The sequence below is a fragment of the Ambystoma mexicanum genome, chromosome 5q (assembly GCF_040938575.1).
Source record: "Ambystoma mexicanum isolate Mex_15411 chromosome 5q, UKY_AmexF1_1, whole genome shotgun sequence".
Lineage (NCBI taxonomy): Eukaryota > Metazoa > Chordata > Amphibia > Caudata > Ambystomatidae > Ambystoma > Ambystoma mexicanum.
Window position 1 is genome coordinate 933,305,143 of NC_090933.1, and position 72,089 is coordinate 933,377,231.

Sequence of the window (72,089 nt, forward strand, 5' to 3'; positions counted from 1 at the left end):
AGGAGAAATAAAGAGCCTAAAAAGGCCCATTTTGTGGAGGAGGTGCATATCTTCCAGTTTGAAAGAGAGGGGTCCTCAGAGGATTCTGGGAAAAGGATCTTCTCCTTCAAGGATGGGGGTACTCCTCCCAAAGAAAAATGGGTCCCAAAGGATCCAAATCCAGACAGGGTAGATGTGGGGACTGAGTTAAAACCGGCCATCATCAGTAACAAGAATGACCAGCACGAAAATCCCCCTGTTCAAACCCCTTCTGGTGACTGCCTCCAAAAAGGGGGGGTCCTAGAATCAGAACAAGGGGAGCCCAAAACTTCCCCCATATCTAGCTGTCACCTTTTTCTTACAGGTTCCAAAGATCCCAAACAGAATCCTGCCAAATTACCTCTCTGTCAGTATCCAAAGCAAGGAAATTAACCCATCAGTTGGCCAAAAATTTGCATTATCTTTGCCCCCTTGAGGAAAAGGAGGGAAGATTTCATGCCCTGGTCCAACTACAGGGGCAATGTACAATTTTGGCACTGGTGGACACTGGATCCCAAGCCACCCTTCTGTCAAAAAGGGCGTTTGATCAATTGAATTTGGGGGGAAAAATACCAAATTCCTCTCACCCCTCTTCCTGGACAACTTCAGAACTTTGACGGGAAGGAAATTCCTGTCGAGAGGACTGCAGATTTAGACATTAAAATTGGGCGACACAAGGTGAAGCACCCGGTCATAGTTTTGACTCCAGAGGGCACATCTTGTTTACTAGGGAATGACATCCTGCGTAGATTGTCTCCCCTCATAGATTGTGTAAACAAGGTCCTCTGGACCCAGCCTAACCGGCCAATAAAATTAAAACAGAGTGTCATCCATGTTAGGTTAAATGGCACATGCCACATGGTTGTACAAAAACCTGACTAAATTGAGTTCCACTTCCAGAATAATCAAATCCCAGGCGTGACAGTAATTGCAGTAGGACAACAAACTGGTGATGGGAAGTCCTCTCTATTTCTGAAAATCAACCTTCCTTCCAGTTTAAGGTGGCATTGCACACTGGAAGGAAATACTCCGAAATGCTATACTAATTCACAATCAGAAAATCCCATTCCTATAATACAAAAAGATGAGAAATCAGCTCCAAACTTGGCTGATATTCAGAAAATTGGAGAGCAGTTGTTCATCCCTGTTCAGTTAAATGAGGGTTAGGACTCTGTTCTCACCCTAGTGTGTGTGAACAACGGTAAGAGCTTCATCAGCGAGGCCATGTTCCGCAAACTCCCAAAGGATCCAGCCATTCCCACATTTAAACTGTTAGACAAATGGGAAATGGACATGGAAACACTCAATTCCAAACATCTCCTGCCTAGCCGGTGTATGCTCAAAATTTCCATAGGCAACAAGAGCATAGTCCATAATTGTTGGGTCGTGCAAGATGTCCCTGTTGCATTTTATTTAGGCAGTGACATTCTCAATCGCTTTGCCATTAGTTTGGACATAATAAACTTCAAAGCGCGGTCCTGATTAGCGGGTAATCGCATGGACTTTGATGACCCAGAGAAAGCATTTCGGTCAGCTCAACTGCTGCCATATGCAGTTGAAATTCAGATTGGAGAGGAAGTCACCATCCCAGAACGGACCCGACAATTCTCACTGGAAATAAAAATTAAAAGAGGACAGAAATTGAAAAATCCTGACGCCTATGTCCATCTCAATGCTCATTTCCAACAGCAAGGGTTGTGGGTAAACCCAACACCACTAGTCAACATAGAACACAACACCATTCCAATTGAGATCCATTAACAGCGACCTAAAGAGTATCACTCTGGGCGCAGGCTTCATTATTGAAGACATCAGTCCAAATCAGCACTTTGACCAGGGACGTCTCAACCCAGCTGGAGGAGGCCGCTGAGATAGCCAAACCGGAAGTCTTTCCAGGCTTCAGGCAGATGGTTGAAGAGAGAGTCAACCTAGCGGATGCCTGTGAAACTCTGGAGCAAAAGCAAAAATTGAAACAAGTTTACTTAGATTTTCAAGATCTCTTTGCAGTGGACTCATATGACTGTGGTTGCACCAACATCCACACAACAACAATTCCCACGGACTGTGGCATGACTCCAGTGTTTGTGAAGCAATATTGCTTGCCTCTCGCATCAATATAGTCCCTGTCTGAAATAATTAAGAAACTAAAGTCCTGTGGGATAATTCGTCCAGTCCACAGCACCTTCAATAATCTGGTGCAGGGGATTTTGAAACCTAACGGCCAGTGGCGACTCTGTGCTGACCTAAGGGAGCTCAACAAACGGGTCCATACTTTCCGATAGCCTCTTCCCTGCATTGACCAAGGGCTGGCCCAGATCCAGGGGTCAAAGGTATTCACTGCCATTGACCTGACCAATGGGTACTGGACTGTACCTGTCAGTAGGGAGGACCAATACCAGCTGGCCTTTACCTTCGGGGGCAGCAGTACACTTGGACCCGGACTCCCTTTGGATACATCAACTCCGGCAATGAATTTAACATCTTTCTACACAAGGCCATGCCCAACCTGGGTGAAAGGGGTAACCTGGCCTATGTAGACGATGTTCTAGTCAAAAGCTCAACTGTGGAGGAATACATAGCAGAGATCCGTTAGGTCGTGACACAGTTGAGGGCTGCCGTAACAAAACTCTCTTTTCAAAAGGCACAGTGGTGCAGAACCCGTGTCAATTTCTTGGGGCATGAGATAACTCTTCAGGGTCGGTTGTAGGTCAACTGGTCGAATCTAAATGGTCGACAGGACAAATGGTCGACACCAAAAGGTCGACAGGTCAAATGATCGAATTCTTTTTTTGTTTTTTCACATTTTATTTTTTTGGGCATGGGTCCCCCAAACTCCCTTTTTTTTGCTAAAAACCCCTTTTTTCCCCAAACGAAAACCTACAAAATTATTTATAACTAAAAAAAAAATTCGATCATTTGTCCTGTTGACCAAATTGTCTCGACCATTTGTCTGTCGACCATTTGTCTGTCGACCATTTGACTAGACACCCTCAGGGTCTCTGTCCCCAGGAAAAGAAAGTAGAGCCATCCAGAAAATAAAAGACCCCACAACTCTGTGAGAACTAATGAGCCTCCTTGGACTAACTAATTACAACAGAAGGTTTATTGAGGATTGCGCAGAGATCACAAGACCCCAAAACTTCAGGTCTGGCTCAGCTTCTTAATATCTCTTAACCTGTAGATAAATAACAACAAATAAACTACTTTAGTCACTAACCTTTCTTTTTCTAGGTTCTGACTTCTCTTTATCAAATTGAATAATAAAACACACCACCATACCTGAATATCCTCTATTGATAACTTAGAGGAAGTGTTTTCTTACTGAAGAAATAGTAAAGTGTCTCTGATGCAATTACTATCTCCTTCAATTCTGAATTGGAAAGCTGCTGCCTTGAATTCACTCTCAAAGTTCCATGAATTAGTTTACTAGCAGTTCAAATTCCAAAACACACACGCCCATCTGAAATGCTTGGTCAGTTTTTGTGTGAATCTCTAGTATAAGCACAAAACTTAAAAAGTTTCAAACATGAATAACATGTCTGTGGGAATTAATAAAATGTCAAATTTCAAAACTAAATGTGAAAATTGCCTTTCTTCACTTTTTAGATAAGAATGCGCATGTAGAAAAAAAGCAGCGTTCATTCGGATGGTAGCTTTCATGCGCATGTCTTCAAATATGACACTCTTGCTTCTTCCTCCTAGAATTGTTTGCGCATGTGGAAAGAAAGCAGCGTTCACTAAACAGGATCTATTTGCTTGCGTATAAATATCGCTCTTCAGGGCAGCGTTCACTTGGCTGGATTAACGCGCATGCGTGAAGATATTCCTTTTCCTTCTGAAATGGTGCGCGCATGGGAAAAAGAGAATAGAGTTCAAAAATGGCATATGCGCATTCGTAGTAGTTCAGTATTTCTCTCTCCTGAATTTTAACTAGTTTGCGTAGGAAAAAGGAAATAACTGAGCTCCGGACACAGATCCTTGAAGAGGCAGCTTAATGAGGAATGCGTGCCAGGTTAGAATGTTAGTAAATAAAAACATAACGTCCAGGTACGTGTATCTATAACACTGTCACTTGCGCAGACAGTGAAGATTTCTAGCACTAACACGACGTTAATAGAAAGCACAGTTACCGTGAAAAGGAACGGTGCTCAATACTTTTTTATACGGCCGAAAAAACACGCGATGCTGAAACAATGAACAGCGCTAACACACACCTATTTGCCACACGCTAAATACGTTGCGCAGTTCATTCATAAAAAGTACTGTTCAAGAAATCCAAAAATAATGTCTTGAAAGAACAAAACTAAACTAACTCTTTAAAAGGTAAAGAAAACAGGAACTGGTAAATAAACTATATAGAAATATAACTCCTCCTTGCGTTTAAACAGAGTTCAGTTAAAATAATAAAGTCACTTAACTTGCTTCTTTCTTTTTCCGAAACGTTACTGACTTTCTTCTTGATGTCTCCAACACTTTCCTGATCCTAATAACAAAATCCTAGACACAAGGGCCCAGCTAAAGTTTCTAAATCTTCAGAGCTTCAAACATAAGACCCTCCTGCTGGGCTGCTGACAATGAAAGGCAGTTTAGAATGTTCTAACAATGCCTTTCTTTTACTTCTGACCAATCACTGATCCTTTTTCAAGTCTCCATTTTGGCTTGGGATGCTCTCCACACTATGCACTTAAGATTAAGGCCCGAACCATAATGTGTGTTAATCATATACTCATTCCATCACATTCAACCAAACCCCATGAAACCTGACAGTTGCCTGCAAAATCTGCACCCCCAATGGCAGTTTGGCAGAGGGAAAGACAAGTGGGTCCACATAAACCAACTGAAGAGTTGCCATCCTAGGCATACTTTGCGGCAAATAGAGGAGCCAACCGGAAACCCAGAGGGAGACATTCCGGATACCTAGAAGAATCCAACTTTTAAAACCATTAGTAAATACAGGTGGGGAATATTGTAAATTGTATTTCAATGTATGCATCTGCCCCACTACATGAGTAGTAGTGGGGAAATTTCCATAACCATGCTCTGTTCTGTCTCGTCTCATAGCATTGGAACCAAGAATTACTAATTACCAAGGAGGACCACTCGGGAACAGGAGGAAAGACCCAAGGAGCCCGGCGAGGAGAGCATATCGATCCAGCACTGATGGGAGAAGCAGACAATTTTCTCCACCTGGACCAAAGAAAGAACGGACATCCCAATCTCCCGACTTCCCCTTGATGGGCGGTCAAACTCAGGTCATGAGGGGGGCTCTGTGGGATGTTTTAACTCACTTCTACTCTGCTATACTGTAGCACTGTGTTATGATGGTGCCAGAAATAGCAAAATGGCCTCCAAACCCTTGTGCACGCCAACACCCCTGATAATCGCGCTTTGCAACGCACAAATCAATGGCTGCCCCATCTGCTACGCATCTTGTCACTGGTGGAACAGAGATCTCACTCCTAGAATATGTCACTGGGCTCCACAACAAGTGAAAATGGAGTACAAAAGGAGAAAGCAGTGCTTTGCTAAATGAAACCCCAAAATCTTGCTTTAAATCCCTTTTTTCTTTGGTGCTGAAACTGCAGAATGCCGGTACAAAACACCCTCAAACATCCAAAATTCTTGCTGGGTGCTATAATTCACTTAGTTTAAGAAATCATTGTGAACTTGCAAGCTCCTGAAAAGCTGAAAGCAAAAAGGGATTTCCACAGCAAAAGTGGCCTGTCTGTGGATTTCAAAAATCTCTGTGCAGCAGTGGACTGCTGAGATGACAGCTGTCAAGAGCCTGCCTGATTAAACTTTAAACATGTATAAACTGAAATCAAATGTTTGCAATCTAAGAGGCCTGTTACTGAGAGTAACCATCTTGTAATTGGTTTGATCCCATGGTTTAAAATCTTGAATCAGAATTCTAGCTGCTATTTTGAAATCACAAGTTTGTTTTAAGCTAAGGGAAAATGCAACAGAAATAACAATTAAATCAAGCCTGGCTAAAAGGTACCAAATTGGAATATCAGGTTTCTCCACAGAAGGATGGCCTTTCCGCCAACAGGAAATCACACCAAAGCGGTAATTATAGGGTTTGGAAAGAACCTGGTCTACAGAAGCAAAAGGGAACAATGAACAGCTGCTGCTAAGGAAATGCGGGGTGTGAGGACAGTCGTAAATGGCCTCTGTCAAGAGCAAACAGGGAGGAGACTGCTTCTGGACTGCAGGGAGACAGAAAGAGGCGGACCCGAACAACCATCTGTGGCTGAACCTTCACAAAGAACATTTTCTTCAAAGACTTATAATTTGCCAGTGAAAATTGTACAAAATATAAAAGTAACAGATTGGTGTATCTAAATTTTGGCAGCACATTTCAAGAGGCGGCAAAATCGTGTGACATGTTCTGGAAAGAAATGGCCGAAAATGTGATTTTGCACAAAATTTATTTTCGCTAGAGGTCTTTGGCTTGGGAAGCTCTCCACACTATGCACTTAAGGTTGAGGCCCAAACCATAATTTGTGTTAATCATATACTCATTCCACCACATTTAACCAAACCCCATGAAACCTGCCAGTTGCCTACAAAATCTGCACCCCCAATGGCAGTTTGGCAGAAGGGGAAGACAAGTGGGTCCACATAAACCAACTAAAGAGTTGCCATCCCAGGCATACTTTCCGGCAAATAGAGGAGCCAACCGGAAACCCAGAGGGGGACATTCCGAATACCTAGGAGAATCCACCTGTTAAAACCATTAATAAATACAGGCGGGAATATTGTAAATTGTATTTCAATGTATGCATCTGCCCCACTACATAGTAGTAGTGGGGAAATTTCCATAACCATGCTCTGTTCTGTCTCATAGCATTGGAACCAAGAATTACTAATTACCAAGGAGGACCACTCGGGACCAGGAGGAAAGACCCAAGGAGCCCGCCGAGGAGAGCATGTCGATCCAGCACTGATGGGAGAAGCAGACAATTTTCTCCACCTGGACCAAAGAAAGAACGGACATCCCAATCTCCGACTTCTCCTTGATGGGCGGTCAAACTCAGGTCATGAGGGGGGCTCTGTGGGATGTTTTAACCCACTTCTACTCTGCTATACTGTAGCACTGTGTTATGATGGTGCCAGAAATAGCAAAATGGCCGCCAAACCCTTGTGCGTGCCAACACCCCTGATAATCGCGCTTTGCAACGCACAAATCGATGGCTGCCCCATCTGCCACGCATGTTGTCACTGGTGGAACAGAGATCTCACTCCTGGAATATGTCACTGGGCTCCACAACAAATGAAAATGGAGTACAGAAGGCAAAAGCAGTGCTTTGCTAAATAAAACCCCAAAATCTTGCTTTAAATCCCTTTTTTCTTTGGTGCTGAAACTGCAGAATGCCGGTACAAAACACCCTCAAACATCCAAAATTCTTGCTGGGTGCTACAATTCACTTAGTTTAAGAAATCATTGTGAACTTGCAAGGTCCTGAAAAGCTGAAAGCATGAAGGGATTTCCACAGCAAAAGTGGCCTGTCTGTGGATTTCAAAAATCTCTGTGCAGCAGTGGACTGCTGAGATGACAGCTGTCAAGAGCCTGCCTGATTAAACTTTAAACATGTATAAACTGAAATCAAATGTTTGCAATCTAAGAGGCCTGTTACTGAGAGTAACCATCTTGTAATTGTTTTGATTCCATGGTTTAAAATCTTGAATCAGAATTCTAGCTGCTATTTTGAAATCACAAGTTTGTTTTAAGCTAAGGGAAAATGCAACAGAAATAACAATTAAATCAAGCCTGGCTAAAAGGTACCAAACTGGAATATCAGGTTTCTCCACAGAAGGATGGCCTTTCCCTCCAACAGGAAATCACACCCAAGCAGTAATTATAGGGTTTGGAAAGAACTTGGTCTACGGAGGCAAAGGGGAACAATGAACAGCTGCTGCTAAGGATATGCAGGGTGTGAGGACAGTCGTAAATGGCCTCTGCCAAGAGCAAACAGGGAGGAGACTGCTTCTGGACTCCAGGGAGACAGAAAGAGGCGGACCTGAACAACCATCTGTGGCTGAAACTTCACAAAGAACCTTTTCTTCAAAGACTTATAATTTGCCAGTGAAAATTGTACAAAATATAAAAGTAACAGATTGGTGAATCAAAATTTTGGCAGCACATTTCAAGAGGCGGCAACATCGTGTGACATGTTCTTGTAAAGAAATGGCTGAAAATGTGATTTTACACAAAATTAATTTTCGCTAGAAGTCTGAGACTTTATACACATATGCCCATGTTAAATGCGCACATTTGTAGAAATGTGCTTATAAATTGGACATTGCGTTCCTGATGAAAAGGGCAAAATTCTGTGAAAAGCTGAGACAAGATCCCACAGCTACGGGGTTTTGAGGGATAGCTGCTATATAAAATATGTAATCTGTATATGTGATTGTTATAGAGGTTGCACATGTGTAAATATGTATGGTGCCAAAAGTAGATTTTGTGTTCAAAGGGCTAGGGGTGGATCCTCTGCCTCATAAAATCACACCATAAAGGTGACACACTGCTTCTCTCCTGCTATCAAGGCAGTGAGGAGACGCTGACCCAATCACCTGTCAAAGGGGCGAGCTTAGGATAAACCAGCCCACACACCCCCCTTTATCATAGCATAAATAGAGACAGCTCACCACTCAGAAAGACAGACAGATTCACCCAATATCCTGATACTGGCGGAGCACCCTGCTGCTGAAGTCTACATCTTCCTTGCTCCAGACTCCAGAAACTTGGCAAAGCAGAAACCCATTGCATAGCTGAACCATTTTCAGCTAGGCTTCAAATTCCAGAACCCGAACCCCACAAACCCAAGGGGAAGCCTCAAAATACAGCCGGGCAGATCCAATCCAGTTCTGTGCCATGCTGTCACCAGAGTGCATTGCAGATCCAGTCCAGTCCTGTGCCGTGCTGTGACCAGAGCGCCTTGCTGATTGCAGATCCAATCCGATGTGCCAAGCTGTCTGTCTTAGAACCAGATCCCATTCCCTGACCACAATCTTGATGGACCAGAATCCTGACGGTTTCCTTTAAAAACATATCTAGTGAGTATCTATAGATAGAACTGTGTCACTAGCATATGTACCCCACTTAGTTAATCCCTATCTTAAACCCATCCTCTCTTGTATTCAGAACCTGATTGTTAGGAGTACTTTTGAATTGTCTGAACCTTCTATCCAAACCATCCTGTCTTCCTCCTGTAATAGTTTTGCTAAAACTATCTTTGCGCTGATCTTTTCCCATCTGAAGAAGGCAAGTCCTTAGCAGGCAGTCATTCTGATCAAGTGGCTATGTTCCTGTGGGGCATTCGTTTTGTTCATAGTCATCCACTAGTGTAAGAAATCATTTTGTCATTTTAAAAGCGCATTCCTTTTTTCCATTCTCGCGCCTATCTCGAAAAAATGACCTCCACTGAAACGTCCATAACTTCCTCAGTCTTTGTGCTAGAAACACAACTTCCACTTCTGCTTGTAGCTAACATCCACAGCTTTCAATTGCATCTAAAACCGCATTCCAAATCCATACGGTTCTCCCGTTATCGCGATTATCGCGCAGTGTAAAGTTTGCCGCGAATTTCGTTTTAGGGAAATTCTGACACGTGTAAAACAGCTTGACTTGATTTTTAAGATTTCAAATTGTTTCTTGGTATTAAATCATTGCTTGTGTTTGTGTGCAACTATCCAAAGTGGCTCCCATAAGAATTTATAGTAATTTCAGCAATTTTGACCATATTTGGTGTTTTTGTGCAGTCCATTCTAAGATAACTTTAAAAGCCATTCTGACAGCTTGATAGTGAATTCCGTTTTTCTCTTGTGTTTGCTGGGGGAAAGTGGGATTGATATTCTGTGTGAATTTTGCCATTCCTGAAAAACCGTTCTCTCCTCCTATCTATTTATATTACCGATTGGGGGTTGAGGGGTGTGCAGGGGGAACCTTTAACCACAGTGCTATTTGATCTGAACACACACACAAAAGTATCATTTCTGTGCTGAATTGTTTTGCTCACTATTACTCCTGGTGTATAAAAGAGATTATTCTGTGTTACATCACCCCATTGGTGATTATTGTGTACCCATTAAAACATAGTATGATTAAATTGTAAATACATAAATAAATATTTTAACTTTGCAAACCAGCCTGATTCCTGGTTCAGTGTGACCTGTGGGCAAGGCGGGTTCCAGGAGAGGGGCGTGATATGAGTGGTATATCGTTCAGAATAAATAACTTTTAGACAAAAATAAATATGGATTTCAGTTGTGCATTACACGCTAGGCATTGACTTGGGTGTGTGCCGGATTGAAATCACTTACAGGGGTATGCACAATAATTTTATTTTTTCTGATCATTGCACACAGTTTTGTAAAAGGGAAAGTGTAGCGGTATGACCAGCTGCAGTCCCACTTACATTTCTATCCCTCAAAATTAAATAGAAATGTTTTTTTTCCCTCCTCTAACATTTGACAAAGAACGGCCTTTTTTGAACTGTTACAACTGGGAACCTATCATGCATTATTTTTGGGAGCCAGCTCTGGGAACGTTGTGATCAGTACATCGTTTGAGTGGGCATGCATGCTCCTGGAAATGCATCAGTCACATTTGTGACTAAGATGAACAGCGCATTTCTTAGAAACATGCAATAAAAAAAATCACAACAGAAAACCTAGAAAAGAAGGTAGGATCGGATGCCAGGTCGGGCGAGAATCTTCTATTAGGGCGTATGTAAATGCCATTTCACTACCGTGTGGGTGGCGGGTGCATCAGAATCAGACCATCCCCTAGTTCTCTAACTCCGCTACTGGCGATGGGCAGGGCGAGTGACGCATTAGTTTGTCACTGAGGTAGAGAGCAGAGGCGTTGCTAGGGGGGGGGGCTAAGGGGGCTATAGCCCCTGGTCTTTTGGTTGTAGCCCCAGATAGAATCCCAGGAGCTACAACCAAAAGGCCAGCTAGCCCCCAGTCCCGACAGTCCCGACATTAGCGTAGCCCCGGGTCTTTTCCAGACCTAGCAACACCCCTGGTAGAGAGCCTTCAGAGTTGGTACATTTATGAAGGAATCTCAATGTTTTAGGAATCCGTGGTGCCTGTGTGAGCCGGTAAACTGTGTTATTTTGGAGGCATCCATCGCGACTTGGATTTCTCATAATTTTTCCACGGAGATCCGAATCCAAGAGCATTGGCCACCGTGTGCCCTCAATGGCAATATAATGGCTGCTGAAATAAAACGAGTAACCTGACCAATCCATCTCTAATAGCAGGGTGCGCTGGAAAAGGAGTGTATGGTTAACGGAAAGTGTTGAATGACTGCCTGTAAACAAGAGAACAATGGCCCTGGGAAGAGTAGTGCTTTTGAAGGATTAAGGCTAAGCCACTGAGGATTTGGGTTGTGTCTCAGGCACGGCAATGGGCCTGCCTGAATCAGAAGCCCCGGTCGTGTCTGCTGGCAACAAGGAGCTTTACAAGCATTATGCCTGACCAGTGCTGCCAATGGAGATGAACCGCCCGCCCCTCGGACATGTGAGCAGGGAGGGTGTACAATGGATCCCCCTGGGGTCCGCCTGCTTTATGCTGGTGCATATAGCAGGCGCACCCCGTAGGAAGCTTCAGCATTTGGGGCGGCATGAAAATCCCTGCTGGCGCATTTGTATGATGGGGGCGATGGAAACGCAATTTGCATTCTGCCCCTCAGTCACACAAATGATTGCAAATGGGGCAGGGCGTGAATGAGAGGCGTTAAGGCCTTGCTCAAGGCTTGTACTCCTTTCATTCACGATGCACCCACAAGGAACAGGAGCGCATCTATGTTTTTAGGTCTGTCTATTAGGCCGTTAGCTCCCTCGCAGAGATATCGTATGTAACAAGAACCGTGACAGGACTCTGTTGTTGGATGATGCATTTCAGGCTTTTGATTGGTCCTTTGCATTTTGCATACTGCACCAAGTGCACTTCCTCGAAGAAGTGTGGGAGGAATTCCTGTACTGGCGTCCACACCGCAAACCATTATTTAAACACACCCAATTGGGCAGAGTTATCACGTGCCCCACTTCTCATTTCCCACCATTCACAGCACAAATGCATGTCCCTTCCCTTTCTGCTCTAGCCTTGAGTCCATCTGTGTCTTTGAAGCACTTCTGTTGTCCACCCTCTCTGTGACCATGATAAACCGCCCCACCCATACATGACTTCCTATGCACCCCGACCTGGGAGCATCCCTCTCCCAGAGCAGCCCGGCCTGAGGTGCACCCACCAGACCGCTTCTGAAAACTTGCCTGCCCTTCTCGCAGTCGGCCTGCTCCCTGGCCTGCCTCCGATCGCCCACACGTTCAGGAGGGCCATGTAGTTTCACTGCTAATTTGTTCTGTGGGGGGAGGATCTCTTTTGGGGATGTACTAGAAGCCCAGATAAGTCTTAATGACTCAAAACCAGCCAGGTGTGTCAAAGGTGAGTGGTGTAGTCTCCCCTGTGAGGCGAAATAGCCATGCAGACGTCTGGTGCAATACTACAACTGCACTACTACAGTCCTTATTGAAAGAACATATGCACAACGGTTTCATTACATATACACAGACGCGCACGCGCACTCCCATGTATAGGACATGAACCTGTGCCCACCACCCCATTAGGTGCGGTTAGTGGCCACTTCATCAGGTGGTCTGACATAATATCTAACGCTTGGCAGATGGCACTCATGATGTATGCATCCCCTGGTCTCTCGCTTGTGTGCATATGTATTTGAGCATGTGTGTGGCTGCACACGTGTGTCCTGGTGAATGTGTGTAGGTGCGTTTCAATACCTGCGTGTACCTGCAGAGGTATATGTATGTGTGCCTCTTTGCTCATGAAGATGGACATCAGTGTGCTTTGTTGAGTGTACCTGAGCATGTATGTTTGATGGCAAGGGAGTGTGTGTGTGTGTGTGTGTGTGTGTGTGTGTGTGTGTGTGTGTGTGTGTGTGTGTGTGTGTGTGTGTGTGTGTGTGTGTGTGTGTGTGTGTGTGTGTGTGTGTGTGTGTGTGTGTGTGTGTGTGTGTGTGTGTGTGTGTGTGTGTGTGTGTGTGTGTGTGTGTGTGTGTGTGTGTGTGTGTGTGTGTGTGTGTGTGTGTGTGTGTGTGTGTGTGTGTGTGTGTGTGTGTGTGTGTGTGTGTGTGTGTGTGTGTGTGTGTGTGTGTGTGTGTGTGTGTGTGTGTGTGTGTGTGTGTGTGTGTGTGGAATATGAGGATAGGCAGACCTGTTGTGGCAGTACGTAAGGATACGATGTAAGTACCTGCATAAGCGAGGATTAAATGGTGATATGATGACATGACGTAGAACAAGGTATGAATATTTGGACATGGAATGGCCATACGTGGATGGGGGTAGGAGAAACGTGCATGCTATGGCAGTACCTGAGCATACCATAGCAATAACCTTGCAGCAGGGAAGTACACGGGCATTGCACTTGATAGCAGTACCTTCCATGTGGTTGTATCGTCAGAGTTGTCCAACTCCAGGGTTCGAGGGCCGCACCCGTGCCAGGTTTTCACGATACCCCTCCTTAATATTCCTGAGATAAATGTGCATACAATAGGCTCTACACATACACTGGCAATAGTAGCTACACGATTGAGTGGGGTGGTCGTGGACCTTGTGTTGCCCATTTGGTACATAGCAAGTGGCACTGAGGAAGACATTGCAGAATGGCGGACTTTTGGAAAATATATTTTCCTCGCAAATGGGTCTGAATATACTGACACAACCACGCAATGTTTTTAACTGAAAGCAGTCTATGCAATGCAGCCCAAGGTAGAGATGCAGGTCTTTTAGCGTCACTAACCAATACATGTCGTCGGCGGGGAGGGGTTTTCTTGCACACAGAGTCTAAGCACTGGAGGTGCTGCCGAGCAAGACCCTATGACGAAATGATTCCACGCAAACAAAGCCAGCCTTCCGCCACACGACGTGATTTCCATCAAACTCAAGACACGTCTGTCAGCATTCTCCTCAAATATACTGTCTTCCTGTTTTCCTGTGAAATCAGGTGAAGCAAGTTCCAAGTTAGGATCTGTTCCCCACCCCTCTTAATGGCTGATGTGCTGGGTTCCAATTTCCCAGCCCTGAGCACCCGCACTTAGCAGATCAGCCTGGCAAAATATTGTTCTTGGCTGTGGGCTGGCATCTGGGCAGACGTGTGGGAAACATGTTATGAAATGATGACTCAGTGCAACACAGACAACTATGCCCCTATTCTCATGGGTTCCAAAGCATGTCTAAGCGGAAAACACGATTCAAATCACCTCTTCGCTTCACTGTCATGCACACTGCATACCTTTCCACCTTGTCAGCGGCCCCAGCAGGTGCAATCAGGGGATGTTTTTGTGGGGGTAAAGGGGATTGAGGGTGTTAACCCATTGAAGTCTACGGACAGGTAGGGTTCTTGTCATGTTGGTGAGAACTGACTCTATGGCCAGCGACACCTGCCAATGCGTGTGTGTTGAGAGGTATAACATCGCAAAAACAACAAAAGGCAGAACGCTTTTTTTGGATCATTGACACTCAGTTGAAATGCCTACTCACCCCCCCGCCTCCTTCCCCTAAGAGCAGGCATCAGGGGAGGTAACACAGGCTACCTCTATGTGACTGCTTTGCGGCCCAGGTGATCTAATCTATGCATCCCTGAAGAGTAAGCCTGCCTTAATGCATGCTTTGGTACTTTTAGCAGCAGGATTGTAGCATGGGATCATGATAATTCTACCCTAATCATTCAACAAACAAACAATGAAATGACATTGGATCAAACGTCATGTCATCAAAGGTGAAGGGTCAAGCTTTGTGTGATGTCACTTCCGTTACCCCTATGGCTATCATCAGTGCTTTAAGTGTGATAAGAAATCAAGGGTGGGCTCTAATGCGCTGTGATGCAATATGATATGATATGACATGGCATTTATAACGCGCATATACACAAGTGTTTCAAGGCGCGACAAGGCAGGGGAGGGGGAACAGAGAGAGCGACAGACAACGATCATACTAGGTCAGGTGTCATTCAGATCACGCAAGTGCATGGGAAGGGGAAAGGGAAAAGTGCGTGGGGGAAGGGAGAGGGGAAAGTGCAGTACATGGGATAGTAGAATAGGTAGATAAATACAACAGCCGGATGGTGGCAAGTGCAAGGTAAGAGCAGGCATAAGTGCTGGTAGGGGGACTGTAGGGAAACAGAATACAGTCCCTAGGTGCGGGGGTAGCCAGTGAGGCAGTGCAGATGCGTAGTTGGCGGGGCCTGGGCACGAGGTCCGTAAGAGTGGCCAGGTAGCCAGTGCAGATTTAGCCAGGAATTCAGCAGGAGAGAGGGGGAGAGAACACAGAAGCAAAGACGAGAGAGATCTACCACCAACTCGTTGCTTGGAGAAGCAACTGACACTGAGGGGATTGGAGGCGGATAAGCGAAGAGCTCCAGAAGGAAGATATTTGGGAAGAGAGAGCTGAAGATATTGCGGCCTCAGGCTCCAGAAGGCCATGTGGACAATGCAGAGGGTTTTGAATTTAATCTTTGCAGCCACTGGGAGCCAGTGCAAAGATTTCAGTCCTAGAGAGATACGATCCCTGGGTTTGAAGCCAAGGACAAGTCTCACAGTCCTGTTCTGGATGAGTTGTAAAGGGCGGAGAGTAGAGGCAGGCAGATTTAGATAAAGGCTGTTGCAATAGTCCAGTTTAGAGAGAACCAGGGCTCTGGAGATGGTGAGCTTCTGGGGGAAGGAGAGGAAAGGAAGAATACCTCTGAGGAGGTGCAGCTGGTAGTGTGACTTCTTAGAGACATCAGAGATGTGTGGGGGCGGGGCTTGAAAAGCTTCTCGTGCAGCTTCAAATCCCTAAGTAGCTAATAAAGCTTCACAAGTTGAGTGGTCTGTGCAATTAGTGACCTAACAGAGCCAATCCAGTTTACATATGTACAATGCAAGGGCAAACATTTGGGTTTAAAAGATGTATTTAAATATGGTTAATGTGTGTAAAAAGGTTGCGTACACGTTTTGACCAAAATAAATATATTCAAAAATGAAACAGAACATCAAATCAAAAGGGGTCAGTATACCATGGAATCCCACAGTTCTTCTGAAAGAAATATATTATTCCGACATACAAATTAAAGGCATTAAAATGATAATATTTTCATTAAATGCATGGCAAAAATCAAACAATGCATTCGTTCATAATTTCCCTTTCTTGACTGAAATGTACCTAATTTTAAATGTCTTTTACTGATGTTGTAATTCTAAACATTGCTGGAGGTGACATCTACTGGCAAATAGCAGTATTGCCATTCAAATGTGTTAATAGAGGTCCGTTCAGAGAGCCCTGGCAGAGCTCTGGCTCAAGGGCAATATTTGCAGGCTGTCAGGGGTGAGCCCCGTTTAGCCCTGGCCAACTTAAAGCCCTGGCTATCATCAAATGATGTCACACCCTGGCTGGGATCCTCCAGACTAGCTGATTCTATTTCTCAAGCGCTTGCTTCCTCATAATCCCTGCCCCAGGACCACTCACACCCGATGCCGGGAATTCTCTCCTGCTACACTAGGGTGATGGATGTATTCACATTCTGAGGGTCATTTTTGGTTTCTTCTCATAGGTGACACCTTATCTCCACATAGTTATTGCTAATGTGTGTAGGGAGAGGAAGCACTTTCCAGAGGCAGGACAAATTTGCAGGTGTACTTAGCCTTCAGCCCTCACCGGTTCCCCTCCATCTCTTGAATATTTCAAACACAAAATTCATACATTAAATTGCCCTGCCCTTTCTTCACCAGGCACGTGTTGGCCTGTTATTTATTTACTTATCATTCTTGTTACTACCGTCGTGCAACTGCTGGCCTACATTTTTACTGTGGGAGGTGGTGGCGCAGCAGCCATGTTAACATCAGGCAAATATTGACAGGTTAATGGCCGTTGTGAGCCTAGGGAGGGCGGGCCAGAGGCATGGTCGGCTGCTGGAGTCTGGACCATGCTTGCCTGCTAATTATCATATTTAGTTTCTCTTGACGTACCCACAGAACATTTCACTTGTGAATAACTCCCCTGGTGCACTTAAAAATGATATATTTGTAATGGTTTGTAAACATGTATAGCTATTGCTGCTATCCACGGCAAGAAATGTTACCGGGGCAAAAACACACTTAGCACCTGGGCTAACCAGAGAGAGTTGGGGGCAAAAATCATATTTTGTCAAGGCAGACAGAATCAGAGAACACTTGCTGACAGAAATTCAAAAGTCAATAGGCCGGAGCCAGTGTCAAGTGGAACCGGGTTCGTGTTGAGGATCACATTGTCAGACAGTTCAAGATTCAACGTTGCCAGGAGTACTTAGATATTGTCTTTAGAGGAAGCAAAAGTTATAAGAAGGAGAAAAGACAAGGGCAAGCCTTGGAAGAGGAGAAAAGGGATTCACCCTAGTTCCTCAAGCAGAACACAGTATCCAAATCCTCACCGCTGTACACCAGTGTTAGGCAGAATCCTGTGCAGTGCCCTTAGGGACCACTACACACAATTAAGATTACAGGTGGCAATACAAGTTTTACCTTTAGTACAAGCCTGTACTACTATGTTAAAGTGGTAGCAGTAGCAGAGCAGCCAGGCTTATCTCAAGTGATAGTAGCAGAGATTACACAAAGGGACCACGATTAAGACTCAAGCAAACACTGACTCAAGGTTTCAGGTAAAAAATATAAGTACATTTATTTTTAAACCATTTGTTATTAACACAACACTTCTATTAATTAAAAATCACACGTAAAATACACTACAACCAACCAATTCACTTTGGTACACTCTAACTCAAGGTAAGTACCCTATGTTTTATTGGACCGGTGTTGTGAAACAAAAGACTACCGGGAATACAATTGTGATCACTTTTTGACAGTAATGACAGTTCGGTCTTACTAAAGAAACGCGTATCCGCGGCAAGAAATGTTACCGGGGCAAAAACACACTTAGCACCCGAGTTAACCAGAGAGAGTTGGGGGCAAAAATCATAGGCAATACTTTTGTCAAGGCAGACAGAATCAGAGAACACTATTTGACGGAATTCAAGAGTCAATAAGCCGGAGCCAGTGTCAAGTGGAACCGGGTTCCTGTTGTCGAGGATCACACAGTCGGACAGTTCAAGATTCAACGTTGCCAGGAGTACTTAGATATTGTCAACAGAGAAAGCAAAAGTTATAAGAAGGAGGGAAAACAAGGGCAAGCCTGGGAGGCGAAGAAAAGGGATTCACCCTAATTCCTTAAGCGGAACACAGTACCTTATTCAATGAAAAAGCTGGTGCCACAGGTGGTTGTTCCTGTTGGTTTCCTGCAGACCCACGGTTCCTGGAGCTTCGGCAAGAAGGAGGACGTCTGGAGGGGTCTGCACCATACAGGGATGAAGCCAGCAGCAGCGACAGTGAATAAAAGGTGCGCTCTTTTAAAACAGGAGAGGCTCTTCAGATGGCTATCCGGACCACTACAGCAGTGTGCAGCGATTTCGACCACAAAGGAGATACTCTGGCTGTGGAAGATGAGCTGGTTGACCCCACCAGGCTCAAGGGAAGAAGACTCCGGACTGGATCTTCTCTGGTCGTTGAAGGGTAGATAGCTCAGGACTGCAGCAGGGCTTCACCGGGACGGGGTAGTTGCAGCAGCCGACTTCTTCTACGCTTCTCTTCGGTTCCTTGTAATTCCTGTGGCGACTCTCTGACTTCCAGCCCAAGAGTCCTGCTTTTTATGCGAAAAATCCCCAATTCACACAGCCTTGCTGTCAATCACGCAGCAGGGGGGTTGCCCAGCCCAGACAACCACCTCAGCTAATCATGGCAAAGTGCGACTTGGGTTTCCTAGGATACCCTGTGCAGGGGGTGACTACACCCCTCCTTCACATCCAGCCCACCTAGACACCCCGGCACCCAGAGGAGGGCTTCTTCGCAGAAGCCCGCCAAAAGACGGTCAACAAAGAATGCAAACCTGGTTTGCCACGCAAAGGAAAACACAAGAAGGACTTTAACAAAAAGAAATGGCGAATTAACCCGACCGGAGCAAAAAGAAAGAGTATTTGGTCAAGTCAGTTTATGTTCGAGGCTAATATAATAGCCTAAAACAATACCACGTTTATATAGTATAATCGCGGTAGAAAAGTTAGGGTAGATACCACTGCCACCATCCAAGTCTAAATGTTAAAAGAGCGAAACAAGGCTGTACGAGGTACAGATAAAAAGGGCTAAGGATTAACCCTTTCCAGTACTCCATGTAAGATGTGGGGTGTACTGGATCTGTGATAAAATGACCAGGTAAAGTTAATGGCTACTTTACCTTTTTCTGGGGGACAGTAGTCAGCCCCAGAAAATGGAGTCAGTGGGAAGTCTAAAAGACAACCCTGTGTCACTGCACTGAAGGTGCTGTGTAACACACAAAAGAAGGGGGCAACTGAAGTGGTGTACTCCAGAGTCCACAATCACAAAAGCAGATGAAATACACATGGCAACACATGGGTAAGAGTGGGGGAAAAGCTCACACTCTTGCCAAGTGAAAACATAAACTCCAGAAATCCAGCAAAGCAGCTTGGGGACTCACTAGGTGAGGGAAATTAGCCATAAAATGAGAATTCTCCCTAACAGGGTGAAGTGAAAGTGTATTACAGTGTCTGGATGACTAGTGGAGAGGAGCAGAAATGCAGACAGCATCCATATTAGTTTGCTGATTAGCACTTAATGCTGCTTCTAGGTGCTAAAGGGGAAAAGACAGAAGAGGGAGATTGGAGTGGACCATTATGTACATCTATCATTATTATGTATGGTAGAAAGAGCATTCAACAGTGTTGCCTGTTAAGAGCGTGGAAGGTAGATTTCAAGTGTTTGCAAGTGGCATCTCAATCTTCAAAGTGACCTCAGAGATGTCGTATCTGAAATAAGCTCCTCCCAAAGTTACAACAGCTGACAGCATTGAACGGTAATGATGGGGTTGAGTAACTGTGAGCTCAGGTCCTCAGAGCCCCTGGGGGGAAACGCTAGTCTCGCCTCCCGCGGGAATAACAACGCCGACATGGGACTGGTAAAAAGCACAACCTGCATATCTGGTTCCAACCGTCCATATGCCCCTGCCCCCTTCCCTGACCCCAGCGTCACTTCCCCAGGTTTTCAGCCCAAATGTGGGCCATCCCTTACAATGATGCGGGAGGGCTACAGGTCGCGCGTGCATTTCCCTCCTTTTTAATGTAACAGATCACTCACAGTTTATCAGCCCATTTCCTCGATCAGTGTCTGGGGCTTCATGCGACATATCTGAGGCCTCGTGGGAAGACATGGTATCGGCAGGGACAAGGGTTCTCTTTCATTGCTGACTTCTTCTTCAGATTGTTAGCCGTCCCCTTGGTATGACTCATCTGAGTACCTATCCTCTTGACAGTTATATGTGTGCTCCCACGCGACAGGTGGATCGGCTGTGACCTTCTTAAAGTGTGACGAGTTCCTTGTTATGGACCATTGTCACACTCTGCTGGCTGTTATCATGGTGCCCTTCTTACTGGTCATGATTAAGGGTTCCTGTGCAAAAATTGGGTCCTCCTTCCGGCCCTTTGGTTGGCGTACCAGCACCTGGTCTCCAGGTTCAATTATACATTCATTGCACCCAGACCAAGCCAGCTTCGTTCCCGGTAGGTCCACTTCCCTCAACTTAAGGAGACTTTTCAATGTAATCAGCAGAATCGGCCCAGCCACTCAGGCAGTGGCTGCTACATTGGACATGCAAAAGGCATTCGATTCAGTCTCATGGAGATACCTGTGGTGTGTTCTTGAGAAATGTAAATTCGGCCCTAACTTCCGCTCCTGGATAAAGCTCCTGTACACCGCCCCGTCGGCCATGGTCCGCACGGAAGATAGGTGCTCTTCCTCCTTCCAGATATTTAGAGGTACACGCCAGGGATGCCCTTTTTCCCTGCTCATTTTTGCTATTGCCATGGAGCCCTTCGCTGACATGATTAGGCAATTACATTCGCACAGGGGGCTGCGCACATCTGCCCAGACTGACATAGTCTCCCTCTACGCTGACGATACCCTGCTGTATGTTCGATCCCCGGAAGTCAATCTTTTGCCTATACTGACAGATGTGGCTCGGTTTGGGGACATATCCGGTTTGAAGGGTAACTGTTCTAAATCTACATTATTTCCACTCACAGACTCCACACAGCCCCCCCCCGATTTGCATGGATTCAACTGGTCTCCTAATAGTTTCACCTATCTAGGGGTGGTGGTCTCCCGGCACACGTCACAGTTGCGCGATGACAACTACCATACTTATCTAACTAACCTGGAGGCTAAAACCGCCGGCTGGACTAAACTTCCCCTCTCACTAGCAGGCAGGATTGGAATACTCGTATTACCTCAATTACTGTACCAATTCACCAATCTGCCTCTGTGGCCTGGGGACACTTTTTTTCAAACACTGTACAGCATATGTAACACCTTCCTGTGGCACTCCGGGGCCGTCCGCCTCAAATTATCCACACTAACCGCCCCTAAGGCGTTGGGTGGTTTCACCACACCCGATTTCACCAGATACTGGGTGGTGGCCCAATCACAGTTTACTGCATACTGGTTCAACACCATTGATACCCCCCCGCATGTTCGCCTTGAGAAGCTGACTGTCTGTGACCGTGTGATCGGTTTCCTGGTCCTCCAACCAATCTCCCCTGATTTAAACTTTGTGAATCCTGTAGCCAGTACATCCCTGGCCCTGTCTGAATTCTGGTCCATGATTGACACTCCTCACCCGTTCCACGGGGATTTGCCGCTGTGGAACTACCTACCTGGTGTTGCACACATTCCACTTTCAGTGGTCACTCGCTGGGCCGCTGCTGGTTTCCTGACGGGCGTGATGCCTTTAAGCAGGGTAACTTTATAGAATGGTCTGACCTTCCTCCTTCGCTTAGGCGTCGACCCTCGGTGTGGCTACAGTACTCTTCAATCCGTGGACATCTCAAGTCCAGATATCCAGACTTCCCTGCCTTGCCCCCTGATGAACCTATAGTTGAGGAACTCTGCTCCTATCTTTCCTTCAGAGGCAGGGTGTCGAGACTCTACTCCTTATTACAGACCAGAGCGCCGCCCACTTCACCGAGCTGCGTCGCAGGTGGGAGGAGGGCCTTGGCTCCGAGATCACTGATGAGAGGTGGTCCCGGATGTGTGCTCGTACCCATGAGGTCTCCTACAACACTAAATTTAAACTCATCCAATTCAAAATCTTGCACAGGTATCATCATATACCTATGAGACTCCATCGTATGTTTAATGCCAACCCCCCCTCCTGTCCCAGGTGTGGCGCAGATCAAGCTACCTACATACACATGTTGTGGCTCTGTCCCCGGCTGTCCCAATTTTGGCGAGATGTCTGCTCTACATTGACGGACATTCTGGAACACCCGATCACCCCTACCCCACTGCACTGTTTTTTCCATGACTTCCCTCAGTTGCCTCGTGACTCTAAGAAACTGGCAGGCCTCTGCATGCTACTAGCAGTTCACTGTATATTACTTTGTTGGCTCCGCCCTAGGGCGCCTACCTATACACAATGGCTCACGTCGGTCACATGGGCTCACGACACTGAGCAGTCCTGGAATGCGTTACAGTATCCACACTCCAGGCCGAGGGATGTCTGGCCGAGATTCCGAGACTATATCTCCGGCATGGCCTCACCATCAACCTCTTCCTCTACTTCCCCAGGTGGTTCCCCCTAGTTGATGCCCTGTTAAGGTGTATGTGTCAATACCTTGTATTTTGCCTTTGCCAATACGCTATATTTTACTCAATATGTACTGTTTATCATTCGCATTGCTTGTTCTTAGCGCGGGTGCCATGTGGCTCCCTCTGTCTTGTCTGCTGTGTTGTTTAGTCAATAAAAAAAGAACTTTAAAAAAAAGAAATTATACATTCATTGGCTCTTCATCGGGTGTCCGCCCTGTCAATTTTTTCTTTTCTCTCCCTGGTCTCGTTCTCTCACTTGCTGTTCCAAAAAGGTTGGCTGTGGCTGAGTGAGTCCTTTAGGTAGTCTTGCTTGACGTGTCAGTGGAACACTAGATCAGAGGGACAAACCCCTGTGGTGCTATGCTGCATGTGGCAGTATTTGTGCAGCAGTTGGTATAGTGCTCGTTCGAAAGGCTTGTTAAGAAGGGTGGCTATTTGTAGTGTCCTCTTGATGACAGCCATACATCTCTTGACTATGATGTTAGCTTGCGGCCAGCGTGGTGTTATCTTTCTGTGCTGGAACCCCATGTACCTTGCAAAGTTTTGGAAGTCCTGGCCATCGAACGGCAGGCCGTTGTCCAACTTTATGATTTTTGGGATCCCGTATGTTGACAGTCTGTGGTCCAGGGTGGGAATCTTGCAGGTGGCTGACATGCTCTCGACCAGCTGGGTGTCTCTAAAACGGGAGTGCTTATCGATCAGCACGAGTATGCCAGTGCCGCTGCGAAGGGGTCCAAAGAAGTCCACCGCTAGTTCCTCCCAGACATTCTTGGGGAGCGGAGACATTTGCAGAGGGTTGGGGTGTGGAGGCTAAGCTACCTGGGCTCATACCAAGCACTTACCGATTATCTCCTCTACCATGGCATCTAGTTTGGGGAACCACAGCTTTTGTCGAAGGAGGCGCTTCGTGGATACCACCCCGCGGTGGCCTTCATGCGTCAGCCTGACAATCTTTTCTCGTAGTGACTCGGGTATGATTACCTTATAACTCTTCATGACAATGTAGTTATCAACGACTGTCAGCTCGTCCCTTACCAGGTCCATGCATCTTATGTCGTCCTTCACTGATTCACTCTTGTTCCTGGCCTGATGTTTCAGATGTGAGGTTTTCCCTAACTTGATGCAGTGAGTTACGATGGCGAGGGCCTTGTCCTGTTCTGGTGCAGCTGCAAAGTCAGCCCAGTGCACCCGAAGGGGCTGTATGTGGTGAATGATGTAATTAATGTAAGTGTCTGCAATGGATGGTCCCGCTTGGGCTGGGCCTGTGGGGTGACGAGACAGATAGTCTGCTGGGTTTTCTTCCTTAGCAGGGCGATTTACGATGTCAAATTTGTAATCCCGCAATTGCAGGCCCCATATGGCTATCCTGGGGAGCATTCTCACCTTTGGGTCTCTGTAGATTGTCAGGAGGGCTTGGTGGTCTGTGACAACCATGAAGGCCTTTCCATACAAGAACAGGTGTAAATAATTCCAAGCCCACACAACCGCCAGGCTCTCTTTTTCTGCCGGGGAGTATGCTTGTTTTGTGGTCGTGATGCTTCTGCTTGCAAAGGCAATGATGAACACGTTGGACAGGTCAGTGGGGTCCTGCTGCGTTAACATGGCCCCTAGCCCCACGGGGCTAGCATCAACTATCACCTCGGTCTTCCTTTCCGCATCAAAGTATGCTATGTCCTCTGCACTGTCAATGTTTTTTTTTTTTAAAATTTATTTTATTATTTTAACGTAACTTACATAAACAACATAATGTTCATACAAACCTCCCTCTTCCCCCCCCCCCTGCCCCTTCTTCTACAGGACCACCCCAATTCCCTATCGTTCATCTTAATTAGAGCCCCTATGAACTGCTTGCTTCTGTGTCAGATGAGTTCTCTTCTCGCGGGTGGAAAAGCGTCACTGTTAGCGCCACCCATTGTTGCAGGTCTGCACCAATGTCTTGTTTCTGCTCCCGCTGGGCGTTCTCCCAGGCCCCTGTTTCCGCCGTCGACCATTTACAAAGGTCCGCCCACCACTGCGTTACGCTCGGAATCTTAGTGCTCTTCCACTCCATTGCAATACGCCTTTTGGCCAGAATATACATCAAGTCTTTCATCTTGTTGAGCGGTCAGTTCTTCTTGTGTTTTTTGTATTTGCCCAGTATGCACGGCTCTGGGGTTTGTATGTCCAAGGTTATGTCTGCTTCTCTCACTTTAGTTTCTATTTGTTTCCAAAAGGTTTGCAGTGCGGGACAGCCCCAGAACATATGTGTCATGGCCGCATGGGGTTCATTGCATTTGGGGCACTCCTTGACTCCAGCATCTTTAAATTTGGAGATAACCTCTGGAGTGAGGTAGGCTCTGTGTAAAACGTAGCATTGTATAAATTGTAATCTGGCGTTTCTGGACACCTTTTTATGATAATGTGTTATGACTTGCCACTCATTGTCCTCGAATTGCTGGCCCAATTCCCGCTCCTATTTTCTCTTGCACTTGAGGTCTGGGCTGGTCGAGCCGACGAGCAGCGACTCATAAATCCTCGAGGTTTCGTGTCCCCCCTCAGCCGCATTCAGTATGTTTTCCACTTCTTCTATCCCAGCCTCTAAGTCGCCAACCCCAGGCCATCGAGTTTTGAGTACACTTATTGCAGCACTATACAACAGGAACTGTCCTGCAGGTAATCCCGTGGTTACTTGCAACTCCTCAAATGTTAGGATGCCCTGCTCATTCACTAGGTCACCCAGGGTGGCAATCCCGACAGGTTCCCAGATGTTCCTAATTGTCTTCAGGCCGTCCGGTCTGGCAGTCAGTGTGGCTGCTAGCGGAATCTGAGGCGAGTAGGGGTCTTGTGTGTTCAAAGCTCTGCAGGCTCGCTTCCACATTAGGATCCCAATGTTAATTAGGTATGGGAGGTTCTGTTTTGCGTTGGGTGTGGCCCAGAGAAGGTCTCTAAGGAGCCCCAGGGAGACCGCTGGCTGTAGAAGTCTGGTGTCAGTAGTCTCCTCATCTGCCATCCATTGGATCACATGTTTTAATTGGGCTGCCATGTAGTATAATTCGAAGTTGGGGATTTGCAGGCCTCCCCTGTCGCAAGGCCTCTGCAACACTTCTAGCGCCACTCTGTGCCGTCCCTCCTGCCATAGGAACCTCCTGCAAAGCTTATTCAGCTCTCCAAAGAATTTCGGCGGGATGTAGTATGGGACGTTTGTGAAATAATGTAGGAGACGGGGGAGTGCGACCATTTTGAGTAGACCTGCTCTGCCTGCCACCGAGAGCGGCAGCCTGCCCCAGTGGTTCATTGATTTTTCTAGGTTATCTTTGGCTTTCGCCGTGTTCAGAGCATGTTCAGTCTTGGGGTCTCGGTGGATGGAGACGCCTAGATATCTGAAGGAGGATGTCTCCCACTTAAACGCCAGTTTGGGGAGGTTTGCCTCCATGACTTTGCTCAGGGCCGCCAGGGGGAAGAGGCAGGATTTGTCATGGTTGATTTGTATCCCAGTGACTCTGTGGAACCCCTCTAAAGTCTCAAGAATGTACGGCAGTAAGTGTTCAGGGTTACTTAGATAAAGGAGCATATCATCAGCATACATTGAAACTAAGTGGGTTACCCCGTCTATGACAATGCCCCCATCACCATATTCTTGTCTGAGGTATGCTGCAATGGGTTCAGCAGCAAAGATGTATAGCATTGGGGAAAGGGGGCAACCCTGCCTCGTGCCCCTACGGAGATGCCATTTCTCAGAGTAGGTGCTGTTGGTGCATACCCTAGCTGTGGGGTTTTTATAGATTAAACAAACCCATCTACGGAAGGCCGGACCTATTCCCATTTTGGCCATAGTGGCGTGAAGCCAGTCCCATCTGACGGAATCAAACGCCCTAGTGGCATTTAGGGATGCTACTGCGCTTTTGCTCGACCTACCTTCAGTGCTATGAATAATGTGGTGTAGTCTGCGCAAATTCTCAGTGATGGAGCGCCCGGGTAAGTATCCCGTCTGGTCCTGGTGGATCAGCTGCGGGATCACCCTTCTCAGCCTCCTGGCCAACAATGCCGTCAAAATCTTGTTATCTACATTTAGCATGGATAAGGGCCTGTACGAGCTACAATCGTCGCCTCCTTGCCCGGTTTCAATAAGGGTATGATTACTGCTTTGCGCATGGTTTCCAGTAGGGTACCTGCGTCATAAGCTTCCCTGTAAACTTGGGTCAGTAAGGGGGCTAGTGTATCTTCGTAGGTTTCGTAAAATTCACCGGGCAGTCCGTCGGAGCCCGGTGTCTTCCCAGTGGGGAGAGATCTGATAGTGGCCATTACCTCTTCAGGAGTAATGTGGTCGTCCAAGGTCTCAGCAAGCTGCCGATCCAATGCAGGATTCTGATAATGTCCAAGACGTCCTCAATGTCAACATCGGCAGACCTTTGGGGCTCGGCGTAAAGCGCTTGGTAGTATTTTGCAAATACCGAGTTGATCTCGGTCTGCGTGTACGTTGTTGTTCCATCAGATCTGCGAATGCGACAAATGGGCCTCCTAGGGGCTTCCCGTTTGTAGAGCCACGCTAATAGTTTCCTGGGTTTATCACCTAAGGCGTGCTTCCTCTCTATGTGTTTTGCGTAGCTAAGTCTCCCCAGCTTTTCCCAGTGGACTAGACATGCCTGTTTGAGGTCCTGGATTTTTTGCAAGTGGGCTGGGTCTGCAGAGGACTCGGCTTCGAGTTCCTGCAGTTCGCTTTCATCTCGACCTAGCTGGGTCGATATGGATTTCTCCGCCCCCCCAGTGGCAGCTATCATCTCCCCCCTCATCACCACCTTATACGCCTCCCATGCAGTACGGACGTGTTGGACACTGTTCTCATTAATTTGCCAGTAGTCCACAGTGCTATTGCGAATCTGTTCTCTAAAGGCTCCATCCAGCAGTGCTTCACTCCTGAGCCTCCACGTGGGTACAGGGGGTCAGGGCGCTGACACTGTCCAGGTGGCCGTGAGTGAGGAATGATCGGACAGGACTCTGGCATGATATTGTGCATCCTCAAATGCGGCCTGGTGTTCTTCACTCACTAGTAAATAGTCTATTCTAGTGTATACTGCGTGTGGGGGCGAGTAAAAGGAGTATCCTCTCGCTTCAGGGTTGTGCTCACACCAGAGGTCTACTAGTGCCAACTGTAATGTCAGTTCTTTCAATATTTTAGCAGGCGGGGAGGGGCGGGAGTGCTTACTATCTGACCTATCCATGGGGGGATCAAGGGTGCAATTATGGTCTCCCCCCCATATCAAATTACCACCTCTGTATGGGCCCAGCCTAGTGTATAAGGAACGGAAGAAAACAGTGTCATCGTGGTTGGGGGCGTAGGAGCTAATCAAACAGACCTCCCTCCTTTCAATGGTGCCATGTATCAGAGCCATTCTTCCCTCGTCATCTACTTTCGTGTGCATTAGGCGTATGGGGATGGTGGGGGCTATCCATATAAGGACACCCCTGGCATATGTTGAAAAGGTGGTGCCTATCAACGTTCCTCTCTAAATCGGGCCAGCGCCTCCAGCTTAGGGGCGTTCAGGTGTGTTTCCTGCAAGAGAGCAATTCCGACCCTATTTTGTTTCAAGAATGAGAGTATTCTATGCTGCTTGACGTAGCTATTCATCCCTCTGACATTCCATTCCATGTCATAATTCTTATTTTGTCAGCCATGTGCTGTAGGCGGTCTGATGTTCCGGGCTTGCGCCTGGGATGAGTTCATTAAGGTTTCTTGCGACCTCGGGTGCTTTGGGTGGTCCTGTGTCTGCATACTCTTTAATTTCCAACTGGGGACCCATGTTATAGGCTCCCCTTCTCCCCAAAAAAAACGTTGAACTTCCCACTAACATTAACGCGTCTGACTTTCCTGTTTCCGCTCCGTTTGACCTAGGGTCTTCAGGTGCCCTATGGGTGGGTTCGATGCACCCAAATTACTTCAGGAGGTCCTAAAGAGGAGCTTTCCAAATGTTGTCTTGCGAGGAGTCAACGGACTCCCAAGCAGCTTCTGTGAAGATCACTGTTGCTGCGGTGCATCTAGGTTTTCATACTGGCCCAACTCATAGCCGGTTGCCTTATGTCACTTGGGCTGCTGCTTCCGTGGCCTGCGTTCTTTGGGTTCTATATCTGGAACCTGCTCCCTGTCCATCCACTCGCAGGCTTCCGCTGGTGTGTCAAACAGTAGCGCTTTGCCGTTGTGTAGCACCTTCAGCTTGGCCGGGTAGAGAAGCATGTAGCGTAGGCCTGCGTTTTTTAGCCGTGCCTTAGTGGAGATAAATTGGGACCTTGCCATCTGGACTTGGAACGTGTAGTCCGGATATATGGCCACGTTGGCCGAGTCACGTTGTATGCGGCCGCCCGATCTTGAGAAAGCTAGGATCGCTTCCCTATCTCTATAATTAAGTACCTTGGCTATTATAGGTCTGGGTGGGGCACCCGGGGGCGGCCTCTTAGTGAGGGAACGATGTGCACGCTCAATGGTAAAGCCCTGCGACAGCTTACCAACCCCGATCTCTTGTAGCAGGAGATTTTCAATGTAATTTGTGGGGTCGCTCCCTTCAATGCCCTCTGGAAGTCCGAGGAGCCTGACGTTGTTGCGGCGCGCCTGCCCTTCCGCATCTTCTGCTCTGTCCTCTAGGTTCTTAATCTTTTGCTCCAAGGCGTCCACATCCTTGAGTATCTGGGTTTTCGTCTCCGTGTTCTCGCGAACCTGGGTTTCCAGAGCGTCAGTTCGGTTAGCTATAGCGCGGACATCCTGTCGCAGCAGGTTCAAGTCAACTGCGACCGCGTCAATTCTGGACTCCATGGTTTTTTGCAGTGTCTTAATGGCTCCCAGCAACTGCGAGTTTGCTGGTTCCTGGACCAATTCCTGCTGTGCCACAGTATTGGAGGTGCTAGTGTCGAGAGTAGCTGGACTGCTGGCCGCATATGTTTCCATGGTTGTCTGCCGCTGTTTACTTTTGTTGCCTCTCGATGACATTTTTAGTCCGCCCAGCGGGCCACCACGAGGACCACTGCAGTGCAGCGCTGTGAGAAGGATTGGCAGGGTATGTGTGCTGTGTCACTTTGGGGCTATGGGTGAAGCACCCTGTGGCCCCGGCGTAGGCAGCGGGCGTCAGGCTCTCCTCTCACATCAGCGCCCCAGGGTTCATGTTCGCTCGTCCCTAGGCAGGGGCAGTATCAAGAGGTCCACAGCTAGCCGAGCCAAGGACCGGTCGCTGCCCGAGAGGCACCCCTCCCCAGCGAGGGCCCCCTCGTGCAGAGTCCGCCGCCGGTGCCACCAGGCCAAGCGCGGCCCACAGCTCCAGCCGCCTCCTTGGAGCTCCACAGGCCGGGGCGTCAATGCGGGTGGAGCACGAGGGGGCCACCTTATCCCTTTGTGAGTCCAATGATGGCAGCTTGGACACCCCCACCCTCTCCTTACCCGTCTCCGGCAGGGTGGGCTAGCGGGTCTCTCTGCGCCTGCTCCCGCTCGCCTCAGACTGGAACGCTCCGGGCCAGGCGCTGCGTTCTTCGGCCGCAATCAGGCCCCACAGGGCCGCTCTCGCACCTCCGGGCGTGGGGGCTCCAGCAGCGCGTCCCGACCTCTCGGGGCCGGGTCTACTCAGGGTCTCCGCTGCTCGTGACGGCAGCTCCGGCTCCCCGCTCCCTCTTCACAACAGGCTCGAAGGGGTCGCCTGCCTCTCTCCATCTCACTCGGGACCAGCGGAGCGCCACCGGCCGCTCAACGCCGAGACTCGGCCGGGGCTCAAAGACAGTCACCGGAGCCCACGCCAACGCAGCGTGTGGTCTGCTCGTCTCTGCTCCTCCCGTCTAGCGCTCAGCAAACCTCCCAGGCGCCGCAGGTCACTCCAGTCCCTGGAGCCGACTGTGATACGAGCCGTGCCCCTGCAAACAGTGTCCTCATTTAGGCAGGCGCCATTTTCAGATGTCCGCTTATTTTGGTCCACACCAAATATCTTCGCTCCAGATGATCGCAGCAGCCCCAAACTTGGTGTGCAGGTGCTCTGGGCGTTTAGCCACGGGTGTGGCGATCTTTAGCAAAAATAATTTGATAAAACCGCAGTTTCACAGCAAAATCAATGACACATCATGTGGAGCTGCTCGGAAAGCTTCCTTCTTACATGGCGGTTAGCCACACCCCCCTCTGCACTGTCAATGTTGTTGCGGATGGTTTCAAAAGCGCTCTGGCAGTCTCTTGAACATTCGAACGGTTGGTATTTGTGGGTGAGTAGTCGAATAGTGTTGCTGATGGTGGGGAAGTCCTTGAGATATCATGAGCAGTAACTTGTGAGACCTAAGAAAGACCACAATTCGGAGGTGGTCTGGGGTGGTTGGGCCGTGTTGAGTGCCACCACCTTATCCGGGTCGTTCCACATACCTCTCTCCGAAAGATTCTTTGAGGGTTAGGCCAGTTGCTTCGAGTGTGGAGCAGACTCTGTGCAGGGCCACATAGTGGTCTTCTTTGGATTTTCTGAATGCAAGGATGACGTCTGAGTAGTTTAGGCAGTTGGGTACGTGCCAGATCACCTTGTGAATTTCCTCCTGAAATATCTCGGCTGCAGACGAGATACCAAAGCTACCAAAGATACCAAAGCTAAGTTGTTTATATTGGAATAGCCCCGTGACGAAAGTGGTGAAAGTGGTGATATATCGGGACTCAGGTGCGATCTCGATTTGGTGGTACCCCTTTGTGAGGTCCAACTTCGAGAACACCTTTGCACCATGCAGCAGGTGTAACATGTCAGCGTTCCTGGGCTCTTGATTCAAGCTCAATTGCTTTGTTGGCCCTTCGCATATCTATGCATAGTATGGAGCCATCAGGCGATTTCTTGGGCACCAGGGCTATGGGTGACACCCACAGGGTGGGGCCTGTGACTGGTTCAATAATGTCTTGTTGTAAGAGTTTGTCTATCTCTTCTTCCACTTGCCTCTGTATATTAATGGGTATGCCACGGTAGTGCTGCGCTACTGGTCTGACCTAGGGGTTGATGTGCAATTGTGTCTTCTGATGCTTTAATTTACGAGTCCCTTGAACAGATTCGGAAATGCCACCTCAATGTCTTCAGGCTTGGCGAAGTACTTGTGGGCCATTAGCTGGTACAGGATATGTACTAGCCCTATTTCAATCACAGTCTCAAAACCGACTATGCAGCCGCTGTTCGCTTCTGTCTTTAGGATGTTACGCGTAATCCTCCTGGCGTGGGCTTTGTGTGTGCACCACGCTGATATGAGTCTCTTGCATGGAAGTGGCGTGGTGGAACCATTCGGGTAGATAACGACTGTTGGCTTCTTGAGTTTCGGGGTCCTGGAGAGTGTGTTGTAGGCTTCTTCACTGATAATATTGACCGTCGACCCCATGTCAATGAGGAACATTAGTGGGGCGTCATTTACATGTAGCATGAGGACTGGGCTGTGTTGAGTGGCTGTGCTGTTATTCAGAGCCTACATGTAGCCCTTCTTCCATTGGTCCTCTCCTGATGAGGGTGGGTCGCTGCTCGGGGGGGACCTCATTTTAATGTACCGTACAAATCTTCTCCTACCACTGCGTTTTTAGCAATTGGGGGGTTGACGATCGTCTCGAGCATAGGAGCTTCTGTATTCCTATTCTTCTCACCTCTGACTACTGGGTTTGCTGTCATGCTTATTTCCAGGGGGCTGGTCCTTGGGATTCTCCGTCCTTCTCTGAGAGCTCTCCCGCTGAGGGTGGTGACTGGTGCATTTTTGTAGACAGCTCAGAAGTGGTCATCACCACTGCGGTATGGAGATACTCATATCCACATCAGAAACATGTGGCCTCTGAGCGTCTGCATGGTTGATTAGGTGTTGTAAATAGTTTGTTGACGGTACCTGTTTTGCCTGGTTTTTGCTGTATGGAGATCTTAACTAGGTTGTCAAGTTGTGATTCTACTGCTGCCTCCATGCAAGCTAGGACCAAGATTTCTTCCAGGAACCGCAGTTTTTGTATGAGTTTCTTTCAAAAGATTTGCGATTCACAGCTGGCTATGACCTGTGATCGTAGGGCCTCTTCATTGGAATACCTGTGGAATTCAGAGTACTTCAGTTTTATTTGCAGCCTCATAACAAAGTTGTCGAGCGATTCCCCTTTGTCCTGACACATCGTATGAAAGATATGCCTCTAGTCAATGTCTGTGTGAGGTGCAAAATATTCAGACAGTTTTTCATGTAGGTTTCGGTATGATGCAGTTTCCAAATTCAGCAGTTCACCTGCTATGTCTCTTACGGCAGGTCCTACTGCCATGGACAGGGTGTTTGCTTAATTGTGCATTGTCCGTGAGCCGTATGGCTCTGAAATAGAATTTGAAGACCCTTAACGAAGTTGCCCATTGAGGCCCTAGGATGCAGGTGTCGCAAAGATCAAAAGCGTGAGGCAGGTGTAATACTTGTGAGGCATCCCCTGAGGGATTGGCGGGTCCTGCTGTGCCACATGACGTACCCTCTGTGGACGTGGATGAGACATCCTGGTCTGACATGGTGGGTGTCCCCTGAGACTGTGGGTGAGACTGTGCCATTTGGAGGTGGGGTGGTCTCCCCTCCTTGTGCCCAACGTGGTGATGGCAGCCCTGGGCTCGGGTTTATACTTTTCTTTTTTTGTTTTTTTTTGTTCTTTGTGGAGTCCTTTTTCCCAGGCCTTTAACCACTTAGGCTTTCTTCCCTTCCCCCCTTTCCTGACTGGTGCCTTGGTGGAGTGAGAACTCCCTTGGCAGGGCACCTGCAATGTGAGGGCATAACCAAATGCTGCTTCCTGGTAGCCCACGTGAGCTGGGTGCTGCTGCTACTGGCAGCGTTGTGTCTGTGGGGAGTGGGGCAGGGGCTTCTCTGGGGAGTGGCTTCTCTTACCCTGTTATTGCGGCTGCATGTGGCAGAGGCTGCAGGTGGCTGGAGACTTCTCCGTCTTGCTGCGAACTTGGGGGGGGCTTGCAGCAGGAGGCACGCCGACACGCCTTTGTGATGCCCAACGGCATCCTCCAGAGGCACACTGCTGGTGGTGCCTGGGCGTGGCTGTCATCAGCCACATGTGCACACAGGCCGCTCGAGCCGTTCTTGACCTGCGGCGTGTGGAGGGAAAAGCACACGTAGGGTCTGGCTGGCTCCTCATCGCCAGTGTGAGCTCGGGACCTCCAAGCTCCTGGGGGAAAAGGCTGGTCTCACCTCTGGCCGGAATAACAGCGCTGACACGGGACTGGTACAAAGCACAATCTGCTTTAATTGCATATCTGGTTCCAACTGCCCATATGCCCCCACCCCCTTCCTTAACCCCAGCGTCACTTCCCCAGGGTTTCGGCCCAAATGTGGGCTTTCCCTTACATTGATGCAGGAGGGCTACAGGTCGCGTGTGCGACATGACAGGAACCATGATATAAATGTGAAATAGTCCTTTGAAAAAGTTCCTAGAAGTGTACATGTGGACCAGCAGAGTGCCTTCAAAGAGACATTTTTTCTTTGTTATGCAGCCAGAAAGTCTTTGGGTTTCAAACATCAGCCCCTGAAGTAGCAGAGTGACTGGTTGTGTATATGGGTTAGCTAAGCAGGTCGTCCACGTCTGTTGTAGGTATCTTATGGTTCACGGTGCCTCTAGTGTATGCTGGCCTATTGTTCCCGTCCCACCTACATTTCGGCCATTTATCGCATGTTTAAAGAATCTCTCTGTATCCATGGCGTTCCCAACTAAAGCTTCTTTGAATGGGTGTAGGTACTATACTGACCAGGTCTAGAAATATTCCATCCCACATCAGGAAGCCTATGGAACCATGCAGTGGCATACATTTCTCATTTTTTCAAATCTAAGTTCATGCGTGCAGTGCTTGACCTCTCATGACAAAAAGAATGGCCTCGAGATATCATATTCGTTTTTAATGCAAATGTTTAAGTGCAAGTTTATTTGAATTTGCCTCTGCTAATACCACACACAGCTCCCCTAATACAGAGACTCAGCAATTTCCATAGCCACCTGAACATCCCAATACAGGGATTCATCAGGAGTTGCTTGTTCTTAATGGGTGACAGGGCATCGACCTACCCATTTTGGACGAGACACCAAGCCAGCCCAGTGAAAACACTAAGCACTCCATCAGCCGAGGGCCGCTTCTGTGCTGATCTCAACCGTCAAAGGGAAACGTATTTTCCCTTTGACAGTTTGTACCCCAACGCACATCTCTAATGGTCCATGCAAGGGTAGGGGCGTTTTGCTTCCCCATTGTTGCATGGCCCATTGGGGATGCCGGCTGGGGTACTGAAGTGCTGAATGTGTGTACGGGGCACTCCTGCTCCTCCCCAAATATTCAGATAGGCTGAGGCCTAATCCAGGGGGTGCTCGGCTCCATTTTGTATGTGTAGGAACCAGAAAGCTCTCCCAAGCTTCTTGGTTCCTGTTGATGTTGCGCGGGAGGCGACAGCTGTCACAGGATCCTGCCCTCTTGATGACGGCAGAGCGGAGAAGGGACCAGGCTGCAGGTGTGTGTGGTTGAGTGCGCAGAAATTAGTGTAAATTTGGGGTTGGGCATGAATGAAACAGTGTGAAGGAGTGAGTGTATGTTATGGGTGCATGTGTTAGAAAGTTATGAATGCTATGAATATGTGTGGGTGTGCGAGTGAATGTGTATGAGTGCACAAGTGACTATCCAAGAATACTGAATGAATGCATGTGGTTAGTTGAATAAGTGCTGGTGAGCGGGCCTCTGATTTAGAGGTGCCAGGAGAGGGGGTTCATTTTTTTTACTGTGCATCAATTTTAAAGCTAAGATGATAATTGTTGTCACACTTTATGCTTCTGGCATAATTTATACTGGCATTAACGTCAAAGCAAGCATGAGAAGTGTTTTACGTGTCTGGATTGGGCTGCATTGCTGCAGCCAATATGGTTGCACTGTATGCTTCTGGCATGAATGTTTCCCCGGCCATCAAAGTTAAAGCAAACATGATAAGTTGTGTTACTTTGTTAGACTGGAGTGCATTGCTGAAGCCAGTCTGATTACGTTTTCTTACTGCGATACTAATTCACAGTTCCCTTCGGTTCCATCTCCTAGAGGGCAGGGCCGTGATGGTAACTGGGATTCTGGAGGGTGCTCAGCTTACTATGGTTAACATATATGCCCCAAATATGGACAGTTCTAATTTCTACGATTCGGTGCTCCGAAATGTAATCCCCAAAAGGGACTTCATAATCGTCTGCGGCTGAGATTGCAATACAGTATTAAGTACTGTAATGGACAGATCCAATTCAAACATGATTCGGCAAACTAAAGCTACTCAGAAGATTAAAGATATATGCTCCATGTATGTATTGATGGATGTTTGGATGGTACACCATGCGCAGCAGCGGGAATACACCTTTCACTAATGGATTCATGCTACGGCTTCCTGGATAGATTTTTAAAACTCATTTCTAGATCTATGGCTCCTTTCTTGGGGGATGGTGACCGTTACACTGGAGTGGTCCTCTACAGAACAAAAACGTAGGAAAGGGAATTGGTGTTTCAAGGCCGAATAATGGATCGGTAAAGTCGGATGGTGTTCTATGAGAAACCTGTAAGTGTTATATTCGTGGGGTCTGTATGGCTAAGGAGGCAGGGATTCTGAGACTAATCTGGAAAGACTTGGATGTCACGCAAACCAAGCTTAAAGAATTGGAAAATCGCTACCAGCCGACCAGGGACAGTTGAATACTAGCAGATATTCGCAAAGAATTAGGCAATTTCCGCATGAATGCACTATGAGAAGTTAAATACCCGAATTGATCCCATACCATATGACAATATGGTGAAGGGCAAAAATCTGGAGCCCTACTGGCGCGGACGTCTGCCTCCAAGAAAAAGCCCAAGCAGATAGATCTAATTAAAGATCGAGCAGGGGAGCATAGATATAAAACATTAGATATAGAGGAAACATTTTGTTCCTTTTACAGTGATTTATATGCTTCAAAGGGCACCCACTCTGAGGCGCTGGTCACAGAATTACTTGGAAGCTCTCTGCTGGGAATTTACACTGGAAGAGATAGAAGGGCTAGTGAAGGACCTTTCTGGAATCCAAGGCCCAGGTCCAGACCGAGTTCTATAACACTTATGTGCAGGGACCGGCCTCCTCTTTGCTCCGGATGTATTTGAAATCTATTGCACAGGGGATTCTCCCTCTGACCCTTGGAGAGGCGACGATCACCCTACTACACAAAAAGGGGAACCAGCGGATGAATGTGCATCCTATTATCCAATTTCTCTTATTCATGCTGATAACAAATTTACTCAAAATTGCTGCCAATAGACTATTACTACTTATCTAGGGTTTGATCCCTGCTGACCAATCTGGGTTTATGTGGGAAGAAATACCACATATGGGTTGCATAGGTTTTCTGGGCGTCTCCACATGCTGGATCAATGGATCCCATTGGTAATGGTGCTTTTGGATGCCGAGAAGGTTTTCAACTCTGTCGAATGGTCCTTCTTGTTTCTGGTTCTCTGAAAGATGGGTCTGGGTCCCATATTTATTGCTGAAGTGGCTCTTTTGTTTAATTCCCCAAGGGCCAGGATAGCCATTAATGGGCAGCTTCCGGAATCCCTGATGATGGGGATGAGGACAAGGCTGGGATGCCCCCTTTCTCCATTGCTGTTTGCATTGGCCATGGAGCAGCTCGTGGCCTTGTTAAGAGAGCAAAACCTACATAGAGAGATACAGTTATATTTTCACAAATTGATCATCTCGTTGTATGCATACAATATAGCATTATTTATAAAGTAACCGCAAGACAACCTAAATCCTGTGATTATACAGATAATTAGATTCTGAGAATTCTCAGGCTTGAAAATTAGCCATGGGAAATCAGTGTTTTTTCCACTGACAGAGGTCACTCAAACCTTTTCAAATGGCTTTGGTTTTAAATGGGAATGGGAACATACTAGATACCTGTGAATCAAAATCTCTCGGACACGCTCGGATATACTTTTCGGTGAAAACAATGTTAGGGAAATAGATGTCCCTAAGGAACATGCGCAGAGACGGTGGGAATTACCACTCGCCCTGATAAGTCATGTGTGTGATGCTGGAAATGACTTTTGGAGGGACAGGGCATCCTAGTCCTTGTCCTCACACTTCTCTGTGTGTTCTTTCCATATATTTTCTGCCACTGAGATCCAGCCTAGACCTCTGGCAGTGCAGCTCTTCATTTTTCCTTTTGGTGAACAACACCCATTGGATACCCTTATGACACCCATGGGCGAGGGTACACCCTTGTACTCCTTATGTGTGTTTTCAGGCACTTGTGTGTTGCCCACAGAGCAAGGTACGGGCTGGTGGCAGCTACATGCTGGCTTGTCAGTGGCTCTGAGTGTCATCCATTTTTGGGACACCCAGGTCCTGCCATAGGTCAATGGATTCCTGAAGAAAGGCAAGATGGCCACTGTTTCCCAAAGTCCTGGGAAGCTCTGAGTCTGTCCGTTTCTCTCTGACTGGCTGTTGGATGAAAAGACTATATATAGCTCTGGGACCGCCTCATGTCAGACTGACTGGAGCCTTCCCAAGGGCTGTGTGTTGTGGGTACTCAATCGGGGTGGGACCTGTATGAATGGAGTCTGAAGTCAACTCACATTCTGTGTTGTGGGTTTCTGGTTTTTGTTTGTGTGACACAATGCCTGGGGCAGCCCTGACTGAAAATTGAGTGATTGCAGTGTAGTGCCCTGCTGCCCGAAGAGGGGGTCTTCTTGAGTCCAGAAGAGAAGTGCTTGGACATCTTGATCTGAAGACATCCAGTTGTGTCACCCAGGGTCTGGAGGAGTGTTCGGGACCGCTGGAAGCCAGATTGCTGTCTACCACCCAGAAGAGGGGGTACCCTGGCATAGTGCTGCTTGACACCCAGATCTGTGAAAGTTCCACCTGATCATAGAACCTTTCAAGGGACATCCTTGACACAACATCAGATCAGTTTTTTCATTCTGAAGAAAATCCCAGTTCTTTGTTTGCAGAGGAAGGTCCGCCGGTGGGACTCCCGGGCACCAAAATCCAAAGAAGACATCCCAAGGGCCCATCCTTGGTGAGGGGCCATAGTCCAGTCAAGTGGTTGAATCCAGGTTTCTAGAAGCCATTCAAAGGTCCATGCGGTGACTGCAGCACCGAAGAACCAAAATTCGGCAATCTGCAAAATCCTGAAACCGACATCTACGTCTGTCACTGCACTTGTCACCACTGAAAGGCATCCAAGGTCCCTAGAGGTCTTATCTTGTACAGCCAGGCATTTTTGGAGTCCACAGCAAGTTTCACCTTTTGGGACATCCACAGATTGAGTAACGACTGGCCAACGAAGACCACTGCGAAGAACGAAAGTGTTGCCTTTCTGACACTATCTGGTTCCTCCTTTTCTCTCGACCTCGGCTTCCCAGTTACTCCTTCTTGCAAAGGGGGTCTACCCTTAAGGGGTCCTGTCGAGTGAAGTCAGAAACCTCCACCTCTTCGCCTGCAAGAGCATCCGCCATCCTCAGGAATCATCCAGGGGTCCCAGATTCATCTTGGATCCTATTCTCATGTGGCATCTCAGGGACTATGGGGAGGCTGAACCTGTAGAAACAAAGCAGAACATTATTGAACATTTTTGGATTGGGTTGTAATAGACAAAATAAGGTACACCCTTAACCTTTCCCTTACAGGTTGTCCAGGTGGGGAGATCCTCACACAGTATCACTATTTAAGTCTTAAGAATGTATACTTAAGCGATGATATTGAAATCTTGGAGTTGTGTGAGACATCTTGAATATCTGATGTTGTGTTGGATTAATAAAGTCTTTCTAGTTGCTGTCAGACTGATATTACGAGTCTGGAAGACTAGGAAAAAGCCATGTGTAGATGATTGGTTAGTTCAGTTGCAAATTCTTTCTCGTTTTGAGAAATTGAAATTGGGTAGATTACACAAAGAGGAAATTTACAATAAACAATGGAGTACATTCAATGAGTTTTATGACTGATGCTTTGTCAGAATGTGTTATTTATTTATTTTTATTTTTTGGGCAGTGGGAGGTGGGAGGGGAGGGTTGATGCTGTGGTGTCTTTGATGTTGTATTTTTGTTAGTTAAGTGTAAAAGAACTGTTTAGGATAATTGGTTAGTGGTGAATTGGTAATTAAGGTTTGTAGAGTTTTTTTTCCTCACTGTATTTGCCTTGATTTAGTTATCACATTTGATATTTTGTTATGCTCTATTTGTTCCATTTCTGATTGCCTGTTCTGAATTTAACTTATTTTTGAATAACTTAAATAAAGAGTTAAAAAAAAAGAATGTATACTGTCTATGTTCTGAAACTAACCTACCTTGCTTCCTTAATCTATGCAGTCACCCCTTGCTTAGCAATTCACATGCTTTTTAAAGACTGTCAGTTGTTGGTGTATGTTAATGAATCTAAGTATTGTGTGGTACCACATAGAATCTATATCATGTTGCTATTATTTGAATAGCATAACCAAAGTACAAAGCGTTATTATGTAAATGTATATATTTATCTGAACCTTATTTTAGATAAAGAAGCTGTTTTAGCACCTAACATAGTATGTGGACATTCATTTGTTGGGGCTTGGGGACTCTCTGTACTTACGAACCAGCCTGCACCACCTCCTGAATGCTTAAGTCTTGGTTTCTTGTCCATAGCTACCATATAGAGAACCTTGTTTGGGGTGCTCTGTGCCTTTACCCCAACCATATAAAGGGCAGAAGTACAGATACCCTCTCCAGTCTTTACAATGTGGTTGTCATGAAGATGTTTATAGTACCTAGTTTCCTTTATCTATCCTTGAATACCCCAATGTTTTTACCAGCATACTTCTTTGTGCAACTTTGCGGCATTCTTTTGGAATTTCTTTGGGCTCGGAAGTAGCCCAGGGACAGTGGGTCACGTTGTCACAGCCCTACACGACGGTAGGTTTGGCACCCCCTGACCTGGAAAGATACTACTGGGCTACCTAGGCCCACTTAATATCCTTTTAGTATGCAACTAGACCTGTCTGACCGAATATACAGATAGCGAGAGGGTTGGCTGCCCCAGTTCTACTTTAGACAGTGATACTTGAATGTCCTAAATATGTGTCAACAGGGACGAATGTTGTTACCATCACCTGCAGGGTGTGGCACAAGATAGCTGGACAGATGAAGGTTGATATATTGTACTCTCCAACCATACCAGTTAAATATGTTCTCGGAATGGCAATGACACATGAAAAGGTCTATATCTAACTGGTAACTAGAATGGGTGTAAGGTTTTTTTTTTTTAAACGGTTTTTATTATTTTTAAAACAAACAAATAATACAAACCAAACAGGCAGCGCTTTTAGCAACACACACATAAACATCAATTAGTCAAGACCACTGCTCCCCCAATCCCTGCCCCCTCAAGCTTGTTTGTCCCTCTCGTTCCGTATCTGCTGCGTGTGGCAGGGTATCACCTTCTTCTGAGACCGCAGAATCCGTTATTGTTCCAAACAGTCCTGCTATTAATACTCTCCATGCTAGCAGGGTACTCACTTCTTCTTCCCCACACTTGCTACATGCCTCCTGCCATACCACCGTTTCAGCCTCTGCCCATTTTTGCAAATCCCGCCACCATACCTCCACCTGTGGCTTATGGCACTGCTTCCATCCCATGGCAATCCTCCATTTTGCGAGCACATATGCCAAGTCCTTCAATTTCCCGACATGTTTAAGTTTCCGTGGTCTGGGAAACTCCCCTAACAGGCAGGCCCAGGCCGTGTCTATAGTGAGCGTGACCCCTTTGACCGCTAGTTTTTGCGCCACTTCTCCCTAGAAACTCTCAATCACTGGGCAAGACCAAAACATTTGTGTCATATCAGCATCTTCCTTATCGCATTTTGGGCACGCTTGTCGTCCCGCATTTACAAACTTTGATATTCTCATCGGGGTCATGTAAGATCTGCGTTATGTACAACTGTATTTGTTGTAATCTGGCATTTCTTGACACCTTCTTGTGGTATCCCATAGCACGCTCCCACATCCCATCTTCCGTCTGCGCTCCCACCTCTGTTTCCCAATCCAACCTCAAATGCATCAATTCCTTCCCAACCCGGGTCATCACCATCTCATATAATCTAGAGATCTCATGCCCCCCTTCTGATATATCATATATTGTCCCCATAATGGCATCTGGTTCCTCCGCCAATACAGTCTCAGGCCAGATTTTACGAATATTCTGCACCAGCCTTAGATACGTGACACACTGGCCCCTATGCAAGCCCGCCTCTTCCCCTAGTCCTTCAAAAGCCTTAATGGCCCCCTCTTGCCAGACATCCCCCAATGTAACCAGCCTGACCGACTCCCAGTAGGTCCTGATTATCATCCTTAGTTGTGTGTCTTCCCCTGCCAAGGCAACCAACGGCACCTGCGGGGTACACGGGTACGGGTCCTCCATCATTCGACATACTCTGCGCCACATCTTCCACCCAAGCAACATCATACCCGGGCGCTCCTTCATTTCTGACCTAGGCAACCAAATAATTTCCTTCAGGTAAAACGGAGTGAAGTCCTGTCCAAACAGCTTAAATTCGGGAGTTACCTCATCAGAGAGCCATTTGACCACATATTGCAACTGGCCAGCTACATAATAGGCCTCAAAATTAGGCAGCTTCATACCCCCTTTTTCATAGAAATTCTGCAACTTCCATAGCGCCACTCTATTCCGAGTGCCATGCCATAGGAAGTCTCTGCACATACTATTCAGCTTGGCAAAAAACTTCTTAGGTATCATGTACGGGATATTGCTGAAAAAATGTAAGAGCCTAGGTAGGACCACCATTTTGAGCATCGCCCCCGTCCCATCATCGCCAACGGCAACTTCTCCCAAAACGTCATACTTATACGGATTTTTCCCACAGCCACCTCGGTGTTGTGCAAATGTTCCTCCTCTACCTTGTGATACACATCTATTCCGAGGTAGCGGAAGGAGCCAACCGCCCATGGTATCGACAACACTGGCAACCGCTCCGGAGGGGTTCCTATGTAGCTACCCAATGGGAACATGCTCGATTTTTGGGGGTTCACCGCTATGCCAGACAGTTCTGCATACCTTTCCATTACCTCCAGAATATATTGAAGATTTTCCTCCGGATATTTCAGATATAATAGCAAATCGTCAGCATACAGGGATATTAGGTGTTTCTCTCCCCCTACCTCAATGCCTATCATGTCATATTGTTTTCGAAGGCACACTGCCAGGGGCTCCAGGGCCAGAATATATAACATTGGGGACCAGGGGCACCCTTGTCTGGTGCCTCTGCTAAGTTGCCACCTCTCGGAAATCACCGCTCCTGTACGTACCCTAGCCAGCGGCTCACTGTACAGCAACTTCGCCCACCTAACATAGCCCGGCCCCATCCCGTATTCCTTCAGGGCCTCCAGCAACAACGACCACCTGACTGAGTCAAAAGCTTTGACTGCATCTAGGGACACAACCGCCATTTCACCCTCGCTCTTGCTCCCCCATTCAATCACCCGGTGGAGTCGCCTATGGTTGTGGGTTATATTTCTGTTAGGGACATAACCTGTCTGGTCCGGATGTATCAATTTACTAATAACTCTCCACAACCTATTGGCCAGGACCGCCGTCAATATCTTGCCATCCTGGTTCAGCATTGACAAGGGCCTATAGGAGCCACAGCTATGCCCTGGTTTGTTGGGCCTAGGGAGCGGTATTATTATCACTTCTCTAAGCGATTCCGGCAGCCGGTCCACCTCAAACGATTCATTAAACATTTCTAGCATGGGGGGAGTACCTCCTCTCTATATGCTTTATAAAATTCGCTAGGGAGTCCGTCCGCACCCGGGGTCTTACTGGTGGGCAGCTGGCTCACCACCTCTTCCAATTCCCCCAAAGTAATCGGTGCATCCAGCTCCTCTCTTTCTTCGGCACTAATCTTAGGTAATCCCATATCTCTTAAAGTTTCTCTTATCTCCTCTCGGTTGCCCCCCCCTTTGTCCTCATATAGTGCCCTTTAATAATCTAAGAATGCCTCATTGACTTCTTCTTGGGTGTTCGCTACCTCTCCATCCTCTCTGGTTATCGTCCTGATCGGGGGCATAGGGGTTTCACTCTTGTATAACCACGCCAAGAGACGGCCCATTTTATCCCCTCATGCATGCTGTCTCTCAACATACTTCTTATAGTTGAGGTTGCAGAGCCTTTCCCAAAGTTCCGCACACCGCTGCTGTAGTTTAAGTACTAGCTCCGCATCCCCCCCTCCCCTATTGAGTTCCCGTTCCAGTTCATCCTCAGCTTCCCCTAACTCTGTTAGGACCCCACCTTGCAGGCCCTTTGATTTAGCAATGGCAGCACCCCGCAATACCACCTTAAAGGCTTCCCAGAGCGTTCCCGCCGAATCCACAGTACCAGCGTTCTCCTCGAAATAATGTGTGATCTCATCCCTGATATCCTCTCTAAAGACCGGATCCTTGAGCGCCTCAGCCCTGAGGCGCCACGTCGGTATCCACGCTCTGGGGCGGCAGTACTGCCAACCCAGGACCAGAGGCGGGTGGTCCGACAGGACCCTCGCTTTGTAGTCTATTTGGGTGGTCTCTATCACCACATCTGGCGTGGCAAAGAAATAATCAAGTCTTGTATGCAGTTGTTGCGGGGCTGAGTAATGTGAGTACTGTTTTTCATTAGGATGTTTCAGCCTCCAAACATCTGCCACCCCGAAGTCGAGCAGTGTCTGCAATGCCCTGGCCGCTGGGGTGGGCCTATCAATCTTATCATCAGATCTGTCTGCCCTGGGGTTCAGCACGTAATTAAAATCCCCTCCCCAAATAACCGCCCCACCCACACACGCACCCAGATTAGTACACAGAGTCCTGAAATATGCTGCCGTATTTTGATTGGGGGCATACGTATTTACAATGCACACCTCCCTATTCTCCACCAATGCTTTCAATATGACCATCCTCCCCTCTGTATCCACCACGGCCCTCATTACGACCCTGGCGGAAATTGACTGACCGGACCGCAACAGCGTAAATAGCGTTTCCGCCATTGCACGAAGGAGCAAAGAGCGGTCCATTCCGACCCATCGGGCACGAGCACCACGCCATGGCGGAAGTGCAAAGTCCGCGATGGCGCAAATGGCCCCAAAACGGCCCACACCGCCGCCGTACGTCGCCCTAGGTGCAATACCGCCACCCATCACAGCGGACACCGCAGAGTGCGCCTACCGGAAAGTACGGTGACCGGAAATATACGGAAACGGAAGTAAAAACATGGGCCCGGAACGGGAAACAACCCGCCGTACACCTATAAAACCACTAAAACCACACTACCACTAAAAACACAACCCTGAGACACACCCCAACCCGTCATCCACCCTAGCGAAACCAAGAAAAATGGGAAAAGTAGCGAAGAAAGCGTGCGACCGCAAGCGGCAGGTCCACTTCTCCCGCGAGGAACTCACCGTGCTAACAGAGACCCTCCAGGAGAATGCTGCCGTCGTCTTCTCCACGCAAATGACCAGGACGGCACTTGCGAACAAGAAGGCCATATGGGCTCTGGTAGCACAGCGGGTAAGCGCGGTGGGGACAGCACCCCGCACACCACAACAATGCCGAAAGCGGTGGGACGACCTGCGGATACGCGTCCGCAGCATACTCTCTGCCAACCGCAACATTGCCACAGCCACCGGGGGAGGTCCTGAATCACCCATCAAGTTGACCCCCTGGGAAGAAATCTGTGCCTCCACCATCGGAATGGAGAGCATAGAGGGAGTCGGAGGGATGGAGAAAGGAGTGCAGACATCAGAAGAATCAGGTAGGTGGGCCAGATAAAACAATGCTAAAACCACAATGTCCAATCATGTGAAGTACCATGTGTCCACATAGTGCAACAGGAACACATGACCAGGAGAACGTCCACACACATCGCCCTCATAGCGCACCTTAAAACCACAATAAATATATAAATAATTAAAAACCCCTAAAACACCCACCACACGTCCAGCAGGCACACCCTAACTGCAGGCTGCCAAACAACTGCACCCTCACCCCACACACAAATGAAAGCACCTCTAAGGCCCCGACCCAAATCACCCTCATGTACCACCCCAATGCATGTGATACAATGCCATTCCAATACCCACAGACCCATTATTAACCCTCGCCCTCCTTTACTCCACCACAGGGTCCGATCCAAACGACGAGCTCCAGGACACCCCTACCAGCACACCTGCAAAGAGGGCCAAGACCAACGGCCAAAGACCCTCCACCTCAGCTGCACGCATCAAGACATGGCAGCAGCACAAATCAGGTGGCAGCACAGAGGAGGGAACATCAACAGGCACCCCAGCAGCCAGCATGCCCACAACACCACCACCACAGGTCCCCCCAACGGATGCCACAGAAGGCACTGCCTCTGGTGGCAGCAGCACCATAGGTGACACCCCAATGATGGCAGCATGCTCCGACACAGAAGACGGGGATGTCGATGTACGATCCATCCATGACCTGTCCCAATCCCCCTGTCTGTCCCATCCCGTACAACATGAGAATACCACGCAGGGGCACCCACAAGACGACGACTGGCCATCCCCCCCAAGCCCTGTGGCAAGGCAACATGAGGTCAACAGCCCCTCTGTGACCCCCCCGCAAATGGCCATGGCCCAGCAGAGGCAACAGTCCCTCGACAAGTTAATCGGGCAACAGCAGCAACTGGCCACGCTCCTCAAGGACCATGCCGATGAATGTGGGGGCACTAAGGCAGACATAGAAACATCAACTGAGACACTCAGGGCAGAAATGGAGAGAGGTACAGAGACACTAAGGGCACAAATTGAGAGTAGCACCGAGAGCCTGAGAGTCCAAATGGAGAAAAGCACCGAGAGCCTGAGAGTCCAAATGGAGAGAAGCACCGAGAGCCTGAGGGGGGAACTGCATGCGACGTCCAAAGACGTATGTGCCGAACTTGCTGCAGTGCGCCGTGTGCTCACGGAGCTCTCACAAACCCTTAGGGACATGCATGGACGTGAGCAGGCAGAGACATCTTCCGTTGCTAGTTCCGTCCAGGGCAGCCCCCAACGTAGATCTGGGAGGAACCTGCGCTCCACAGGCAGGGGTGCCCCAGACACCCGCAGAGGGGGCTTGCAATAGCGACAGTCCACTGACAATGAGCATCTTTGAACACTGGTGTTCGGGGGGGAGGTAGGAGGGTGGAGGGGGTGTGTTGGGCTCACTAGGGTGGCGGGTCGATAGGGTGTTCAACATGATATCACATATGCCATAAACAAGTGCACGATCAACCAATGAGATGTGTCGACAATGATCATTATGTACTAGACCATCCTAGGCGTATAGTCCATATTGTGCATGTACCAGACACACACAGTGCCACGAGTCCCGTGTCATGTATCAGCCACCAGGCGTGAGTGCTAGAAGCATGCATCAATGACATGCTGACGAATGTCACGGCCCTCCGGTGCCTCGCAGACTCCTTGAGGTGCTGCCACTTCCCCACCCTCATCATGACCATCATCAGGTGCTTGCTGTTCTGCGTCTGGGGGCATGGGCACATTTCTACGTACGCACATGTTGTGGAGCATGACACATGCCATCACCATCTTTGCAACCTTCTCATGGCGGTACAGGAGTGCCCCGCCAGACCTGCTGAGGCAGCGGAAACGAGTCTTCAGTAGGCCGAATGCCTGTTCAATGACTACACGGGTACGTGAGTGGGCATGGTTGTAGTCCTCCTCATGCTGGTCCCGTGGGTTCCGGACTGGTGTGAGGAGCCATCTCTTCAGTGGATACCCAGCATCACCTGTATGTGGACGATAAACGTATGATGTGGAATGCCATAGCTACGTACGCACACCCCCCCCCCCTTCCTGCCAGGTCATTGCCGCATCACATACCCCACATCATCATGCATGAAAAGAGACTCACCGAGTAGCCAGGATCTGTTCCCTGCGTGTCGCTCCATGTAGCGTGGTATAGTAGAGTTCCTCAAGACCATAGAATCATGGGTTGATCCAGGGAATCTGGCACAACAATGTGTAATGATCCTGTTGGAGTCACACACCATCTGTACATTCAGGGAATGAAATTGTTTTCGGTTGCGGTACTGGGCCTCCATGGCATGTGGGACGACCAATTCCACATGGGTGCAGTCGATGGCACCGATGCAACCCGGTATGCCGGCAAGTGCATGGAATCCCACTTTAGTGTTGGTAATGTCCTGCTCCGAGCGTGGTAGAGAGATGTAGTCGTCTGCGTGCTTCAGGAGGGCATCGAGCACTTGCAATAGTGTCCGTGAGAACAGTGGCTGAGAAATGCCATGCAACTGTCCGACTGTGTGCTGGTAGGTGCCCGTGGCCAGGAAGTGGAGTACAGACACCACCTTCAGTAGGGGTGGGATGGCGGTTGGGCTGTCTATCATGCTGACAAGGTCAGCCTGTGTCATGTCCACTATTGCGGCTATGGTGTCCCGGTCCAAACGGTAGAGGGTGTGGATCTGCTCATCAGTGAGGTTGAACGGATGTGCTCGGAGGCGTGGGATTGCGGGCTGCCTGCGTGGTGGTAGTGGCTGTGCTGGCGGCCCTTGCGGGCCCTGCCTTGGCCTCCTCCTCCTCCTGCGTCTCCTCCGTGCGGCCGGTTGTAGTTGGTGTTCGTCTTCTTCTTGGAGTTGGAGTACTTGCAGTGCTATCAGGTCCCCCAGGGCCAACATCGCGAGTCCTGCCGGTAGCATTTCGGAGTGGGTGTGGTTGTGGGAGGAGACTGGGTGTGCACTTTATGTGTTTTCAGGCTGTATGGCCTCCACCTGTGGTGATTCATTCCACCTGTGCAAGCTGCTCTCCCCTTTGGGCGAGCACGTCCCGCACACAAGGCTGCTAATTGAGGAACGGCATCTTGCTATTGCAATCATGTATTTGTACCCGATGGCCGTGTAACATTTGTTGATATGTACATTCGGCTATGGTCCCATTGTTTCACATACAATCTTTGCAGTCGCGAACAGACTTGTGATGGGTCAGTGGAACGTAGTACTCGAGTAACGGTGGGCCCTCATGCATCACTGTACAGGGTTGCAACGACGGGCGGGGCGTCCCATTAGTGGGTGATGGCAGTTGACATTTTCACACACAGCTGCACTGGCTGGATTAATTTGTGATTTCAAACGGCCACAGATGCCTTTTCGACGTGATGTTGCAAATGAGGAATTCGAAGGCCGGCGCTTTCGATCTTCGGCTAGCTGAGAGGAGATGCCCACAGGTCTGACTGCAAGTATTACGTTCTATTGTTCGATGTCCTTGAGACAGAGGCCATGGCGAGGAAGCAATGATTGATATGAATAGTTTGGGATGCGCTATAGTGACGTGGGCGATGAGGCCGGACGTTCCCTAAATCATGTAACTTCACAACACAGAAATTACGGCCTGGAACACTGTGGATTTTGCAGGCTGCATAACGCACAGACTCAATGGAAATCCCGAATGTCTTGTGAGTAAATATTCCGGTGTATTTATAACAGGATGAGGGAATGATGAATGGATGCATGGCCAGCTGATTTGATACAGGGTTTGCCATGTACAGGGCTTGTTGGAATCTATACGCCTCCCCTGCGCTATGTGATGCAGGGCTGCCATAGTGGCACCATCGTCTATCTGGCCTTGTTGAGCCCTCCCTGTCTCGACGCGCCTTCAGACACTTGTGTCCATGCACGTTGACATTCCCATCTGATGGAATCTGTCTTGACAGACGCATGCACAGGTACACTCGTTTGGGATGGTGTATACACCTCGATATAGATAGTTATGAGTGGCAAGTGGTTTTGGGGTGGTGATGATCCTTTGGAGTGTGCTAGCATGCATATGGCTGTGGATTTAGTGTGGTCATTGGAGTGAGTAGTTCGAATGTAGTTCTGATGGCCATTCTGTTCTTTTTCTTTTCTTTTTGTTGACAGATATCTCCTACCCTTTTGCCACTGCCATCTGTATGCCACTCCTGCAGATGGCGTATACTCACGACACCTGCTGCTTCGTGTTAATCAGTGGAGCAGCATTACGATCTTATGGGACGATCGCCAATGGCCCACATGCCCTTACGCAGTACTAGTGGCTCGGAGCAACATTTCGGCCTTTCAGTTGGACTAGTGCCTCCCCATTGGGACGGGCCTGCGGTTCTGTGCGCTTCCATGTTGCCTTTTCGTACGTGAATGTGGCTCTGTGTACCATGATGGGACAGGGCGTCACACAAGTAGTAGCTGGTCATTCCTTGCGGATGCAGCCCACAATGGTGATATGTGTTTTGGAGTTCATGGACTGATGGCTGTATGAGCTTGGTGATTTAGTTGTGCATTAAATTTCTATTCTGATATGGGCCGTGTAGCGTTCTTCTTTGCGAGTGATGTGGCATATTCCTATTTGGGGAGCGATGTATTGTGAGGAGATCTGCTTTGGGTGCCGGTTTCGGAGTATAGTCGCGTGGTACTGTGCTGGGCGCGTTTGCCTACGGAGCCCAGTGAGGTCAGGGATGGGGGATGCCAATATGACTGTTTGGATGTTGTCATGCTCAGGGGCGGGGGATTGGGTTTTGTGTAACAGACGACGGTCAGCCAGGTGGAGTGGTGGAAAGTTGTGATTTTCGGAATATTGCTGGTCACAGGTGCCTGTGTTTGCGTGCGTTTCGGGGGGGGAATGTGGTCATGTCCATTGGAATGGCTTCTGTATTCGTGCCATCTGTGCCCTGCAGCTCCCATTGGCCCCTCTTGTGGATCTTTTGTTCGTTGGCATGCATGGGTGACTTGTACATTTAACTGGTAGCATTGTGACTTCATTGCACCTACGAGGAGTTATGCTTTGTGGGCAGGGAGCGGTGTACAGGCACTCAGTGGGGCCGTTTACGGTTGATTCGCGATGCCGTACTTCTCACCATGGCGGAATGGTGCTTTCCGCCATGCTTGATGGCGTTAGGTACATGTCCGCTAGGGTCGGAATTCGCGTACCCTTGCGCCATGGTGGTATTTACGGTTTGGCATGGCGCGCGCGCGCGTACTTGGTGCAGTTAGCGTTGGCGTTCACTACGGTGTCGCTAATGTCTTCGTACTTTGCGGTGGCGAGTCATAGTCGCACCGAGCGCTATTCGATGGCGGTATTGCATCTCCGCCATCGTTTTCCGATTTCCGCCAGGGTCGTAATGAGGGCCCACCTCTTGTTTAAGTTGGAGCGGAACGTGCGGTGCCACCCAGACCAAACCTCCCCTAGCGTAGGCAGAATACGGAGAGCCCACTACAGTACCTCTCCACTTCTTCCTCACCAGTTCCAACTTTTGCCGAGTCAGATGCGTCTCTTGCAACAGTGCAATATCAATCTTCTGTCTTTTCAAATACATCATGACCTTGTTCCTCTTTAAGTAACTATTGAGACCTCTGACATTCCACGTTACGATCTTAAGATCCCCCATAGCTCATAAGTATCCTCCCCCCTTCCGTGCAGCAAATCCCACCTGCCCACGCGATACAGATACAGCCCTCTAGCTTTTCCTTGCAGCCTCTTGTACAATCTTGAACTCCCCATAAGTATACATACCCCACTTCCCTCCCCACCCTCTACCCATCCCTTCCCCAACACCACACTCCCCAACTGCTGCCCAGCTCCATCCATGGAACTCAGGCACTCCCACATCTAGCCCTGCAAGCACCAAACAATGCCCAGAGCTCAGTAGGGTGAAGTCGCCCTAATGGCCACTTAACTAAAGTTAATAAGTGGGGTAAAGAGATCCGCTCTGCAAGGCTCCTCAAAATACAGCAATAGTCACAGTGCTCGTAATATATTGTGCAACAGTCTGACCTTTTCTGCCTAAGGCCGCGCAAATGACTATAATCAAGTCCCAGAGCTCTATTCCGCGCCATCTTGTAGCACCCTCCTCGTGCACTACTTACCTCCTCCATCTCCTCTTCCCGTCCGAACGTCAGGCTCCTGGGGACATCCCTGCGCGTCGAGCCATCCCATGGCGTCCTCCGGAGTCTCAAAAAACAAAGTTTCGTGGTTGTGAAAAACTTTCAATTTCGCCGGATACAGTAACATGTATTTATGGCCCCCCTCTCTCAATCTCCGCTTTTCCGTCCCAAAGTTCATGCGGCTACGCTGCACAGTCAGAGTATAGTCCGGGTAGGCCATTATGTTTGCCGCTCCTCGTGTAATCATTCCTCCCTTGCGAAAGTGTTGTAGTATCGTCTCCCGGTCCCGGTAATTAAGAATTTTGGCAATTACTGGCCTAGGCGGGTTTCCCTGACGTCCTGCCAGAGTAAATTCACTTCCTCCTGCACCTCACCGACCTTGAGGTCCAATGGCGTTTTCAGCTCAGTTACGGCCAGTTCAAGCTTAGCTTCCCAGGTCGCCTTCAAGTCCGCAATCGCAGCCAGGACCTCTTGGTTAGTGCCCGTCACAGGCATGCCGCCTGTAGGCGACTTATCCTTACTCTTGGAACTTTCCGGACCAGGGGACGTCTTGGCGAAGTCGTCCAATGTGGGCTGCTTCGCCTTCGGTCTCACTGTTCTGTTAGACATGACCCAGAGGACCTGCGTTCTGCACAAGTTACAAATGCGCACCCAGTTCACTCCTATCGCCCGACCACCGTGCGGCCTGCTCCTTCCTTTGTTCCGGTCGTTGATCGGCCATTTTGTTTCATCTTTCGTCTCCGGCGCTCCTTATCTTTTTCGCACAAAGCTCCACCGCCGTTCCTCCCACGCCTTTCAAAAGTTCACCAAGCGCAGCCAGACCATTCACACAACGGCATGTGTGTTTTCAGCAGTCGTAGGCACGTTGTTATGCACTATTTCGCCAGGATCATTTCAGGATCTCGGGAGCTCCTCCAGATCGCGTCCTCCTACATGGCCCTCATAGCCACGCCCCCAATGGGTGTAAAGTTAATGGGGGATTATTATGTGTACGGTCCGTTTATGACCTTGGAAGCATTCAAGCAAAATGGTGGATCTACTCCACAAGATATATTTATGTATTTTTGGATAAGGAATGCTTTTAGCGATAGATTTCCCTCCTTTCCCTCCTTTCCACAACAACCTCCTGCATTCTTCCTCTTACATGACATCATATTGGCCCAAGGATAGGGTTGCCTGGTTTCCCTGATATATTGCAGATCAATATCTCAGGAGGGTGATCTCCCCAGACAGAGGTGGGAGAAAGATCTAGGCATTGTACTACGGGAGGAGGAATGGGCCTACTTAATGGGTCAGACCAAGGCAGTCTCTCTTAATAGCAGATGCAAAATGATCCACTTTAACTTCATGCATCAGACATATCACACTCCAGCCAAGCTACACAAATATTATCCATAGGCCACCCAGGATTGCATGAGGTGCCCACCAAGACCCCATCTGCGGTTTTGGTCTATTTACCCTGGATTTGTCTTCGATAGCTACATTTTCTGGAAGAGTACCTGGGAAGCTATCACTTATCTTGAAGGAACAGGTTGTGTATGATCTGTTAGCTTTGGTAAGATTAACTGCCACATTCCCCAAGTGTATACGTAGAATAGCAGGGCTTTTTGTTGGTATTGACTTGTAGGAGAGTGGCCATGTCCTGGTGGAAGGGGCCACTGCCAAAAATTGCAACCTGGATGGAAGACATAGCTTATTGTTATGATCTTGATGTTGCATTTATATGTGCCATGCATTTACATGCTCGCCCCCGGATATCTGGAGTCCTTGTGTGCAATATGTGTTGGCTGCTTCTGAAATGGTTTCCAATGTTGACCGTTAACATTCTATAGTTTCAAGTTCATAGATGAAAGTATACATCCAGTTTATGTGATATTACTTTATTGTTACTGCATTTTTTTACTCCTTTAAGTGGACACTCCGAAGTTGAGTTGTATGTGTTTATGTTTGTAAAACTAACAAACAAATACAACAAAAAAAGTTTTCTTACTGTGGCATGACATTTTTGACTGGGCATCAAGGTTAAAGCACATATTATAACTGTTATTATGTGGCTAGACCGGCCTACATTGCTGCAGCCAGTCTGTTTACATTTTCTTGCGGTGGCATGGCCTTTTTTAACTGGGCCTCAAGGTTAAAGCAAAGATGATAAGTGTTGTTATGTGGTTAGACTGGCCTCTTTGCTGTGGACAATCTGATTACATTTTTTTAATCTGGCATGGCATTGTTAATGGGCATCAATGTTAATGCAAACATGATAAGTATTGTTATGTGGGTAGAGTGGCCCACATTGCTGTAGCTAGTTTGGTTACATTTTCTTCATGTGCCATGGCATTTCTTAACTGGACATCAAGGTTAAAGCAAACATGATATGTGGCTAGACTGGCCTGCATTGGTGCAACTAGTCTGTTTATATTTTCTAACTGGGGCATGGAATTGTTTACTGGCAAACCAACAGGAGCATCTTCTCATATGGTAATTCTGGCATGTATTGGTGCAACCATGTACGAGCAGAGCCAGCATGAAAATGTTTTTTATACTGGCATATATTGTGGTCAAAATCATCATGAGAATTAGTTGGAAAATTATCTGTGCGCTGTTGGTGACTTGCATATATTGGATTTTTTCATGTGTTACCCGACAAACCAAATGTAAACTTTGTGGCTTTTGATCATATTTTTCACAAAAGGTATGCTGTGAAATGTACCATTCAACACGTTATTTTAAACATTTTCTCAATGGGAGAAGGCCTCCACCCCGAACCCTGCTTGGCCTGTATTTTTGTGGCAAAGATTTACGCCCCTCTATGCACCGGCGGCCTCTGGAATTCATCACTGGTAGATTAACATATTTTCTGCCGATGTGCAAAGAATGCATTTATGCCACATTGCACAGTACTGCAGTGCATGTTCCCACCAACAGGAGTCTACACTCTTCCCCATCAAAGAAGTCAACACTGTCGGCATGTTACGTATTATTTTGTACTTGCTCTCTGGCATGCCCAAAGTCGAATACATGGTTTGTCATATGTTACCATACATTTAACTTAATGTATCCTTTCCTGTTGAGAGCATTTATTTTGTGTAGAGGTTGCCCTTTTTTCATGCTGATTAGCATCGGCTAGTAAGGATTCATGCATTTGTTAGGATGAGGCTTGCATGGGTACTGGCACAAAACAAACTAGCACTACGCAAAGTACTCAAATTCTCTAATGCTAATGAATGCATTAGGTGGTACAATTACGTTCCATGCTAGGAGTGACATTAATTTTGTATGAAAGTTCTAGAAAATATAAAGCATGAAATCCTGCTCTCTGGCCTCACAAAAACCACAATCCAGGTACTCAACTAGCTCTCCTCTTGAGTGTCTTTCTCTCTCAGAACAGCTGAAAGCCAGGACCTGATAACTGCCATGTTCTGATAACAGGACATGATAACTTTCTTTCAGCGATGCTGATATATGGAGTTCCTAATAGCATTACCTCCCCCTCCTTCTCTCCGCCTTCATGGTACCCATTTCATGCCGGTGCCCACGAGTGCACATTGGGAGAAAACATCACCATCCCACTCCCATTTTCAAGAAGCAAGGAGACTTCTGCATAGTCCAATCGCTGTAAGGCACTGAGGTGTGCTGAATTCTATTTGTTTTTCACAGCATCACTGTGAATGTGCTGTGCCGCAACGGTAACAATGCAGAGTACCCACAAAAAGCGGTCCACAGTGCAGAGGCTCGCCAGAAAATCTCCAAACTTCCTAAAAGGCGAGTCCATAGCCGTGAGTAAGGGAATAAATGGCAAAGCTAACTCAAGTACAGGCTGGGGGTTATTTATGTATGCCAGTAAGCTTGGAGTGGAAGAAGAGCCATTGACTTAAAGGCTCTGTTGAGCCACAGCAAACCCCATATAATGGACTTCCTGTTTGGGCTTTGGCACTTCTGGGTAGTGGCTAATATCTTGTGTGTAAAGAAGACATTGACATCAGATATGAGTAAGTGGGGCGTTGACTGACAAACCTTGTTCCATTCGAATTTACAGAATGTGCATCAGCATTCCAGGCAGAGAGCACAACTTCTAGCTAACAGTCATCAGCCATTGTAAAGCCATTGGCGACAAATAGGAGGACGCGGGGTTGCAGCGCTCCTTCTCTCATTGGCAACTAAAGTATATCCAAGATGCAATTTTGCCATATGCAGGATGCCCAGCAGTGTGGTATAACGGTTTAGTGATTCAGATATCTGGGGGCATGGTCCTTGGAGCCTGCTATCCAGTGCTGTCTGTTTATATGATGAAAGGGGTGAGTGCTGCGGCAGTCCTGACTGTGACTTGATGGCTGTGTTTTCCACAACCATATTACCTCCAAGCTTGTGCCTCCATCTACCATACCACAGAGGTGCATCTGAAGAAAGATGTGCCAGAAGAGGGAAACTTAAATGTGGCCCTCGTTTCACCGGTCTCACCCTCATCTCGACGCCACAGAAACGAGAGGTGTACATCGTTCCTGATCCCCTCCTCCCAATCATCGATGTACCGCAGATGTGAGAAGCGTTATTCACTCAAACAGCCACTTAGACCCTATCCTGATGATGTCGTCGAAGAGATATGTTTGCAATCGATGGAGCAAGTAGATTGACCGTAACCACGAAGAAAGCTGATGACATCATGACTAAGACCACATCGATGCGTTACACATGAGGCACACACACATTCCTGCACGAGGTTACGCAAACACTAAGGCCGCATTGCTCTCAGACATGAAAGACATGCTTATGACTCATTTAGCTAGAGGATGGACACACCTTTGCTATGCAGTAACTGCAAGTTGAACAAGAATACATATGAACTGCTTGCCGATGCTTAAATGCAACTAACATGAACAGCCATGTAAATAAAGATGGAAGCCACAGCCGCATTGAAATGAATGAAAGACGCTGGAAGGGACCGAGAATACAGAGAGATACCTGACATGCTGACTTTGCTGAGACGCAGAGACCAGGCTGTCAGTGCAGCTATTCTGCACAGCCTTTCCAAGGATATCGAGGGAGCGAAAGTTTCAAGTTAATAGAAGAGATAGGACACCTGCAAGAGTAAAAGCCGAAAATACTCATAAATTCAAGCAGGAAAGGTAAGTTTGAGGTCCCTACACACTGACTGGAAACCTGTAAAACAGAGCTTATTCATTAGAGCCAGGCTGTCATTCCCATCCAACTGAAGGCAAGATGATACAAAAATAATACCAGTATGAAAGCTTAATGTTCTGTCTCAAGGCCTAGAGGATCGGAGATGGTAACTTGTTAGTTACAAGCAGCACCTCTGTGGCTGTTCCCACCACCTTGAATAGTTGCTCATGGGCTGGTGCCCTTTCACGGCGCCATGGCTCAGAAGACCCTTGCTGACAAATCCCTATCCACCCTCCACGCTAGCTCTCACATTGTTGTGAGGCCCAATCACAACGCACTAACCTGATATACCTGTAGTACGAGGTGGTTGCAGGAGAGGCCACCAGATATGGCCTACCCAATGGTGTTATTAACGCTGTATGTACTCCATATGAAGTTTACCTCACTAACCAATCCCATGTTCCATTATGTCACAGGCCCTTGAAAGACCATAAAGAGCCTGAGACTGATGATAAAGTATTGGATAATTGCTTATTGTCCACAACTTGATCCCTGTGCCGAATGCTTTCAATAAACAGTGAAATTTGTCACATTTTGGACTCTTCCATTTTTTGTGCAGGGGATTTCCTGAGCCCAGTTCCTCTTGCTTTTAATTATGGAGATTAATGATTTTATGTGGTAGCAGAGGCAGGTTGCTAAGATCCCCAGCGCAATTGCTATTTTTTCCCACCACGTGCCCGAAGGGATGAGTTGTGACCCCCGAGGACCAGACCAACTGATCACATGTGGAAATTGAGATGGCCACCAGGAGCCCTGTGGTGAAATGTCTGCCTGCTCCCAGTGGGACGCCGAGCAGACCAGAAGGCAGAGGGGAGATTGTGGGAGTGACGGCATCTGAGGGCTTCAGCGGATCCATGGAGTGTGAGTATAAGTCCAACAATTTGACAAATATCGGAAGGGGAAAATTGTTGTGTTTTATGTTATTTATGGTAGCTTCCCTGTTTCCGAGCGTTAGCTAGGTTACAGATGATGAGATGATTCCCTGTGGGTAGGCGGTTAGAAACATTGAGGAGGAGGCTGAGAGAAAAGGAGAAGGAGGAAGAAGACAGAGAATGGTCAGAGGTAATGAAGGAAGTGAAGAACAGAGAAAGTGGGGAGAGGTAGGAACAGGAACGGCTGAGAAAGGAGGCATAGAAGGTAGAACAGAAGGAGAGCGAGGAAAGGGAAAAAAGAAGACAAAAGGAAATAGAGGAGAAGGTATGGGGAGAAAGCAATGAGAAAGGCTGAGGAAGAAAAGGAGAGGCTTTTGCAATTGAAGAGTGAGAACAGGAAAATGGAGATTGAGAGAATTGTTAAAGAATGTTGACGCAGAGAGGAAGAAGAGCGGGACAAAAGACAAGAGTGAGAGAGAGAGAGAAGTAGAGAGAGATGCCTAAAGTGGGCAGAGGACATAATGACAGAACACAAACCTTTAGATGACGACGAGGAACTGGGAATACAGAGGGACTAGGGAGTCGTGGCCTCCTCCCTTCGTCATCATCACTCTCCCCTAGTTCCTCATTATACCCAGACACATCTGACATAAGCACAACTATGACACGCAAAATGCATGAGTTCGAGTACCCCTTTCAATATACTCAGGAGCTACAGGAATGTTGGTGTCTTAAGATGCGGGAACCGTGGGACAAAACGGTGGGTTTATTTTATCACATACTAAGCCTGGGGCTACCAGAGCAGGTACAGAAACAATTGAAGAAATTAGTGGGGACTTGGTCAGCAATTCAGTTGACTATAGTATATCATTGTCGGCTAATGCAGGAGAATGTGAGAAATAAACACAAGGAAAGTAAACAGGAAGAAGCAAAGCTGCTTCAGAGAAAACAGTCAAAGTATACAGTGGAAGGAGTGATGTTTTGCCAAAATGAGGTTTTATATATTGGATAGTTAATATCGCAGGAAGGCAAGAAGGTAAACACTGAAAGAACAGAGGTGATTTTCAGAACGCCACCACCAAAGACTGTGAGGGAAATGCAGCCAATGTTAGGTCTCTATAGTCATTGCAGGGCCTGTTTGTTCGACTACAGTAAATACAGTAAGCTGCTTTTAAGCAGGCTCAGAGAGGCCCAGAGGGGGGACAGTTAACTAAAATGGAGCGGGGAGATTACAGAAGCATTCAAAGAACTGAAAGGGGCAATATGTACAGCCCCAGTATTAGGGATCCCAGACTATAGTGCAGAATTGTATTTGTTTTCACACTCCAACCGAGTAGTGATGATAGCAGTGCTCACACAGAAAATGACCCTAGGGCACAAACCAATAGCTTACTACAATGGTCATTTAGACTCAGTGATGTGAGGTCCTTATCCTTGCAAACAAGCATTGGCTGCTGCCTTTGCAGTGGAGAAATCAGCAAGTGTTACGATGGGCTGTAGCACCTCACTGAAGCATGCCCATTTTGCTATTCTCGGAAAGCACAAAGCACATTGACCACACACAGAGCGTCTAGATACAAGGTGATTATCTCGAATCTGGTGATAATAGTAGTGAGGTCTATAAATGTGAACCCAGAGACATTTATAGAAGAACCAGTAGAAGAAGGAGACTATGTACACAACTGTACCACGTACACAGAACATTATGACAACATTCCTAGAGCAAGGGTAAATTCCCTTGGGGTGGGGGAGGTACTTTTTATTGACGGGTCTTAAATCATTGATCAGACGACAGGAGAGAGACCTACTGGGACAGCAGTAGTAAAGCTAAATCTGAGCAGGACAGTTGAAATAGTGGCGAGTACAAGATTACCCTTGCAGCAGAATTGGTAGCACTTATAATGGCATTAGATGTGTATGAGGCGATGACGGTGTACTATGACTCTACCTATGTGACATCAACAGTATGATATGAAATGATTGGTTATTTATAACGTGCTTAATACCCAGAGGTTTCTAAGGGCCGACCCGGGGATCGAACCTGTGTTGCTCCATGCCGTCTTGCTTCCAAGGTGAGCACGTTGCCCCTGAGCTATCCTCCCAAGACACGCAGGACTGTCATGTTGGAAAAGGAGGGACTTTTGATGTGCTGATGGTACACCGGTACAGCACATGCCCCTATAGGCCAGACTCATAGATGCGCTGCAGCTCCTATCAGACATAGCGGTAGTGAAGTGCCAAGTCCACAAGAGGGGGGAGGACGTGTTTTCCCACGGCAATGAAGGCGCAGATGTAGAAGCAAAGCGAGCAGCATATTTCACAAAGATAAACAAGTTGGAGACCCCACAGAAATAACGCATACAAGCACTCAGCATGATAGTAGAATTCCAGGGATGAGCTCCAGCAGAGGAGAAAGAGCTGTGGATAAAGAGAGGGTGTTCGGTAATCCACACAGATGCAATGTGCTGACAGGAAAGCACCGGAAAGCCAGTTATTCCCTTTGCATTATTGCAGATAGCGCTCACACAGCTGCACTATCTGACCCACCTTAGCAAAGATGTTCTTGCAGCACATATAGTGGAAGACTGGTTCTGCCCCAACTTGGCAGAATATATTATCACCTTTATGCATAAATGTATTGTTTGCCAAACGTTCACTTCAGGACACACGTTACATGTAGTAAGAGGAGCAATATCGTACCCTAATGGGCCCTTCCAACATCTCCACATAGATTACGTGGATATGATTGAATATTGTAATGGCTACAGGCTTTTAGTAGTATGCCCATTTTCTCGCTGGATTGAAGCTAGTCTGTGCCTACACCTCGATGCCCTCAGTGTGGCGATATTCCTTGTCAGAGAGGTGTTCCCACGGTGGGGGTTGTGCAAGGTCCTACGATCAGATAATGGACCTCACTTCGTAAATGAAGTGTTTGAGCATATCACAGCCCTGCTGGTGAATATGCATAGGTTTTTCTGTGCTTATCAACCGCAAGTGAATGGGCTTTAGGAACGCCTCAATGGCTTGCTCAAAGGAAAAATCGCAAAGATAAAAATGACACTGAAATAGGGATGGCATCATTGCCTGCCCTTAGCATTATTTGCATTGCGCAATCAGCCTGTATCTGACCACCATTTGACCCCTCATGGGGTGGTGACAGGACGGCGCATGCGCCTCCCACTTGTTCCTCCCACTAGAGCGCTGACGGACACCTAAAATGTTGCTACTGTTCTTGGTCATGAAATGCATAAATATCTTGCTTCGATAAGGGCTAGTGCTTCTTTTATTTCTCAACAGCTGAAGTCACAGCTGGGGCGGTCGAAGAAGGATGATGAAGATAGCACACAAGTAGAAAAATCTGAACTGCTCAAATCACCACTTCTTTATTCAGGGAACCAGGTCCTTTTAAGAAACTTTATTAGGGCATGGCACAAGCCGTGCTTTGATGTCCCCTTTACAGTAGAGCAAGCAACAGACAAGGCTGTCAAATTAGTAGGGACAAAGGCATGGAGCTACCTGGAAGATGTCTAGCCCATCTGAGATGAGACCCCCAGCCCAATACATAGATGACCCAACGCAAGAAGAAGAGGAACAGCAACAGAATCAAACATATTCAAAGACCAGAGCTAGAAGAGAGCACACACAGCTAGATTAGGCACATTTTTACAGTAGGCATTGCCCGCGCGTCTGTGAACTGAGTTCAACAAGCCATTTGACATTTGCACTATCAAAGAAAATGGACTTTGGGAACTCATAGTAACCCAGAGCCAATGGTACCAGAAAGAGTTTTCATTTATGCTTTCCTCCTTTATGTTGCAGACACACCCAATTCTGACAAGAAATAATGTGTCTATTGTTGCCTTGCTTGGCAATCATAAGGTTCAGTTTATATTTGAGCGACTCTTTATTGCCACATTAGCACAGTACTATCACAGAAGAGCCTAACTATTTTAACAATGATGACGTCCAGAGTAATGGGTTTTGGCAAAGGTTTGTATCGAATTCGTGGACAACAGCAAGAGAGTACCCGTTTGCAAGCTATGCACATTGCAGCAAGAGTTATTGTACTGAAATGTTTTGCATTCTGCTGTCTTTAATTCTTTACCCATGCCTGCTGAGCCTAGAGACCCAAACTAGTCCTCACTGATGAGGCCCAACGAGGCCGAAACTTGTTTGGCGATGCTTGTGGTCTCGTACAGAAGGGATGTGACCATGCAGTTCGGGTTGGACTGCCCCTTTTAGGGTGGGACCAAGGCTAATTTGCATATGTTTTTTCCCCTTTTGTAATGGCTTGGCAGGCGAAGAAAGATGGTCTGGAGGGTTGCCCAGAGCAATGTCAGGGGTTAAGATTTATTCTAAACCTTACAGCCATCGCCCTTTTGTTTTTCTTTACCTCTTTACATTCCTCTCTCTACAAAGGGCTACATTGTATCACACACACTTTGAAGAGTATGCTAACACAGCCCCTATGCCTGTGTTACCAAAGCTATCCCTGAGTTAATTATCAGCACTGACTGCGAAGTAAAAAGACTTAGAGGAATTCCGAATACTGACTTTGAGCATGTTAATGCCTATTTAACTGATTCGGCCAACGTCACCAATAATATGTGGTACTAGTACATGACAAAGGTGGGGTGGGAAACCACAAAGGAGAACTGCAATGTGTACTCTCTCATCCCCAATGCCATTCACAGCAACAGAAATTCCAGCAGCCAGAGCCCAATGCATTATGCACTTAGCACTCTGTACAACTGTACAACTAGAGACCAATTACTAGGAAAATGGGCAACATTGTGATCAATGTCAGAAAAGATGTTTCCGTATGAAGTTAGCTACATCAAGACTCAAGTAATGATAGACAGTTACTGGAGCTCAGAAAAAAACGATACAGTATATACTGGACGGCCCAAACAAAGGAGAAGCAAGAGTAGTAACTCAGAAGGAATTTCAGGTTGCTGGGAGATTCCTCAACTGTTGGTGTATTGGCAGGTGTTCAGAGGAGAAGGATGGATGGAAGGGATCACAGGAGAAGGATGGATGGAAGGGATGATGGGGTGGAAAGCACAGGCACTGCTAACTGTTAGAGTAGAAGTGGTCCAGAAAGAAAATGATGACTGCCTCAAGGAATGGGCGGTGAGTGCCAAGCTGCTCACTTGGGTTGAAAATGAAGCGGGCCCTATGTCTATAATACCACTGGAGAATGATTCCCTGTGTTTGCAGAATGATGGTCCAGGAAAGGTTGGGGAGGATAAAGGATGCCAACGAACATCAAAGATACCGGGTATGAAGGTCAGTACTGCAGTAATAATGGACTACCACAGGCCCTGTGGATCCAAAGCATACATGCAATTGCCACCAGTAAAAAGACTTAGGAGAAGCGTGAATACTGACTTTGAGCATGTAAATGCCTATTTAGCTGATTCGGTCCACGTCACCAATAATATGTGGTACCAGTACATGACAAAGGTGGGGAGGGAAACCACAATGGAGAGCTGCTATGTGTACTCTCTCATCCCCAATGCCATTCATACCTCCAGGACATTCATAACAACAGAGATTCCAGCCGTCAGAGCCCAATGCCTTATGCACTTAGCACTCTGCACAACTAGAGGCCAATTTCTAGGAAAATGGGCCACATTGTGATGAACGTCACAAAAGACGTTTCTGTATGAAGTTAGCTACATCAAGACTCAAGCAATGATAGATGGTTACTGGAGCTCAGACAAAAATATATAGTATATACTGGACGGCCCAAACAAAGGGGAAGCAAGAGTAGTAACTCAAAAGGAACTGCAGGTTGCTGGGAGAGACCTCAACTGTTGGTGTATCGGCAGGTGTTCACAGGAGAAGGATGGATGGAAGTGATCACAGGAGAAGGATGAATGGAAGGCATGATGGGGTGCAAAGCACAAGCACTGCTAACGGTTAGAGTAGAAGTGGTCCAGAAGTAAAATGATGACTGCCTCAAGGAATGGGCGTTGAGTGCCAAGCTGCTCACGTGGGTTGAAAATGAAGCACGCCCTATGTCTATAATACCACTCGAGAATGATTCCCTGTGTTTGCAGAGTGATGGTCCAGGAAAGGTTGGGGGGGATAAAGGATGCAAACGAACATCGAAGATACCGGGTATTAAGGTCAGTACTGCAGTAATAATGGACCCCCACAGGGCCTGTGGATCCAAAGCATACATGCAATTGCCACCAAACTGGGGAGGGATATGCCCTTTAGTACAGCTAAATCCACCATTTCTAAAAATGGATACACAACAAAGGAAGAAAAGATCTGTGGGGCTAACAAGAGTGAAGCAAAGAAACTACTTCTCATCTAAAAAGAAAGAAGCACTCGATGCAATACCACCAGAGCACAGACTGTTCAGCATAACAGAAATATTCTTTGCATCAGTTGTTCCAGGGGTCCAGGCCAACACGGATGCCAAATGGCTTCAAATCACACGATGGGAACGGTTGAAGATGATCAATTTAATGGTTAAGTGGTTCAACGCCATCAAAGAAGAATTGAGAACTGTCAGATAACGACCCGCCAGAAAAGATATGTTTTGGATCGCCTTACAGCTATGAAAGGAGGTGTGTTCACTAAGATTGGCCTGTCTTGCTGCATATACGTGCCCTCCCACAATGGTGAGAATGGAACCCTCAAAGACGCTATCATGCAATTATCAGACTGACATTTCAAGATGGAAGAAATCACGAGCTCAGCAGGGGAAGACGAAGATTGGCTGATGTGCATCTTTTCCTGGATACCATTGTGGATGACCAACAGGTTGAAAGTACTGGTAGCTGTCTTAGTGCTATTACTACTGTCCTTCTGTGTCATCAGAATAGCAAAAACACAATGCAAAAAGACTACAAAGAAGACAATAGGGACAAAAATATTACTGGATGTAGAGACAAAAGCAGACAGAGAGACACAGACTTTCGAAGTACTACAGTCTCACCTGAATAAATGTCCCCTTTCCCCTCTAGGCACAAGATTCTCATATCCCCTGGATCCACGTAACTACATGGGATGCTGGGTATGGTGCAAACTCGATGGAGACTGCTGCAATATGACCTGGGGTGTCGATGAACAAGTGAGGTATGTAGGTCACTTGAGGGAGTGGGGAAAGAATGGATTCCAAAACCGTACCTAAGCAGGGAAAACATCCAAGGAAGTGTGATTGATTGCTCGACCAGAGCGGGGGATTGAAGAGGGAGACCTAATTTTGGCCCTCGTTGCACCAGTCCCGCCCTCATCTCTATGCCACAGAAATGAGGTGTGCATCGTTCCTGGCCCCCTCCTCCCCATGATTGATCTACCACAGATGTGAGAAATGTTTTTCACTCAGTCATTCAGACCCTATCCCGATGACATCATCAAAGAGATACATTTGCAATCGATGAAGCAAGTCGATTGACTGTAACCAGGAAGAAAGCTGGTGACAACACAACTATGACCACAACGTAGGTGATTAGACATGAAGCACACACACATTCCTGCACGAAGTTACCCAGACACTTAGGCAGCACTGATCTTAGACACGAAAAACATGTTTATGACTCATTTAGCTAGAGGACGGACACACCTTCGCTATGCAGTAACTGCAAGTTGCACAAGAATACGTATGAACTACTTGCCGATGTTTAAATGCAACTAACATGAACGGCCATGTAAATAAAGATGGAAGCATTAGCTGCATTGAAATTAATGGAAGACGCTGGAAGGACCGAGAATACAGAGAGAGGCCTGGCATGCTGACTTTGCTGAGACGCGCAGACCAGGCTGTCAGTGCAGCTATTATGCACTGTCTTGCCAAGGACACAGAGGGAGGGAAAGTTTCAAGTTAATTGAAGAGATAGGACACCAGCAAGAGTAAAAGCTAAAATTCCTCATAAATGTAAGCAGGAAAATTAAGTTTGTGGTCTCTACGCACATGGCTTGCAACCTGTAAGACAGACCTTATTCATTAGAGCCAGACATAGACCCTTGTTCCCATCCAACTGAAGGCAAGATGATACAAAAGTAATACCAGGATGAAAGCTTAATGTTCTGTCTCATTGCCGAGAGGATCTGAGATGGTAACGTGTTAGGTACAAGCAGCAACTCTGAATAGTTGCTCATGGGCTGGTACCCTTCCACGGCACCAAGGTTCAGAAGACCCTTGGTCACCAATCCCTAGCCACTCTCCATGCTAGCTCACACTTTGTTGTGAGGCCCAATCACAGCGAGCTAACCAGACATACTTGTAGTTGCAAAATTTAGTAGGTGGTCACAGGAGTAGCCACCAGATATGGCCTAGCCAATAGGGTTACTAACCCTGTATGTACTCAATATGTAGTTTACCTCACTAACCAATCCCATGTTACCTTAGGTTTTGGCAATGTAACTGGTATTTTGTGACATCATAGGGCCTTAAAAGACCGTGACGAGCCAGAGACTACGAGAACGTTTTTCTAGAATCGCTTATTTTCCACAAGTTGATCCATGTGCCGAAAGCTTTCAATAAAAAGTGAAATTTGTCACATTGTTGGACTCTTCCGTTTTTGGTGCAGGGGATTTCCTCAACCCAGTTCCACTTGCTGGTAATTAGGGAGATTAACGAATCCCTTGCCTGGATTTGTGCCTGCAACAGAAACCAACCCTCTTGTAACCCACAGAGAACCATCATGTTCCTTCTTGCAACTCTTCCTTCAATGCAATCAGCCCACTGCAGTATGCAGCAAGAAGTCTCAGGCTCACCAATCGGGCAAGCAGCACTGACAATAAGAATATCACATTTATATTGATATAGCACTTAATTCAGCATTCCTCCCACTTCTAAGCGCTGTTATAAAATGTGTTATTATTATCCAATTTAATGGTGTTCGGTGTGTCTACCTTGAAAGGATGAAGGATTAGGATGGCTCAGTTGGGATTCCGGCAAATCGCTGAACTAATTTCCCGGATATCCATGTTTGCTTTATAAAGCTGGTCACTACCAACATCAAGGAATAAAACCCTGCATCCAGTGGGAGTCCACATATGAATTGGCGGGGGCTCCCTCTATACCCAATATGAGTTAGGAGATGCCCCCACTCATATCTAGTAAGGACTCTCTATTCTTGAGTCTGCAGCCACCTCTTGGAAATCCATGTCTTGCAGGTGGCCATTGCACAGGTATTCTGCCTGCTTGGATGGACATTGTTGACTCGTTGTCGCTTGCTATGAGAATGAGGAAGTCAATGTTATCTGCAAGTGGTTAGTGGAATGTTATAAATGCAGTCACACTTGCCCAAGGGGTTTTGACCTGGACATTGATGGGCTATTTTACAGTAAGTAAAGCTTTAAGTGTGTTGGGAATTTAGTGTTGCTTACATCCATGCAATGCAAGTTTCTACATTTGGTTCATACGAGTCACTTAAGGTAGGGCTTCACCAGTAAGCTCCATCGGGAATGTTACTGGTAGTCCAAGATAGAGACTGATGAGGAGCTGCTAGAGAAGAACTGGGCAGCTTGTGGACAGAATGCCAGGCATCAGGACCTATGATCCCAGTGGCTGTGCCAGGCAAGGTTTGGCAAATACTAGCTTTGGACATAACAGCACATTGTGCTCCTACTGGAGGTATTGGATGTACTCGTTTTTGGTGAATTATTGCTCCAAGTAGTTGTACCTGACCTTTGTAGAAAAAAGGGCCACTGATAGGTGATCAATTACTTCAGCAATGTGTTCGATTGTGAGGGCATTCTCAAACAGATAATATCAGATAAAGTGGCACTGTTCTGTTCTTTTCAGATTAAATATTTTTAGGTGGTTTGGCTAAAAAACACCATGACACCAATGTGTATAATACAAGGAACAATATGTAATAGCCAACTGTTTAAAAAAAAAAAGTTCACTTTTGGCTCTGGTGAAAAATTGGGATTGGAAATGATTGCTGTATGACGCCATGAGTCACCTGATTTGGTTGCACATTACACTCCTTTTGAGATGATGGAAGTCGGAGTGGAAAATTCGATGTCAGTGCGAGGCTCGCTGGGGAAAACAGGTGCGCATTTCCTCACAATGCATGACGTAATTGCAAGAGCCAAAATCAAGCAGGAGGAATCCAGAATGTAATGGGATATCAAGATGGGGGGGTTAGGATTTTCGATGTATCAGTGGTAGTTATGGTTAATATAAATAACGTTCGTTGTGTGACGCAGGTTTCACTGTGTACATTGCACCCAAGAAAGCTCAGAAAGGGTTTGCATCATTGAATGATAGTAGCAGGTGAAGACTCTGTCACAGGACCAAGAGTGAGGCTATTCTGCATGAAGAACAAAGTTCTCATCACAGGGTTCTATGTTCTTAGATCACACGTTTTTTCAGCCGAAAAAAACTCATCGAAATAGTTTTCTTTTATTTGGGCAGGTTCCCTTCCCACAAGCCCCACTTCCCCATTATGTACTCTCTAACCCCACACACCCCTACCCCTTATATCCCATACCCTCTCCCCCTCACACCCCCATATTTTCAAATGAGTTTTTTCGGCCCAATATTTGCGGCAAAAAACTGTGGGAAAAAAGCCTGGTGATGCAATAACGTCGTACCCACACAGATACTGGGAGATACCATATTGGTCAGATTGGTGGGACCCATTCTCCTCGTGTGGATCACTTGCTTTTTATATTTATGAACTAGTATTGTCATCATATAGTCCATTTATGTAACAGTCCTTTATGTACTACTAGCACCCAGCGAGGGGGGGGGCAGCCAATGATCGCTCGCCAGAGCTGGCCTGAATCCAGCAATTAACATAACATCCTCATTCCGTTCGGAGGTGGCTGAATGCTGGACACAGATGCGCGGGGCTCTCTCTGCCTCTGCCCATTCCACAGCCACCCTCCTGCACTCCCCACATGTCCCCGCTCGCTCCCCCCTGATGCCATAACTTACCTTCATGCGCATCAATGAATCCGGCCTGCTGCTTCACCAAAGAGATGCTTCGGGAAGGCAAGGAGTGTCTCGCCGCTGAGCACCTCTCTCTTGTTTGCATGGCGGCCATCTTTCTTTGAGGAAAGTGTCCATTTGAGGAACGGGAGCTTGACCGCCTGCACCCTTTGCCCTTTGATCAAAGCCACCATTTGCCTGCCCAGAGCCACTGTTGCCACCCCACTTTAACACCCAGAGTGTAATGCCAGGGTCCTAACAGCATTAATGCCCAGGGCAATACTTAAACAGCTCAACACAGCCCCAAGGCCTATTGAAGGACATGGCTCTGTTCAGGCTTATCTGTTCAGTCTTCTAGTTGGGTATTTCCTGCTAAGTAAGCACTACTCCACATCCTTAAACCTAGAGTAAGATGAATAGGCATGACATGCATTTTTCCCCCAGCATGCTATGCTCTGACATCAGATTTCTTTTGAACATAAAGAAGGGAGACATTATGTAAGCACATGCACCATGTACACGTGAATCCTCTGGCTGGCATTACCCTTCCCTATTCCTTTTGTGCTCAGTTGCCCCCTGCATTGCCCTACGTGGGGATGTGCCCGGTGCTTACTCTAATAAGCCTGCCCGAACTTCCATCTGGTGTCTGTGGTCACTTGGCAATACCTGGCATGTAATGTGAGTACCTGAAGATACATATGATAACGGTACGTGACAACACAGAAAACAATGTTACTATACAAAGGCTGTGTACAGCGCTGATGACTGATGGCTGGAAGCTTTTGAATACATTTAAATAATGGGCCTTGCTCTGGGAAACACCTCGGATAATCGCCTTTCAACCGGTTATCCCATTACAGAAGTGCTAAGACCACATTCAAATCAGGCTTGGATGCTCCTTAAAATTCACAGTCCAGACTGAACTGCTAGGTCCCATCTCTGATGCACAAAACTACAAGCAACCTCTGGCATGTGTCTGCCTCACTGGCCACCATCAGTGAGGCGTAGCTTGGGACTCTAAGCACAGCAGGCCCGGGAACTAGGTCTGGGCTTGCCCACTCCCAATCGGGGTGACATATACAGCACTGAAGAGTGATGTCTGGAAGGTTTTGAGCAAATCTAAACCAATGGCATTAATCTGGTCAACCTGCCAGACCATCAGTTCATGAAGGCGCGGTGTTTGTGCTGGGAACAAACCTAGAATTGGCGATGGTTAGGTATCAACAGCGGGGCTGTCATGAGAGGCAACAAGAGCAAAGCTGCAGCTGTTAATGATGTCAGCATAATCCTGCCTTGGAAAATAGTCCTTTTGATATCCACCCATCTACAATTCTGTTGTGTGCATGGTGTTGTTGCTTCTTCAGCTCGTAAGAGCCATCTTTTTGTCAGAAAAAGTCTGGGTTCCTCCTGTTTCGGGACCAGCCTGAGCTGCCTGTTTTAATGACGTCACGTGGTGCAGAACCGTCCTGAGGAGGCACTTACTAAAGCAGCTGAGCTTTGTAGAGGCACTGGGCTGAGCTCTTTTTTGCAGGCAGCTCGTTTAGCTGTAAGAGCATGGACATGCCATACTATTTTGTCGGAGACTGGCGAAACATCACAGCAGTGAACATCTAGGTTCAGACTCCACTGTGGCGTTTAATGCTACACACAACATTCTTTTCAATATTTGCCCAATGTCAGATGTCCATGTTCACACCCATGCAATGAATTGCCAAAACGTGTATTTATTTTGCCTGGAAAACAATGAGCCTAACTGTTTGAGGGTGGAAGCATTTTCTAAATTGACCCCTCATGCTTGTGGTTTCTGTTGTGCAGATGAAAGGGGTATGTCGGCTTTCTGTTTCGCTGTTCATGCAGGCTTTGCTCCATAAGAACTTGTGGTGGCTTTGCTCCCTACTTTATGCACAGGGAAGTATTTCCACATTGCTGATTGGCATCTTTACTTATGTGCGGCCGACCTGGAGAGAACAAACAGGCATGCTGGTCATCTGGGAGCTGCACAAGGTCTGGGGAGGCACGGGGTTGAGCAAATGAACCGCAGAGAGGGGGTCTGGAGCCCTGAGGAAAGCCTGAGATAGTTGTCTACTTGGCAGGATAGTGAACCAAGGGGAGGCAACACCATTGTGCGAGTCGAGGAACCACACCTCAGAGAGTGGATCTGGGACCCTGAAGAAAGCATGAGAGAGTGAACAAAGAGGAGTCAACGCCATTGTGCGAGACAAGGATCTGCACCTCAGAAAGAGGGTCTGGGACACTAAAGAAAGTCAGAGAGAAGTGTCTACTTGGCAGAAGAGTCAACCAAGACGAGACAACGATATTGTGCGAGTTGAGGACCCGCACATCAAAGAGAGTGTCTGGGACCCTGTAGTAACACAGAGAGAACTGTCTATTTGTCAGGGAATTGAACCTAGATAAAAGGGCGAAGTTGTGTGAGTCGAAAACCTGCACCCATGCTGATAAGACAAATTTTAACATTACAAGGATTCAGGTTCGAATGAAAAAGTGTATGAAAACATGATATAAGAATGCCTCAGTTTGACAGAGCTGAAGGAGCGCCATCCTAGCCTTGGAACTTTGTATTTTGGCTCATGAGAAGGGAAACAGAAAATGAATGTAAGACAAGAGGAAGAATCAAAGCATTGCTTTGTAATCCTGGGCTCTGCACAGGCAAAGAGACCAAAAGAAGGAGATCTATGGGCAGGGAAAGAGAACAATTAGGAGCTACCCACAAGCACTGGAGATTTACCATGAAAACTGGGACTAGGATGAAAGAAGGCGAATTAGGATGAAGGACAAGGACTTGAACAAAAGACTAAGGACTAGGAGGAAGATAAAAGACTAGGGCTAAGGTTAAGGATGTATTAGAAGAAATAGAAGGAAGGAGAAGGACTAGGATGAAGAAGAGGATTGAGAGAGAAGGACTAAGACAAAGACAAAGAAGAAGGACTGGGATCAAGGACTATTTTTAAGCAGATAAACTAGAACGAAGAACTAACATTAGGGAAAAGGACTAAGACAAAGGAGAAGGGCTAGCATGAAGAAATCAGATCAACGACTAGGGAGAAAGAAGGACTAGGATGAAGCACATGGGTTAGGATGAGAACGTGGATGAAGGGGAAGCACTATGACAAAGGTCTTCGTTGAATGAGAATAACTAAGACAAACGCTAACGAGTAGGAAATAGGACTGAGATGAAGGACTAAACCAAAGAAGGAGGACTGGGACAAATGAGAAGTGCTAGGATGAAGGACTAGTATGCAGGATTCACATAAATGATTAAAGTGAAGGAGAAAGAGAAAGATGAATGAGAGGCACTAGGATTAAGGACTTTTTTATCATCTATTTCTATTGTTTCATTTTCTGTAGTGCAGCTTTTGCCATGACTGGTATCTTGGCGCTTTGGGAATGATTTACAGAGAACCTACCATGTAGTGATTGTAAGCCAATGACCGTGTTTTTAAGACTT